The sequence below is a fragment of the Pinus tabuliformis genome, chromosome 4_1 (genome assembly GCF_031772625.1).
Source record: "Pinus tabuliformis cultivar Carrire ecotype Pingquan chromosome 4_1, CPIR1, whole genome shotgun sequence".
Classification (NCBI taxonomy): domain Eukaryota; kingdom Viridiplantae; phylum Streptophyta; class Pinopsida; order Pinales; family Pinaceae; genus Pinus; species Pinus tabuliformis.
Window position 1 is genome coordinate 253229027 of NC_142303.1, and position 72089 is coordinate 253301115.

The following is a 72089-nucleotide window of genomic DNA, read 5'->3' on the forward strand; positions in this document are numbered from 1 at the left end:
TGTTTTAATATAAATCTGGTTGTCGTTCCATCTTTGATTCTGGAGTAATTTCAAGCGGTGTGTCCCTAGAGGCTAAGGGCCCGGCCCTGGTGGATCACTCGCTCCTGTATCATATTTCTGATTCATGTGTGGTTTGATTTCTTTCGTTTACTCTGTTTAGTAATCTGATGTGCTTTATTGTTTTACATATCAGCTCTATTCTATATACTTGGTTAAATACTATTGTTATCTGTAACAGGAATGCTATGTTATCATTCTAACGTTGTATCACATTGTTGTTCCTTTTGACAATTGATATAACATTGTTGTTCCTTACAGATTGCCATTTGATTATAGTTCAACTGCGTTGTATGTTCCTAAATCAGTACTACCATATGATTTATTTTTAAATTGTCACTGTTGTTCATTCGGGATTGTTGTTCCATTACAACTACCATTCCGTTATAATTGTTGTTACTTTATAGTTGTGATTCATGCGTATTGTATCGAAGCTCAGATTACTGTTCCTTTTGATGTTAAGTGTGTCGCGTGTTTAACTTGGGTTGTTGTACATTTAGATCTAAGCTGTTGTTCTATGATTTATTTCTAATAGTCTGTTGTTCCATTTCTGTTTGTTGTTCAATTCGAAAGTTGTTACTTAATTCCTATAAATTATAATCATTGCTGCATTCATTTTTGTAGATTAAGGGTTTGTTGTTCAATCCTGTTAAATAGAGATAGTTGTTGTTCTATTTCCTGTCAATTGAAGATTATCATTGCTTTGGTGTGCAGAAGGTCTGAGACTGTAGTGAACATCGACATACGTTGTCTAGTTCCTAGTTTGACGATCCTTTGAGTGCCTTTTTGATTGCATCAATTTACAGAGGGAAGAGTTACTGTTACTGTACCCATGACTGATGAATTTTCTGAATGAATGATTTGAGTTTTAGCTTTCTTTTTGCAAATAGATTTCATTCCAAGCATCCGTTTACTCTTGTATTGAGAGCACTATACTACTAGCATTACTCTAACAAATGACTGCCTCAAACTGAGTACACTCTTTGAAATAACAAATCGTTCCTGGATTAACAATTAATGTAGGGTAAATAGAGGTTTAAAAACACCCTTTTTACTGCTCGACATTTTGGCGTCGTTGCCAGGGAAGAGTGTAGCCATTTGTTTCTTTTCTAGAGTGATGTAAGAACCTGCTAGGAGAGAACTGGGTTTTAAAAATGGAAGGTAAGAACCTGCATACGAAGCATGTAATAGCCCTGCTCCCCTACCCGCTTTCCTACAAATTTGTTGTTGTTTTCTTTGGGTAGAAATTAGCATTTGATTTGTGTGCATGACTAAGCAGAAAAAGCCTGAAAAGAATCCTAAACCTCTACCCAAGCCTGATAAAGCTAAGGGGTCGGTGACCCTTGGCCGATCGACATTTATAGACAAAATACTTAAGAAAGCAGAATCTCAGCCTTCAGTAGGACCTAGAAAATTTGCTTCTAGACAACCTACTAGTTCCCTTCAGGTCACAGGATCACCATCTGTAGCCTTTGCTGAGGTGCATAGTCACACCAAAGAGCAAGATTTTCAAGAAATTGAGAATTCTAGCCCAAAATCATTGCAAGAAGGGAACCTTAGCAACCTTTGTGAAGGAAGAGGAGAAACAGGAGAAACTGAAGAACCAAGATCTCCTCTTGGGATAATTCAGCCATTAAGTAGCCCAAATAAGGGAAGTGCTGCAAAAATCGTTTATAACGAAGTTGAAGAACCTCAAGAACCAGAATCTCCCCAGACATTAGGCACTCTCATCGTCCCAGATAAAGGAAGTGTTGTTAAGGCCATTCCTGTTAAAGTCATTCCTTCTCAGCCTAGGAATACCCTTCTAGATATCCCAGAAGGTTATTGGCATATATTTGACCAAATGGCACAGAACCAGCCAAACACCCAAACCTCTACACTGCAGTACCCCATTGTGGATACTGCATCTAATGAACCCATGAAGTCAATCCCTCTCTAGCATATCCCTACATTCCATGGCCTTACATCAGAAGATCCAGCTGCATTCCTATTTGAATTTGATATGTTGTGTAGAGGATATGACTATACCACTGATCCCCAGAAACTGAAACTGTTCCCCTCTACATTAAAAGGGGCTGCTTTAAGATGGTTTATGGGATTGGGTGGTGTTATAAATAACTAGGATCAAATGAAAGAGTCTTTTCTAAAAAAATATCAGGATTATTGCAGGTCTAGAGAGTTAAAAGATGAAATATTTTAGATGGTAGCTAGACCAAATGAAACATTAGAAGAATATGTTGAGCGTTTTCAATATAATCTTCAAAGATCTCCTTATGCATCATTACCCTTACCTGATAATGTATTAAAAATAGCATTAATTAGAGGAATGAAGGAACAATGGATTGAAACACTAAATATTATGGGAAAATGAGATATTTATCAGGAAAATTTTGCTGACATTATTGATTTATGTATCAGGAGCTCGAGAGGTAGCACAAGACTAAAACCAGCGGAACATGACAGGTTTACAAGAGACAACAAGATCTCTGCAGAGGGAGTAACTCGCGCAGAAATTGGAAATTTATTAGAAAATTTTAAAACTGACATATTGGGGACACTGACGACACAACTTGATATTATGCAGGCCAAACAAAAGCAAGCAGAGGCAGAACAAAATTTGGCAATCTTCTGTCCTAGATGTAGAAAGAAACACAGCCACAAGGAGTGTCCATTAGATGCAGTCCAAGTTTGCGCCATTTGTACAAAAGACCATTCTACAGAGAGTTGTCCCTCACTTCCTGGATTGAAAGCAGTATACAAGGAAGCAGAAGAAGAGCCAGAACCAGTGTACCTATTCAATCAGCGCCGTCAATGGCAGCCGTGACAATCAAGTATGTTCCCAGACCCAGCTTCTTCTTTTCAGCCTCCACAATATCATGCTCAACAATATAATACAATGTGGCAAAATCAACCTCCATTCTCAAATTGGTCACAACAACCATTTCCTTCATCATCACCATGGCAGAATCAAGCAAGCTACCCCAATTGGCCAAATTTTCCCTATACCCCACCATATTGGCAAAACAATGTATATCCCACACAATGGTCCCCTCCTACTTCATAGAGTCAAGCTTGGCAGACAAACTGGCAAAGACCGATGAATTAGCCAGTAGGAACCATTCCACTCCCTCAACCTACACTGCCAGCATTACAACAAAACCCCCAGCCTAATTTAAGACCGCAACTCCCAGCCCAACCCAACCCTAATCCGAATAAAAAATCAGTCCAATCTATTCAAATAATTGAAACATCAGAGATAACAACCAATCTAAGGGAGTGTAATGATATTCAATTAAGATCTGGGCACATCATTGAAACAGAGGGAGATAAAACCGTTCAAGTTGAAAATTAGTTACCTATAGAACAACCACTACAAGAAGAGGATGTGATCAGACAACAAACTCATAATCAAGTAATCACATCTTCCCCTCCATTCCCAGAGCGATTAACTATACCTCGACCTCTACAACATCCTGATTTCGACATTCTGGGAGAACTTAAAAATCTATACATAAAAATTCCATTCCTCCAAGCCATTGAAGGCATCCCAATATATGCAAAGACCATTAAAGAACTATGTATAAAAAAGCCAAGGAGGAGAATAGAAAATAACCCAACAGTCCAAGTAGTTGGTACCCTATCTGATCTATTATCAGGAAAAGAAACACCCATTAAATATGAAGACCCAGGAAATCCAATAGTAACAGTACAAATCAATGGACAAACCTTCTCAAATGCCTTAGTTGATCTAGGAGCTGCAATCAATATCTTAACAACCACCACTTGTCAAAAACTGGGCATTACATCAATAGAACCGACTTCCACTTTATTAGAACTAGCTGACCAATCCATGGTTAGGCCAGAGGGCACCTTACATGATGTCATGGTATCTGTTGATTCCTGGGAGTATCCTACCGACTTTCTGATAATAAACCCCAAAAACCGACTTGATGGACATCCATTGATTTTAGGCAGACCTTGGCTTGCAACCGCTGACGCTTATATTAGCTTCCGACAAGGCAGTATGACCATAACTAGAGGAGCTAATATCAAGAATCTAGCTTTATATCCTCCAGCCCAGCCAAGTGTCACAATAATAAAAACTAACAAACATCCTGTATCATACCTCACCGAAAATATTAGATCCCCATTAACCATAGAAGATGCCCTCGATTTCAAAGACCAAACAGAGGATGATGTCATTAACAACTTTCTTAGCCAGACTAAATCCAGATCCCACATATAATGTCACATTATAGAAGCGGCATTTGATAATGAATTAGAAGAAGATCCTCTTAAAGATATTCATGACCAAACAATACCTACTACCTCTGTCTCAAATAGCAAAATTGTAGAAATTGAGCCAGGAAAGACTTTAAACATCAATGCCAACCTGACTTCTGAACAAGAATACAAGCTAATCCAGCTACTAAGGAAATACAAAGAAGCATTTGCATGGGACTACCCTGACATTAAAGGAATTGATCCCCAGTTATGTACACACCACATTTACATAGAGAAGGATGCAAGACCCATTCGCCAACCACAGAGGAGACTTAACCCTCATCTAAAAGACATTGTAAAAGCTAAACTTCAAAAACTTTTAGATATGAACTTCATCTACCCTATCTCCGATAGTAAATGGGTCTCTCCACTTGTTGTGGTGCCAAAGAAGAATGGAAATTGGAGGATTTGTGTGGATTATAGAGAGCTAAATAAAGCAACACAAAAAGACCACTTCCCCTTCCATTCATTGACCAAGTATTAGACACTTTGGCAGGAAAGAAATTATTTTCTTTCTTAGACGGCTTCAGTGGATACAATCAGATTCAGATTGCCCTTGAAGACCAAGACAAAACCACTTTTACTTGTCCTTGGGTAACATTTGCCTACAAAGTTTTACCTTTTGGCCTATGCAATGCCCCTGCCACATTTCAAAGGGATATCCTCAGCATCTTTTCAGATTTAATAAATGAAGGGCTCGAAGTATACATGGATGATTTTACACCATACGGGGATGATTTCGACCCAGCATTGGACACACTAGAAAAAGTGTTGCAGCGATGCATTGCCACCAGGCTCTGTCTGAGCCATGAAAAATGCTATATGATGATGACTGAAGGACTTATTCTAGGCCATTATATTTCAGCAGCTGGAATATAGGTAGATCCGGCCAAAATTCAAATAATTTTGTTAATACCTACTCCTACCACTCAAACAGAGGTACACAGTTTTCTTGGATTCTCTGGTTATTATAGAAGATTTATAGAACATTTTTCTCATATTGCTACACCTTTATATGCACTGACAGGGAATGTTGACTTTGTTTGGACAGAAAAATGCGACCGTGCTTTCGAGAATCTAAAAAAACTCGTGTCAACAGCCCCAGTACTCCGAGGACCAAATTGGGACCTGCCATTTCAAATTTCATCAGATGCTTCAGACACAGCTATTGGAGCAGTCCTTGGGTAGGAAGAAGATAAAAAACCATATGCAATTTATTATATTAGCAAAAATTTGTCGCCTACTGAATTGAACTATACTGTGACTGAAAAGGAATTTTTAGCTGTAATACATGCCATCAACAAATTTAGGCATTATATCACTAGATATCTTGTCATTTTATATACAGATCACTCTGCCATAAAATATTTAGCAAATAAACCAATCACAAATGATAGAGTAACCAGATGGCTGATTTTATTGCAGGAATTCGATATCATAATAAAGGACCGACTAGAAAAGAAAATCCTGTAGCTGATTTTCTCTCGCAAATGCCAAAACCAGTGGATGCAACAGCGATCGAAGATCAATTACTAGATGAACATTTGTTCCCTATTACTGTTAAAACACCTTGGTATGCTGATGTTGCAAATTATTTAGCAGTAGTCAAATTACCAAAACATCTAACCCCCAATCAATGAAAGCAGATTTTCCAGCGTAGTACTCGATTTTCTTGGATTGGGGGCTACCTGTTTCATACAGGGGCAGGTATGCACATCAGAATATGCGTCCGCAAAGATGAAATTTTTGACATTTTGAAAGCTTGTCACGACAGACCGTGTGGCGGACATTTCGCCGATCGAAGAACTGGACACAAGGTGCTGCAAATAGGGTATTATTGACCCACGATCTTCAAAGATGCAAAGAAGTTCGTTCAAGCTTGTGACATCTACCAAAGAGCAGGACGCCATGGACAGGCTGATGAAATGCCCCTGAACCCATAGCTAGTTATTGAACCATTTGAACGATGGGCGCTTGATTTTGCTGGTCCAATCAACCCATCGTCAAATTAGAAAACATACATTCTAGTGGCAACAGAATATATCACCAAATGGGTTGAAGCAAAGGCATTGTCGAGAGCTACAGAGGACTCTGTCATCTAGTTCTTGTTCTGCATATTTCTACGATATGGCCTCCCAAGAGATATAATTACATATGGTGGACCACAGTTTGCTGGTAACAAGATTGATGCAACACTAAAAAACTATCATATCCACCATAAAATTACTACTCCATACCACCCACAGGAAAATGGTCAAGTAGAAAGAACGAACAAAATAATAGAAGCAATACTGACAAAAACCATTGCATCACACAAACGTGATTGGGCTACAAGACTGCCAAAAGCATTGTGGGCATACAGAATGACATGGAGAAGTACTACTGGTTATTCACCATACCAGTTAGTATTTGGAAAGGAACCCATCTTTCCGATAGAATTTGAAATACAGACATTACGAACAGCACAAGAGGTTGGTCTAGATTTAGACAAGGCTCAGACTAATAGATCACAGCAGATCAATGAGCTAGATGAAATCAGGCTCTCTGCCCTTCAACACTCTGTGTTAATACAACAACAACGAGCCAAATGGCACGACGCCCTCATTAAAAAGAAAGTCTTTCTGTGAAGGAGATAGGGCGCTCCTATATGACTCTAGGTTCCAGGATTTCCCCGGGAAACTTCAAACTCACTGGCTGGGACCATATGAAATCCAGAAGGTACGTGATAATGGCACCATTACTCTAACCACCATTGATGGATCCGGACATACCTTTAAAGCAAACAGCCACCGAGTTCGATTATACCACAAACCACTTACTCGGGAATCCTTCTACCAGTAACTCTGCGAAGACTCCGACATAAAGATTCTGGTTGAGGAAGAGAAATCTTCCTCACCTTTGGTTAAGTAATTCGACTACTCTTACACACTGTACATTATTCTTTTGTTTTGTATATATTTTTTTCTCACAGTTGTATAACATTTTCACTTTGTTGTTTCTTCCGAAAGGAACAGCATTTTCACCATTTTTTTGTTCCTTTTTCAAGGAACGACACTTCTGCACTTTTTTGTTCCTTCCGAAAGGAACAGCATTTTCACCATTCTGCTATTCCTTTTTTTTAAGGAATAGCACTTTTGCACTACTATTGTTCCTTTTAAAAGGAATAGCATTTCTGTCGTTTTGTTGTTCCTCTTCGGAAGGAACATCACTTGCATTTTTTTGTTGTTCCTTTTCCCAAAGGAACAGCGTTTTCATTTTCTACTGTTCCTTTTCCCGAAGGAACAGCATTTTCCTTTCTGTTGTTCCTTTTTCCGAAGGAACGGCACATTCTTGTTTCTCTTGTTCCTTTTCACGAAGGAACAGCATTTTCCTTTCTGCTGTTCCTTTTTCCAAAGGAACGGCACATTCTTGTTTCTGTTGTTCCTTTTTCCAAAGGAACAGCATTTTCGTTTCTGTTGTTCCTTTTCCCGAAGGAACGGCACATTTTTTTCACTGTTGTTCCTTTTTCCGAAGGAACAACATTTTCGTTTATGTTGTTCCTTTTCCCGAAGGAACAGCACATTCTTGTTTCTGTTGTTCCTTCTTCCGAAGGAACAGCATTCTCATTTTCTGCTATTCCTTTTCCCTAAAGAACAGTATTTTTGATTCTGCAAAGCACATTTTTGTTTTTGTTGTTCCTTTTTCCGAAGGAACATCATTTTTGTTCTAAACGGCGTGTTTTGTTTTCTGTTGTTCCTTTTTGTGGAGGAAGAGCACTTGTGATTTCCACTATTCCTTTTTTGAAAAACACAGCATTTTTGCATTATTTCACTTGCGCTTGTTTTCTTTGCTAATATTCTTCTTAGTGCACAACAGTTAAGAGTTTTTCTTCCTTTTTGCTTGCAGTTTTGTACGTAGCACTTGTTTTATCCTTTTCTTTTTTTGTGTGTTTGTTCTATCATTCGGATCACTTCTGAAACATAGCTATACACTTATGCAATGAATATGAGAACTAGAAGATGCTGAAATCACCAAATTACATAAAAAGTCGCTATCTTTACAAGAATTTGCTCTGAATTGATAAGAGAAAAGAGGAAAGGACACAACTATTGATTATCTTGTTGTCATTGTTCTACTAATACTGATATGGTTGGTTATCTTTATCATGATGGTTCCTTCTAAAATCTAATAATCCTCTCTGATCACTATTAAGAATAAGAATGAAGGGCATATTTTTCTATTGAGATGTTAAGACTTCTTCCACCATCCCTACTCTTAAGGAGTGTTGAACCACCCTTTGTGTATAAATAGAGAAAGTACTCTATAAAAAGAAAAAGTAATAAAAAGAAAAATGTTTATATAATTTGCTAACATGGTTTGTCAATGAAGGATAGGGGGTCTCATTGGCAGCCAACCTACCATGATCATAAGGAAGAAAGTGAAGTGGCATTCCCACTATGGCCACCACACCAGGGATATGATACAAGAGGCACTTTAGACAAATAAAAAGTCCTTGGACCAGGAGGTCTCATCACGAGCCGGCCTGCCCACCTTCCACTCCTTCCTAGTGAATGGCATTATGATTTATCTAGTTACCAAGCCAGCATAATGGCCTGCATTCTGACATTCCACAGTACTTTCCTAAGCATACACAAAGGATCATGGTTCCATGGGTGAAATAAACAGCTCTGTCAAGGTTATGGACACCTGTGGGCAGCAGAGCTCTGTTGATGGTATTGAGGTCACATTCTTTATACACCAATAGCACTTATAAATCCCTTCTTCTATCTTTGTAATGGATCAAAAAAGATTATGAACATAATTCTTTCGAACCACTAATACATGAAATCTATTATAATCAATCATGATGGAAAAAGTTGATCGTGATTGCACTGAACTTTTTTTGCACGTCAGTTGTCCTATCCTCCAAATCTCACATCATATCACGGTATTCTCTTATTTATTAAGTGATTCTATGATATACCTCGATTTTGGTAATCTGCTCGTTCTTGTAAACATGGCATCTCGGTATACGTTGTTCCTTTCTGACTCTGTATCATGTCAGTCCAGCACGCCGCTCCCTCATTTGACGGTCGAGGATGGCCTATCACATTACAGGGGGGGAGCAGGTGACCTCATAATTCACTGGCATACGTGTCAGTTTTTCATTTGGAGAACTTTTACTTGGGAATAGCAAGGCCTAATGGTATATCATTTTCCAATTTGCATGGCTTGCTGTTTCAAAATTATTTCTGTGTTATGCTCTGCAACAATTAGCAATAATTTGAACTCTAAACGAGCTTGTTGTTCCGTCATTTTCTCTGTGGTTGCTAACAGCTTGAACAGCCTGTTGTTCCATTATCGTCTCTATGTTTTTACAGTTTGCTAAGCATGGGAGGAAGATCAATTCGTAGAGAACCACAAGTGTTGACAATCTCTGATGCCACACGGGAAATTCTAACAAGGGCAGGATGGATAGTTTATCTCGATCGTCTGCAACAATCCAACGAGACCGTGGCAATTGAATTTTTGCAAAACCTGCAAGAATATCACTCCACGGTAAGGGGGAGACAGATAGCAGTCACCGACGACATAATTGCAGAAGTTTCGGGACTACCAACCACTGGATCTGTGTGGACTCTAAAGAAAGTAAGGCTGCGAGACGCCATCAAAATCTTCCAAGATGAAGGTCAGAACCTGACTCGAAGTGGAAAAGGAGTTCTACCAGCAGCCTTGGGAGAACCATGGGCAGAATTGGCAAGAGTCATCCAGAGCTACATCACCTGTGAAGGCAAGAAAGACATGGTAAGACCACGACACCTTAAACTTTTAGCGGTATTAAAAAAATAAATGCTCTGTGAATTTTCTTGCATTTTTAAATTCTCTAATACATGATGTTGCCTGAAGCATGAAAAAATCACGACACGTAGAATCGGTAGTAAGTCACCATGGGCTGATACGACTGATAGTTAGCTACAGTCTTGCTCAGCAACAGAGCAGCTGGGAAGAACTAATTTTTACAATAGACAGGGGACTGGCTTTACCAGCCCCCAAATGAAAGCATACTGCAAGCACATCAAATAGACCATTGAAACAGAGGAAATTCGTCAAATTGGCATGGATCAGAGGAAGGCTGGAAAATTCCCAAGGGAACACCAGTCAACCGGTGGAAATAGTTGATTCAGGGGATGATCAACCCCCACAATTGGAAGGAGAAGAGAACGAAAGAGAATTGAACGATGAGGGAGAAACAAAGGAAGTTACTGAACAATATGGTCAGGCTGAAGAAGAAACAGAGCAACGTGAGGAGAACCCGTTGCAAAATCCGTTGCGAGAGGATGAAGTGGCCCAGATTTTGGCCAACATGGGAGAATATACTCAACCTCTCATCCCACTAAACCTCCACATGGAGGAAGAGCCACAAGAGCACTCTAATTGTGATAAGAGTGCATCCAAAGAGTTATGCGACGAGGAAGAAGAAGAAGAAAATCACTCCAGCCATGATGAAAGTGCATCTGGAGAGAAAAATGATGAAGATGAAGAAGAGGAACAATTTGTTCCAAGTAAAAATACACCGGAAGAAGTCTATGAAGAAGAGAGGGGGGAAGAAGAGGTTACCCAGGAAATTGCAGAGCAAGCTACGGTTTCTACCCCTGAACAACCCAATCAGCAGAATAATGAGGAAGTACCCCAAGAGAAAAATCAATAAATTGGTCAAGAAGAAAGTCCAAGCCCAAGTGCGCGAACGGTCATTCCTTCCGATAAAACAGAAGAAATCAAAAAATTATGAAAGGAACAGCAAAGACTGCTTAATGTAATTGCGCGACTTCGACAACAAATCAGGATTCTGAAGATGGGGAAGAGAGAAAAAAGGACTTCGGTGGTAAGGCATGCAACCACCCTAGCGAAACCTCTCAAGAAAAAGATCAGGAGGACTCAAGTCCAGCCTGTTGTTCAAAACCAAAAGGAACAGCATTCAACTGTTGCCCATGTTGAAGTACAAATAGATGACATAATGGCCTGTGACAAAGAAATTCAGACAGAGGCACAGTCCTCTGAGGAAATTCGAACCATAATTATGGAATGACGCAATAAGAAGATTCAGGTGAACCTCCCGCTTACAACTACTATGTGGGATAGTGATCCGAGGACAGTAACCCTACGAGATGGTTTGATGCAAGCCCAGTAAGCAGTAGAAAAAGTTACAGGACAAACTGTCTCTTGCGAAAAGTATGAAGAATTACAACAGCAGCTAAGAAACGTCAATTTATCCGAAAGTCAGGCTTTTGAAGGATGGTGAAAGGAAGAAGAAAGAGTCACAAAAGTAACTCATAGGCTATATGTAGTTATCATACAAATGGATACCTTATGCTCTTTATACACTGACGTCCTAGCATGTAGAGCGCCTGCTAAGAATTATGCTTTGTTTTTATTGGAATGATATTTGCAATTGAAAATTAAAGTTGTTAAAGTAGGAGCCCCAATAGAAATAAATACTGTTGACGATTTCATAAATCGTTGTAAGCACTATGGGGTAAAGGTTCAGAGATTATTATGCAAGTTATATTTTCACAACCTTGTGTTAGACCAAGAAATAGAACAGAACCCCGGCCCTCTCGTTGGGGATATCCAACTGCAGGCATCCGTTTCGTTTGGAGTTAATCAAATAAAATGGCTTAAGGCCTATAATGCCTTCCAAAGACAAGAAAACAGATTAGACTTATGGGTAAGAGCGGAGCCTAGAGATCCATTGCAGTTATGGAATAAACATAGAAACCTCATGAGGACTCCGGGCGTGATCAAAGCATTAGGACCCATTCATACTGCAATCAATCGGCAAGGGATAGAATACTTTTTTACCATCAAATACCTTGCCATTCTAGCTGCCAAATTTCGATATCAGACTTCTAATCCGAATATCCAACTCAGGGAACCGTTTAATTATGAAAACTTTAAGTTAGCTGCTGATCGCTTGAGCCTCTACGATGATCTTATTTTGAGGGAAGGGCCATCTTGGTTAGGTTACAGGTTCCGCAGCCTGGTTATCTGGCACCCTGCACCTGGATACCAAGCCTTGTATGAAATGCCTGAGGGTCAGACTGGGCATCTTTTGGAACACCTAGCTAGGCATCATGGCTGTATACCACCTCATGAGATCTCATCTCCAACCTACTCTCTCACCACCTTGCATGTCAACTACAATGTTTTCATGAGGGCACGAAAAAGGGTAAGCAGGGGGGTGTGTTGGGAACTGGAGAAGGTATGTTATTTTCATTTACTTTGTAACCTTTTCTTCAAAACTCACAACCTTTTCACATCATGAGCTAGGCATATGACACAAGAATATGATAGAATCTAGAAGATTTATATGTAATATGAAATAACTAACAATTACCCTTTTCTATGCAGAGAAAGGAGAAAACGGAAGACCGTCATCCCAAAAGAAAGAATGAGACCAAGTTAACTGTTGTCCCTTTGGCAGGGAACTGCGTTCAAACAAGGGGATCCAAATTGGAGCGTAACAGCCAGAAAAAGGGAAAGGAAATCTCCAATCGGTGCAATAGAACAAAAGGATAACTGCAAATTAACAGCTTGGCAAATCCCTCAAGATCCTTCGATCCTAAGGGATCGCTATCTTAACAATTCTCTGTATTGTTGATATCGTCGCTCGGTTGTTATAAGAAGGGGCAGCACTACTAGCCGAGGGAGGATTGGTTGTTATTTTATGTAATTTTCATTTGTATTTGAAACTTTGATCATCAATTCTCGTTGAAGTTCGATCCACTGTAACTCTGTTTTGATGTTTTAATATAGATCTGGTTGTCGTTCCATCTTTGATTCTGGAGTAATTTCAAGCGGTGTGTCCCTGGAAGCTAAGGGCCCGGCCCTGGTGGATCACTCGCTCCTGTATCATATTTCTGATTCATGTGTGCTTTGATTTCTTTCGTTTACTCTGTTCAGTAATCTGATGTGCTTTACTGTTTTACATATCAACTCTGTTCTATATAGTTGGTTAAATACTATTGTTATCTGTAACAGGAATGCTATGTTATCATTCTAGCGTTGTATCACATTGTTGTTCCTTTTGACAATTGATATAACATTGTTGTTCCTTACAGATTTCCATTTGATTATAGTTCAACTGCGTTGTATGTTCCTAAATCAGTACTACCATATGATTTATTTTTAAATTGTGACTGTTGTTCATTCGGGATTGCTATTCCGTTACAACTATCGTTCCGTTATAATTGTTGTTACTTTATAGTTGTGATTCATGCGTATTGTGTCGAAGCTCTGATTACTGTTCCTTTTGATGTTAAGTGTGTCGCGTGTTTAACTTGGGTTGTTGTACATTCAGATCTGAGTTGTTGTTCTATACTTTATTTCTAATAGTCTGTTGTTTCATTTCTATTTGTTGTTCAATTCGAAAGCTGTTACTTAATTCCTGTAGATTATAATCATTATTGCATTCATTTTCGTAGATTAAGGGTTTTCTATTCAATCCTGTTAAATAGAGATAGTTGATGTTCTATTTCCTATCAATTGAAGATTATCATTGCTTTGGTGTGCAGAAGGTCTGAGACTGTAGTGAACATCGACATACGCTGTCTAGTTCCCAGTTTGACGATCCTTCCTTTGAGTGCCTTTTTGATTGCATCAGTTTACAAAGGGAAGAGTTACTGTTACTGTACCCTTGACTGATGAATTTTCTGAATGAATGATTTGAGTTTTAGGTTTCTTTTTGCAAATAGATTTCATTCCAAGCATCTGTTTACTCTTGTATTGAGAGCACTATACTACTAGCATTACTCTGACAAATGACCACCTCAAACTGAGTACACTCTTTGAAATAACAAATCGTTCCTGGATTGACAATTAATGTAGGGTAAATAGAGGTAAAAAAAACCCTTTTTACTGCTTGACATCTGCTCTGTAGTAATAAATTTTTACAAGGCATTAAAATACACATCTTACTAAAACGGTCAACGACGACATACAAATAGTCGTGACTCTTTCTAGACAAAGGCAAACCTCCTACAAAGTCCATCGACACACTTTCCCATGGACAACTTGGAATAGGGAGTGGTGTGTAGAGCCCGAGTTTTCTATTAGAGGGCTTTGAAACAGAACACATCACACAACCCTTTACATAGCGAGTCACAATGTTCTTCATATGAGGCCAAAAACAAAATCTTTGTACATGACATAAAGTCTTTTCGACACCAAAGTGACCAGACACAAGAGAGGTGGGGGTCTCTCAAATTACATGTACTCATTCCCCTATGGGAATGCACAATTTGCCAAGGTGATAAAACAGTTTCCCCTGCAAGTGATAGTTGTCCACCTATGAACCATGGGTTAGTTTTGCATAAATCTCCTTAAAGTCATCATCGTTAGCATATTGTTTAGCATAACTCTCAAAAGATAATGAAGCATTATGCAAAATAACAAAAGAAGAAATAGGAGGGCGAGATAGCATATCGGCCACTTTGTTGCTAGTGCCCTTCTTATACTTTATTACCATATGAAAATGTTGAAGAAAAGCCATCCACCTAAAATGACGAGATTGCTGCAACTTGGTTTGTGACTGAAGGTACTGCAAGGGCTGATGATCTGTATGGATGATGGTCTCCTTTCTGATCAGGTAGTGTTTCCACTTTTTAACACTTTGAACCAAGGCATAAGGTTCCTTATCATTGGTGGGATAGTTTATCGCAGCCTCAGAGAACTTCTCAGAATGGTAACATATCGGCTTCTTTTGCTGCTTCAGTACAGCTCCCATGGCATATCCGTTGGCATCCATCTCGATCTCGAACGGCTGTTGGAGATCTGGTAAGGCTAAGACTGGTGCGGTGCTGATCTTTTCCTTCAATGTTTCGAAGGACTTATGTTGTTTCCCTCCCCATTGAAAGACCAATTTCACACTTGTCAATGTGTGCAAAGGTGCTGCAATAACAAAGAAATTGGCAATAACTCTACTCCAATACTGGATTGTACCTAAAAAGCTACAGACCTCAGTTACACTAGTAGGCTTAGGCCAATTTACAATTTCTTCAACTTTAGAAGGATCAATTTTTAACTGACCATGACCAACAATATGACCTAGGTAAACCAAAGAGGTTTTACTAAACTCACACCTTGACAATTTTAAATAGAGTTTTTCTTTTTTCAATACATCAAACACTTTCTTTACATGACATATATGTTCATTCCAACTTTTACTAAAGACAAGGATATCATCTAGATATACAAGAACAAATTCATCAATGAAAGGCCTAAAGAGATCATTCATGACCCTCATGAAAGTGGTTGGAGCGTTGCAAAGTCCAAATGGCATCACCATCCATTCGAACAACCCCTGTTTGGTCTTGAAGGTGGCTTTCCACACGTCCTGCTCTGAAATTCGGACTTAGTGATAACCACTACGTAAATCCAATTTGGTGAAATAGATAGCATTCTTTAACTGATCTAATAAGTCATCAATGCGTGGAAGAGGGTAACGATTTTTCACCGTGATTTTGTTTAGTGCTCGATAATCCATGCACATCCTCCATGTGCCATCTTTCTTTGGCACTAAGACAATCGGTGAGCCACATGGAGAAGTGCTCGGCCTGATGACCCCTTGGTCCAGCACTTCCTACACTTGATTTTTTATTTCCTCCATATCAATGGTCGACATCCTGTACATGCCAATATTTTGTAAAGGAGCATCATGCTGCAAATGGATCTCATGTTGGATTTCCCTCTTCGGAGGTAATCCCTTCAGTTCCTGATGTTGGTATTTTGACACAGGTGTTAACGGGAAAAGTGTCTATTCAGAACAACCCTATCCCACTAAGGTGTGACAGTGACCTTAGAAACAAACAGAGAAAACTACTTTCGTATTCTTCTTTATGAACTATAAATGAAGAGGAGTAGGATGAACCAACCTGTGTCTTGCGCTAGTCCTTTGATCCAATCTCTCTCCTCTTTGACAGCTTCCAGCTACCTGCTCCCTTACTTGCCCAGCTTCACCAAGTTTGTGTAAGATCACAGAAGAAGAAAACTACACAAAGACATGGATTTATATTCATAAATAGCTTAGGATCAGATTTAAGCTAAACATACAAATGTAACAAACATCAATGATACACAAGAATGTAGGAGAAACTCAAATAGTTTTATTGATATAACAAGAAGATCCAGGAGGAGTTACAACCGATGATTCTTGATCCAGCATCAACCTCCCAGCAAAGAATCCCCTCTTCACCTCCAACAAAGCATAAATCACCCAATACTCTGATATCTATCTCAAAACCAACAGCAATTCTCTGCAATGTACAAAATTCCAGCCTCTGGATCTCTGGGATGAGGGATCCATATATAGATGTATGCAAGGAATATGAGTCAGCTTATGATTTGACTAGTGGCTTCTCTCTGTCAGTTCTTGCTTCCACTTGGAGACTGAGAGCCTCTTACTCATCCTTGGTCGAACTCAGTGAGGCAAGTGTCATTGGAGAAGATTCTGGAAGCTTCCATTGTCTTTCCACCTCGCGGAATGGCACTGCCATTTTTCATTTCCCGCTCAACGCACCCTGGTAGTGCATTTAGGTGTGTTGCAATGCACCTAGCTAGTGTACTTGGGTGCTATGCAACGCAGCTAGTTAGTGGAGCAGCTGAAATGATCTTGATTTGACTGATTCTGAGCAGTTTCTGGTGGAGAACTTCTGGGAGAAGCTGTAATTTGTTGACCTTGTTCCTTTAGGGGTCGGAACAACACTTTTAGGGACTTAGGATCCCTTGGTTTATGGACATTTCATGCTTAGAGCTGTAAGGCACAAAAATGTCTATAACAGTTGCCCCCTAAAGTATGAGGTCGTTTATCGGGTGAAATGCTTTATTAGGAGGATCCGAAGTTCTTTCAATGCTGGGAGGAGACCTGTAATAAGATACAATACAATACATTATCTTCATACTGTTTTCATGATCTAGCTGAGGCGAGCATTCCCATGCTCAGCTTTATAAATTCATTTTCATGTACATAGGATAGACAATCGTCTGATGGTAGACTGATGATTCTGATAGAGCCATCATCCTTTTGGTAGGATGATTATCTGTGCTGCAATGTTGTACATTTCAATGTCTGTATTTTCCTGAATATATATCGCAGCCCGGATCGATGAAACTAGATCTGGGGTCTTCAATCTCATCCGATCTTCACTCGAAGTACAAGTCGATCCATGTGAGAAATGTTTTGAAGTCGAACATGGAAAGACATCGCTTGATTACCAGTCAATGATGTAAACTGTTAACAAGCGCGAGAGGAATCACCGATAATGATGATGGCCCTCAAGGTACTGCAGTACAATTCACGTGGTGTGAATAGAGGACTTGGCGTCGAACACCACGCAAAATCTTTCGTTCGAAGGTCATTGATGTATACCTGTCGCCAGAAGTGAGAAACTTGCCATTGAGGCATGCAAGCTTCAAAGTACTGAAGGGGGTGTTCCTAGATCAACTTCTTGGATAATGAGCTGATGTAGACAAGAAGTGATCCGTCAAATTAGGGCCTTAATGAATCCCACATCAATGACACGGAACGGAGCAAATGATTTTGATGGAGGTGAAAACGATCTGATGATATATGGTTCAGGATGGTGGTCATGAAAGAATGAAGTATAATGTATGGTAGTGGATGGGACACAGGTGACTTCTCTGGATGACTTCTCTTGAACATGTCGGCGACACTTATGTGATGGATTGGTAGCATTTACCCCAAATGTGGATGGTATGGCATGACCATGGTGATGTGACCGGTGAATGAAACAACCCAACCCGACTCAGGCACGGAGTGGAAGTGTCATGTTCAAGAGCGACTTGCTACCAATAAAGATTCTTTGAGTTTTCTTCCCAATTTTTCCCCAGTCATTGCTGACCAGTACCTCTTTATTTTTGTCAAGCTTGAGGAGGATAACATATGCTTGTTCTATAATTTTCCCTTCGGGCAAACCCATCGCTATGTTTTAACGAGCCTAGCGATAGTGAAACTCGTTCTCGTCTAAAGACAAGTTTGTCGCTATTAATCTTTTTAACGAGTCTAACGACAAAGATAACTCGGTCCTTTTCATTTTTAGAGAGTCTGAAAAGGTACGTAAAGTTAACTCCAAAATTCCTTTTTCGTCATCTAATCCCTTAAGTCCGAAAAAGTATAAAAAAATACAGAAGGGATGAATTTTCGATAGTTTTAACGAGCCGAACAAAACAAGCGCTCGATATTTTTGTGCAATAATCCCTCAGGTCCAAAAAGATTAAAATCTAGAGGAGGGATAGCACTTCTGGCCACTTTAACGAGCTGGAAGGCCAAAACTCGGCAATCTTTTCATATTTTATGAGTCAGTTGAAAAGAGCTTAAAGAAGACTCGTCTTTTGAGGAACGAGTGATAAAATGGGTAGCAGCTGATTCCAGGTAAGGTTTGTAATTTTCCAATCACGGCAATGTCACAAGGATGGCTAGTGAAATCACTCTTCGCAGCTGTTCCTCAAAATGGGTAAACAATCAAATGGAGGTGAATGATCGGCCAATGGAAAAGTGGAGGTGACGGTGCAAACACGACCAAGGCTTTAATGGCTGAAATGTTACATTCACGGTGGTCATTTACCGGGGAATAGTTCATTTTTTAACGAGCTTAAACGCGGGTGGAAACATTTGCTCATGTCTTATGTTTATTTTTTAACGAGCTTGAACTATGTGCTAAAACTGCTCGATAAGTTTGCATGCCCCCAGCATAATAACTCAAATCGAGGTGCATGCCCCCCAAGCTTCATTGCATTCAACTCGGTGATTGGAATGAAGGTTTACCTTTGAGACTTGGAAAGGGGATTTGTTTCATTTTTTAATGAGGTTGACACAGTAAAAGAACTATCCTCATGACTCTTTGTTTCATTTTTTAACGAGGTCGACACGAGATAAGAACCATCCTCAACATCCACCGTATTTGTAGTATTTGATAGAAAATCAAAAACTGAAGGATGATAAAGGTCATTTTGAGTCTCTTCTTCACAATCCGGAAGAAGGGAACGATGGTGGGAATCATTCCATGGTGCTCCTTCAATTACCATAGCTTGGAGAATTCCTTCGTCGGTGACATGCACTCGCGACCAAGGATCTGAAGGAGTACCATATTCTCTAGACCTATCTATCCAAACGCTTGATGAGCGTTGATTTGGATTTGCCTCCCATGCTAGAAACATTGATTGCTATAATATTTCTATTGGGCTTGGGGGCAAAACCATTGCATGATCCATGTTGATATCGTTTTCTGAGATCTTTGTAGAAGATATCATGTTGCAGGTTCCTACCGACGCTACTTTCGCCAGGTTGATTGGAGGTGGAAGAGCGAAAGTTCCCATTAGTATAGGATCTTTTAGTAGGCCTACTCCGATATTCTGAAGCGAATGGGGGCTTCCATGGATCATGGGAATGCTTCCTGTAACTTGAGAACCATTGGGGAGGAAGTTTTGTTGATCGACGATTGTAATTCCTCCTTGAAAGGGGAATGCAATCTTTCTAAAATAGGTCGACACAACGGCTGCCATGGCATATATCCATGGTCTTCCTAGTAGGATGTTGTAATCAAGATTCCCATCGATGACTTCAACATCTATTTCTACCGTTTTTCCCCCTAGTTCAACTTTCAAGTTATTTAGGATACCATATGTGGTATATGCCTTCCGTCGAATGCTTTTAATGTCATCGCTGACCGCGACAAGGTTGGAGATCCTAAAGTTTTCCAGCAACTTGTCGACATAATACATGTAGATGCCCCCTCATCAATAATTGTTCGATGAACAGTTTTGTTGAGGGCTTTCACTTGAACAAGGAAAGCTAGTTGAGCCGGTAACTGAGGATCGTATCCTTTGTGGTCAAAGGATACAAGATTGGAATCCTTGGGATCAATCCCACCAATGGCCGATAATAAAGCCTGCCTTTGGGATGGGCAATTTTGTAGTACTTCAAGAGTCGACATAGCGGATGGCGATTGGGCCAAATCTTCCACTATGTTATAATGTTGCGCCGCTCTAGCGCGGGGATTAAATGTCGACTTGTGTACTACTCCCTTCAGCGGTTTTATTGTCAATTCAGGAATGGTGGGTGGTACAACTTCTGTCGAAGTTGTTGTCGAACTACTTGGTTGATCTTTATCCTTGTTGTTCGACAGCTGCGGATTCCCGTAATCTTTGTTCCTTGTCGAAATCAAAGCATCATTTTGCTGTTTTGAAATCGACAAAATCAGCACTTGAGACGGGGAATCATTTCCACTTTCAACCAGATTTGTTCCTGGATTCGAAAACGGATCAGTTAGCACTGCTGAGGTTTTCAAACTCTTAAAGAATTTCTTAAGCTCAGCTTTGTACGGGCATTCTGATGTCCAGTGATCCTCATCGCATATATAGCATGGAGTTTTTGGTTTCCTATTTCCAGGAGGGTTTGAAGAAGATTTTTCAGGTGATGATTCATCATGTTTCTTCTTCTTCCCTTTACCCTTCTTCTTGCTTCTTGGTTGTTTGGTTTCTTTGCCTTTATCTGTCGATACGGCATTTACTTCCGAAGCAAGAAGTTCATCTTTTGCATTTTGACCTAAAATCTTACGGGCTTTCTTGGACGTAGCCTTTGTCGATTTCATGTCTATTGTGCCAATCATGCCATCGCCGGCGTGAGAGTCATTGTTTGATTTAGGAGGAGGAGGAATTGAGAATTCCGGTTTAGGGGAGTCAGGTATTTTGTCGTAGAGCGTGCCGGACTGAGTATAGATCAAGTCCAGATATTGTGCACGAGCGATAACTTGCTCTTCCGTTACGACTCCCCCCTTTGCCACATCTTCCGTGATGGAAGGTAGTAATGACTTGATAAACCATTCAGCTAATAGCTGATCGGGGACGTACGTTTTTACCATCCTACGACGACGTCGCCACTCATGTATATGATCAGATATGTGAGTGGCCGTTGTCTGTTTGAAGTTGGTAAGGAGTTCTGTTCCCGTTTCATACCTTATCGGTAATTGAAAATGGGTTAAAAAGGTTGTGGCTAAGGTACTGAAGTTGTCGAACGAAGCTCTAGGCAATTCAATGTACCATTTTGCCGCCGGACCCGTTAACATCCTCTGAAAGAGGCGAAGTCTTATCGAATCATCGTTTAGGGTGTTTTATGAACACCATAGATGAAATGTCATCACGTGATTCGATGGATCTTCACCCGGATTTCCATTAAATTTAGGAATATCTGATGGAAGTTTATGTGGAATCGCTGGCCACCAAGGGGCGTAAGCAATTGGATCGTTTATTAACCGGTTTAAATCAGGTAACTCTAAAGTTGCCACGAATGGTAACTGCTGATTCAGATTAGGTGAAGCATACCCAGGGTAAGATGGGATTGCCTGAGCAGTTGGTCTTTGCATGCCAGCATAATGCATTTGATGCTGGTATGACTGATAAGGTTGGTGGACATGACCATTGTAAAATGGTTGATTTTGACCGTTTTGAATGTACGGCTGTCCACTGTTCGCAAAGATTTGCTCCTCAGAACCTTGGTATACTTGTTGCAATTGTGGTTGTTGGTATTGCACCAACCATGGTTGAGAAGCCATGTGCTGTTGCGCTATACTAACCGTTGGACCAAGGTGAGGGGTAATTGTACCCGTCTGGACCTGTGTCGCCCCACTAGTTGGCGATTGTGGTTGAGTCACAGGGTCAAGGGGTTGTTGCATTACAACCTGAGAAACCTGAGGTTGGCATACAAAAGGCAGCATTTGAACTTGTGACACCGTCACAATAGCTAGTGTAGTCGGGATATTTGACATAGGTACACATTGTTGCATCGAATACACAACTCTTGGTTGTTGAGGTAGTATAGGTACCCAACCACTTGAGGTAATTCCAGTATAGCCTGAATATTGTTGTGAACTCCCATATGGATATCCTCCCGGAGGGGATAATGAAAGGGCATACTGCCCCCCATACGGTGGTAATCCAGAACTCAAGGGAATTGTTTGCCCTTGGGGACCGGACTGCCCAAATTGACCTCCAAATGGATCAATTTGTTGAGACTCAACATAAGAGTTTCTGGATATTATTCCGGATGAACAAACAAGAACGGACCAGACTGTCGAAATAGCCCCTGAGTGGGCTCCTTCTAGCGATTGAGAGCTAGTTGGGACAGATGGTATGCTGGCGAACATTGTCGGAGTGATAGCAGGGAGTTCTACTGTCGGTGTGTCAGATGACACAGTCCTAGATGTTGACGGTTGTTCAAACATTTGTAGTCTATCCAAAAGATTACCTAGCGATTCTACAGGAGCTTCCGCTTGTGGTAGACTAACTTCTAATGAAGAAGGATATAGAGTGATTCCGACTCCAAAGTGCGTTGGAGTACTTGTTTGAGGATCTTCTACAATTTCTTCAATTGCAATCAAACCAAGTGGAAGGGGAAGACCGTCAGGTCCGTAAAATATTTCTGGTGCCGAAGAAGGTATGGAATCGACAGCGACAAATGTTTGAAGAGCAAGACTCTCTGAACCGGTTGTAGATGGAACTGGTTCGGTAACACAAGTGTTTACTCTCAGACTAGGATCAGTATCACTGTCCTTCTGTAGCTGTTGAACTTCTTCTGTAGAGGCAGGGATTCCAGAAAAATTTGGAGTAACCAGAGTCTCTGATGTCGTTGGAACACTTGTTCTAACTTTAATAGGAGATTTGGAACTGGTTAAATGAGTTCGCTTTGTCCGTACTGGTTTCGATTCCGGAGACAAAGACGGTTGACTCGTAAGCCTCTGCGAACGACGGGGTTTCAATTGACTTTCTTCCACGATTGCGGATTACTCGATCAACTAAAATAAAAAGGGGAAGTATATTTCCGAATTAAATGAATTTTAGACGCTTTTGACACAACTTGTTTTTTCATTTTTTAAGAGTCGAGAAAAAACAAAAGATGACTCTAGTCTCCTTCGATTTTTAATGAGCCTGAAGTGACAAGTGCTCAGATGGACCTTTTCCGTTAAGGAGTCTGAAAAGGAACGAAAGGGACTGCTCTGGAGATCTAGGTAGAGGGAGTACCAAACCAATCGCAAAAATGTAGAATACTTTTTACGGTACGGCAGTCAATCTTCCCGAATGTTGTGTTCGGTGCATTGCGATCAGTAGGGCGGCTGACACGGCTTCCTATGGATAAAAGGATTTAAGCCTATAGGGGTCTCCCAATATATACTCGACGGTACGTGGGAGCACAAGTTTGTACTGGCACTTATCATCTCAAAGTGGAGGAATCACCCAACCATCAGTGAGGACAACAGTTACCAGGCTTTACGACGCCGGAATACGTCTCTAGCCTAGACCTCTAAATGTTGTGCGTTAAGTTCCAAAGCGTTGTTAGATTCATTCAATTTATTTTAAGTTGATCTTTCTTATGAAGTTTGCCTTTTGGGTTCACCACGAGATGTAGATGTAATTCCTAAAATGCAATCTAAAGATGATAAGCAAACTTTTATCTCTTTTTAGCAATGAAAATCCTAGCTACAAGGGGAAAAGAAAGACACAATCTTTTCACAAAGAGCAAAGAGCACACTGTAAATGCACTTTCCTAAATCAAGCCAAACATACTGTCAATATGCAAATGCACATGTGCATGTATTTGTTTTTCACTTTCTTAATATTGATGCCTAAAAAGAAAGTTGATGTACAAATCTGAATTTGCTTTCAAGTGACAAAAACAAACAAGCTTCTTTTCGAAATCAAAAGGTAGAGATGATTACGACACTTTACGATTTTGAAATAAATACTCGTTTCGACACTAGAAAGTCATAAATTCAAACCAAAGGCAAAAGTAAAAGCATAATCGACTGTCGACAGCAAATAAACTTTCTCCTAAGATCAAAATCGACAGTTACGACAGATCTAAATCAAAGGACGACAGTATGACTATTCTACTTTTGCAATGGAAAACTGTAAATGATGTAACAAACACACAAAAACATCTACAGTCTTTTTATACAAAGGAGGCGGAATTAAGGCAAAGAAAAGGGGTTTTTAAACAGACACATACACTGATCACAGGCTGCAAAAATTAGAGACAAAACTGAAAAAAATGAAGCAAAGAACCTCAGCTGCACAGGGCTAGGCTGATCAGCGCACTTGTTACACAGAGAAACTGGATTGCAGCATAGGTAGCCCTCTCAGGAACTGCGTTGAAATGTAGAACCTCTTCACAGAGCCTGCGCTGGGGCAGAAACGAGAATTCTATCCGGGTTCTGGGTCACGATTTGCAGTTTAATCTATGGTTTTTTTCTGAGTAAAAGCAATCAGTAATGCACAATCAGAGGGTAGATTTAAAGGAGGTGTAAGAGCTATCACAAAGGGCAATCAGATCATTTGTGAATCAGCTGTTCAAATCATAAACAAATCCAGTGAATGGATGGAAGCAGCAGATGTCTACTTTGCATTTGTTAATGGAAAATGCAGTTCGATTTGCTACTTCTAAGTTTATGAAACAAACAACAAGAGAAACACAAACAAACTAACTAGACAATCATCCCCAGTGGAGTCTCCATTTTGTTAACGGGAAAAGTGTCTATTCAGAACGACCCTATCCCACTAAGGTGTGACAGTGACCTTAGAAACAAACAGAGAAAACTGCTTTTGTATTCTTCTTTATGAACTATAAATGAAGAGGAATAGGATGAACCAACCTGTGTCTTGTGCTAGTCCTTTGATCCAATCTCTCTCCTCTTTGACAGCTTCCAGCTACCTGCTCCCTTACTTGCCCAGCTTCACCAAGTTCCTGTAAGATCACAGAAGAAGAAAACTACACAAAGACATGGATTTATATTCATAAATAGCTTAGGATCAGATTTAAGCTAAACATACAAATGTAACAAACATCAATGATACACAAGCATGTAGGAGAAACTCAAATAGTTTTATTGATATAACAAGAAGATCCAGGAGGAGTTACAACCGATGATTCCTGATCCAGCATCAACCTCCCAGCAAAGAATCCCCTCTTCACCTCCAACAAAGCATAAATCACCCAATACTCTGATATCTATCTCAAAACCAACAGCAATTCTCTGCAATGTACAAAATTCCAGCCTCTGGATCTCTGGGATGAGGGATCCATATATAGATGTATGCAAGGAATATGAGTCAGCTTATGATTTGACTAGTGGCTTCTCTTTATCAGTTCTTGCTTCCACTTGGAGACTGAGAGCCTCTTACTCATCCTTGGTCGAACTCAGTGAGGCAAGTGTCATTGGAGAAGATTCTGGAAGCTTCCATTATCTTTCCACCTCGCGGAATGGCACTGCCATTTTTCATTTCCTGCTCAACGCACCCTGGTAGTGCATTTAGGTGCATTGCAATGCACCTAGCTAGTGTACTTGGGTGCTATGCAACGCAGCTAGTTAGTGGAGCAGCTGAAATGATCTTGATTTGACTGATTCTGAGCAGTTTCTGGTGGAGAACTTCTGGGAGAAGCTGTAATTTGTTGACCTTGTTCTTTTAGGGGTCGGAACAACACTTTTAGGGACTTAGGATCCCTTGGTTTATGGACATTTCATGCTTAGAGCTGTAAGGCACAAAAATGTCTATAACAACAGGTGTGGCGCTATGGTACAGGTGTTGTCCTTGATGGCAACTCTCTTTGGTGACAGATCTCAGTTCAGATGCTTAGAATGAAGGAAATCTTTTATACGCAGGTAGACCTTGAAGAAGTCGAGTATACACGCGGGTTATACGTTCTGAAGTCGCGTATGCGTATACACGCACTTTTATGCACATAAAAGCGCGTACATGGTGAGAAACTTACCTTTGGTCCGTGGTTGTTAGTCCTTGGAATTTGAACCCATGGTTGTGGACCAGTGTATCTCGTCAGAAGAGTTGACCCCAGGTTTTGGGCCCTTGGTATTGTTTATTATGGTTTTGGCCCGTGGTATTGTGCAAGGCCTATAACTATAAAAGAGGAAGGAGATAATGTGGCAAGGGATCATCTGAATGATTGAATATCTGATATTGGGATAGATCTGGAATACTGGTGATTGGGTTATAGTGCAGATCTAGATCTGAATGAAGGAGGAACCTCAGCGCAAGAAGGATAAGGACTATTGATGGTGTTATCACTCAGGTTGTCCCCTTTGACTCCTAAGGGAATACGGCCGAGGTAACCACTAACCAATCTTTGGGTCACAGGTCCTAGCCTACCTGTAACCAGAGAGGGCTCTCTATTTATGATTTAACTTTGTTTGTATGATGTTTTAGGCTAGCTATGTTGCACAAGGTTTTGTTTTGAGTTTGCTGGATGATGATTTCAGTCAGAACAGGTATATTTTGCAGGGTGATCTAGGCCATTGGGCATGGAGTCAGTGATGTTTAATTGCTTGATATGTATGTTTTGAAACAACAGTGATGCTACAGAGCTAGATAAGTGTCTAGGGAACAATTCTTTAAATCTGTAATTGGATGGGATGGAATCAGGGCGTGAAAGGCAGCTAAGGATCTTTCAGTAAGTTGATATGGGGAACAGTGGGAACATTACTTAGGAGCATCGAAGAATTCCTGAATAACATTCATATTTATAGAACCAATACAAACATGAGCAATTAAGAATTCATGTCCATGATTAATTCTGAAGAAAACATTTTCAATGACAGAGATTGAGCACAGGGTATAATCAAACATCTCCTGCACTATTCTTTTTCTCTATTGTTAGACTGGTGAAACATACATATGATTCAAACAAACATAAGAAGACAAAACATAGTTTAGGAAAACTTATTGTTCCATTAGACAGCACAGGAATTCTGTAACAGCACGCATAGCATCATTGAGACATCAAGAATTCAGGAGATAATGAGCTTTTCCAGCCTTTTGCATTAGATCGTCTGAAAATATACAATATATTGTCTTAGAGAGAAAATCACCAACCCCAAATACGTTGCCAGGGGAGGTATATATACAAAATTTAGATCATAAAATATCTAGTTGATGAATTAATGGCTCATAAATACTGTGCCAACTCCTGGAGAATTGCAGCTGAGAGAATAAATGCTGTAATAACTGCTTAGTGTATTAGCTGTCCAAAATGGTCAGAGAATTTTGACTTTGTGACCCATTGAGTCAGCTGGAGCCGTATTGCCCAAAATCTAAACGTTTCCTTTGTCTTGGCTTGCTGTCGTGGCATTTACGCTGAGTCATCTTTTTGGCCGCCTTGCATGCTGTCCTGATTCTGTTTTTGACTTTGGTTGAGCTGAAGCTGACTAGGACTTGACTAAACTGAGATTACTGAGGAAAAATTTGCAGCATTGCCTGCCACCAATCTTCCTTGGGCAGTTGGTGTCTTCGCATTTTTATCAAGGTTTCATCTGCCTCTGTATACCTATAAAAATTTGGTGGGACCTCAAATAAGTGATTAATCTCATGCTCAATATAGAATATATTTTCAAGCTTGTCATAGAGGCTCTGCCCTGATGGAGGTCCTGTTTCTTCAGAAGTACTGGCGGATGCTGTGATCTGATTTTCAATAAAATTTGTCATCCTGGTGGCATATTGCTCACGGGGAAGCAGTCTTCCCGTGCTGGTCAGTAGGCTGGGCAATCCGTTGTCTTGCAGTGCTCCCATTTTGAGCTTGTATTCATCCACCTCAGCCTGCATTTCATGACATTTTCTCTCTACAGTTTGTACAAAATTTCTGAGGGTCATCACCTTTTTAGCTGTGAGGACAACATCTGTTCTGTTGATGATGTTCAGGGCTGCCAGCTCCTCCTTGGTCTGATTGTTAAGGAAATTTATCATCCTGTTGGCCTGCTCAGGCCTATTCCCTAGTGCTGTTCTGGCTTTCTGGATCTCACTTTGTGCTTGGCCTATTAATTCCATCTGTTCATGAACTGTTTTGATGGACTTCCACTGTCTGGTAAGGGAATGGTCAATCCGAGCCCACAAAATCCTTTTTATTTCTGCCAGAGTATTTTCTAGTTTCAGTTCTTTCTCTAAGGCCTTTATTTTGTCTTTAAGGGCCTTAATCTCTCTGGTCTGCTCTCCTACAGTCATCTTGGATTTGTCATACTTAGCTTCCAGCTCTGCCAATTTCTCCTTGGCTTGTTTGATTTCTGTCGCCTGAACCTCCAGCTCTTTGATAACTTTTGTCAATTCATCCATATTTAAGCTGGACTCAGGGGCTGTTGTTGTTGCTGCTGCCGCATCTGTTGTTGCTGTAGTCGGTGCAGGGGTTGCTGCTGCCTCTGTAGTTGTGGTAGTGGTTGAGGCAGTCTGAGGAGGTTGGGAGGTTGATTCTCCCTGTTTGTCTAGGAGTGCCCTTTCTAGCTCCTTCTCCAGATCAATCACTCTTTGATTCAGCTGCATTATTAGGTCCAATTGATCTTCAGACTCCTTTTCTTTTTGCAATTCTGTTGTTTGAGGATGCTCAGTAGGAAGCAATTTCAGTCTTTTCTTCAATGCAGCAATATCATCCTCTTTCTTTTTCATAAGGGCCCTGACACCCTTAGGATCCTTAGGATGATGTCATAAGTCCACAATGATGTCCTCTAGTGTTTTGATCCTGTTGTCTTTGGCCGTGGAGGACATTCTCTCCAAATCTAGCTGAGTGTTGGTGTTCTTCAACGATTCTTTCAATTCATGGGCCATTATGGCCCTGTCTACCAGTGTGGCATAGACCATTTCCCCCGTTTGCTTATGCAGCTCTATCTGATCCATGGGGTGAATGTCTTTTGCCATGACTTCTAGCTTTGTTTTTACAAAATCTGCAGTTGAGTGAGGCTGCAGTACCTTGGGTTTAAAATGGCTGAGGATTATCTTTTCCTCTTGGATGTCATATACTGACATCAGCCTCTCTTGTTTAGTTGGCGTTGCCTTGAGAAATTGCTTGTATACCTCCACTCTCAACAGCTCATTTTGTGCCTTTATCTCTTTGAAGGAAGCCTTCGTGCTGGAAGGCTTCTTGCTCTGCTGAGTGGAGGAGGACACCTCCATGCCAAGCTGTACTCCTTGCTCTTGTTGAAAAGAGCTTGTGGCTGTCTGCTGGCTGTCTCCTCTTTCTTTCCTTGGGCTCCCAAGGATTTCCTCGCTGATTTCTTCTATGACCGGAGAATCAACCCTTTGTCTTTTGGCTTCGGGTTGCTGAGAGGATCCACTAGCAGGTGTGGACTCCTCTCGGTCCCGTTTTTTTCCCCTTTCCTCATGTGCAGGGGTCTGTAAGGCAGGCACTGTTGGTGCCTCTGTTTGTGGTGGAGGGGTTTGCTCTTGCTGCTGCCCAATTGAGGAGGCAGGCTTTTCTTTTACTATTTCTTTTTCTGCACCCATTATTCCCTTGCCTTTTTCTGTGCCTGATGCTAATGTAGATGGCCCCTGGGTGACTGGTGCGGTTGCAGCAGTGGAGGTACCTTATCCAATTGGATGCGGCTGCTTGAAAGTTACCTGCTGCACAGAATCTAAGTCAAGAGTTTTTTCTAAATCCTTGACATTTCTTTCCATTATTTCTTCTTGAGTTAGTTCCTCAATTAATGTGCCTTGCAACCATTCTTGCTGGTTGGCATACTGCTCAATTTGTGGATATTTACAGTGCTTATACCCTAGCAGCCTGTACTTGACTCTTCTAGCACTGATGAAGCCTTCAGGGTCATAAGGGACCCACCAGAAGCTTCTTGATAGCTTGTATTTATCTTTGAGAATTTGATCAGCCTCTTGCCAACCCTCTTTCTTATTCATGATAAAGGGGCCCAGGTGGTCTTTGAACTTGAGATGGGCTTTCTTCTTGGCACTATGAAAGTGGGTGAGGTCAGAGTTAATAAGCTGCCTATAGTACTCCAAGGCAAACAGTCTCATTGGTACATATCTTGGGAGCCTATATGGACAGAGCTCACAGCCATAGATTCTGATGACTATATGATTTTGGTATAGGTACCAATCACCTATTTTATAGTTCTTGGACAGCTGCAGAGTTTTCTGGATTTCAAATGACAGTCTGGGAGGAGGGGATCTCATCAATAGGCAAGAGACCGGGTAGACAAATTGGTCAATAAATTCACAGTATGAATATGGTGAATCTTGAACTTGGTGGAAAACTGATGACCAGAAGATGGCAGACCTCTTTTCTCCCCTAGAATCCAGCTTCTTGATAGGGCATTGAAAGGCCTCGGACTGATAATACATGAACAGGTGGTAGATATATGATGAATATTTAAACACACCCTCCCTATCCACTTTCAAGAGTTGGTCATGTATTTTGTTGGCTATAAACTTGGCAAAGTTATATTTGTAGGCGGGAGGCTGGCCTGGGCTGTAAGCAGCTAATAACACCAGTACTGTCTCATCAACGTGCTTACTGGTTTTTTAGCCCAACACATAGGAGATCATGTCAACCAGGAGTTTTCCTACATCAGTGAAATGGACATGCAAGAAAGGAGGTGGCCCTGTAGGCTGGCGGTCAGCTCTCATGAATGTCTTGGTGACCTTCTCAATGTCAGCAGTGGAAAGTTTGGTGCCTGCATCCAGTAAATAGTTCATGGAGAAGGGAAACAGCAGCTGAGTTTGCTTGAAGTTGAGCATTTGGTTGATGGAGTCAGGATTGATGTGGAAGAGTATGCTCCCAGATGGAGACTTGACAGTTCTTTGAGTTGGATCATAATTCTCAGCACATAAGCGGATGATTTCTGGAAGAATATTGACAGATGGGAGGAAATAGTAAGGCAGATTGGACTCCCATATCCCATATATGTCATTGTTGTTCAAGTAGCTATCTCTCAATTGGCGAAAGGTCTGTAAATGGTTCCTGTCACCCACAAGGTCTTGGATGAGGTAATCTCTGTCAGCAAGAGGCATGGCTTCAAGCTCCTTGTTTGGTGGATTCATAGGAGCAACACTGAGAGCTGATGGTGTAGCCATTGTATAACTTTCAAGTGTTATCTTTAGAATGCAGCTTCTGAGTGTAGTAGTTTGAATATGATAGCTTGTAAGGCCTTAGAAGTAAGGTGGCAGACTGAATGCAGATGGGGCCAGATTTGTCTTTTAGAAGGAGCAACTTGGATGAGTAGACTTGACTGCGATTTCTTCTGGTGAATTCACAGGAATTATGGACAGTGAAGACCAATTGCAAAGGGGAGCAGGATTATAACCTGGTGTAATGAAGTTTTTTGAATTATACGCTCGGCAAAAAGGGAACAATGCCAGGCAGTTTGGGGGGTAAATCGAAAATAGGCTCGAGAATGATTGTACAACAGTGAATTTTGAACAGGGAGGCGCTTTGGATTATTTTGGGCCAACATTTAACCGAACAACACCATTTAATTTAGGAGTTATCAGGTAATTCAGTGGAGAAATTTGTAGAGAAATGGTAAGAACACGGCAAATGGGTTGGTTTGGCAAAATACCTGGATAATTAGCGCCGAGAGTTGTCGGGTTGATCGATGGGTGAAGAATGTAGTTGAATTTTGCAGGTGGCGGCGTCCAAATCTTTTGAATTCGTAATATGGAGGCAATTTTGGCGTAAACGAGCAAAACAGCTCCCTCTCTTTTCCAACGAAAATGACCAAAAACGGTCTATTTCCGTGCTTATAACAATAAATTTGGTGCATATGACTTTTTGGCGCTTTTCCGCGATGATGTCAGCATGACGTCATCAGCGGGCCCCGGGTACGGATGGTGACGTGGATGCTGACTTGGATGCCAGCGTGGCGGGATACGGTGGAGGCATGCGAAGGTGGCAAGACGGCGTGGAGGGCGACGTGGCGCAGTGGCGGGGGCCTTGGGCATGACGTCACCGTGACAAGGGGCTGAAGCAACAGGGGTGGCGGTTTGCGGGAGGGTGGTTTCCGATCTCCCCGCACCGCCTTTGGGGAAAGGTGGTATTGGGGAGGGGGGCTTCGAACAACCCCAGCGGCCGACGTGTGTCCTGCGTATGGGAGCAAAACCACCCACTCCCCGGACGCTAAACCACGGCACGTCCACCACCCAGATTACCCGCCCACCGTTAGATTGGGGGCGACGGAAGATCAACGGTTGGCGAGCGCCCCGACACGGCGTGCACGTTTGCAGCGGGACCCGCCCGATAATTAAATAATATTTAAATGTTGCGGGTTCAAAAACTTTGGTTTTGGAGGGTTTAATGGGTTTCAAATGGATAAGGGTTAATGCGACGGGGTTTAACAAATATTTAAACATTGGGTTTGACCGCGGGGGGTGGATTTTCAAAGGTTTTTTGGGTGAATGGTGGGTAAGGGTTTAGTTGTAGGCTATTAATCTAACCAGGGGTTAGATTAATTCCAAGGTAAGGGTTGACTAGAGTCCCTGATGGACTAATGTCTCCCATGAGAATACTACTTAGCTATAATGCTAAAGGGGGGGGGGGATATTTACATACTTTTTTGGGTGTTTTGCATAAAATGCTATAATAGTAGGGGGAGGGGGAGCACTGAGGGAGCTATATAGTAAGTTTAGAAATTAATATGGATTTGGGATGTGAGAGAGGAACTGAGAGCTAAGTTTAATGAGTAAACTTAGATTTAGAAGCAGATGAGGTGAAGAATGATTTTACATAAGAAATGTGGCTTCTTTTCGGAGAAGGAAGTCACAACTTGACATGAAATTCACAAATGAGGAATGTAAGGAGGACTGTTTGGGAAAATCACACAGTCCTCAAGGGGATGTTAGTAAGAAAACTTTTGAAGGGAATGAGGGAAGTTAGTGATGGTTTGGTAGTTTGCCAAATAGGCCATTGCTCTTGCCTTTCTCCTATTTGTGAGATCAGATATGATTTTCATATATCATGTGCTTAGATCCTGTTTTTTGCAACCTTCAACTGCCTACCCTGCCTAATATGCCTAACATTCTTTCTTCTTTTGGATGGGTGCACTTAGCCTTGCAAACCCTGATAATCCTCTTTTCTTTTTGCTGCCCTCCTATCTAAGTCTACCCTTATGTCTTCCAAGGGCCCAGATTAAGCAGTTGGGCTCCTTCCTTTCTCTATCCAACTAGTCATCTGCCAAGCTTGAACTGTTTGAGCAGGTACTTTCTCTCTAGTCTAGAACAGGCAATTTAAAACATGGTATGGCCCAGCTTGAACTGTTGGACCATCCATTAAGATAGCAGTGGCATTTTGGCTTAGCCACTTTCATGGTCTTTATTTGGGGTTCATTTCATTTATTTTTTCTTTTGACCAGTTCATTTTCTTGCCTTTTGATTATTCTTTTAAGGCATACCCTCTTTACATTTTTTAACTGTCTGTTTCTTTCACAAAAATGGAACCTTAGTACCATGGAAGATGAACATTTTTGGCATTTCCACTGTCAATCATGAAAAATGAAAACCTATTGGTATAGGAGGCTAACAGTGGCTCCACTTGGGGATGGCTTTTCCAGATGAAAAGACAAGAACAGCAGGTCAAATTGCCTTATTTCTCCATTCTTGCTGCAGTCTGAATTTTCCTGTTGTTGGAGCCTATTGATCTGGATCTTAGATACTTGTATGAAGTATCCACTGAGCTGATTTGCTGTGAAATTACAGCTCTGTTTTTTACCTGTTTCTCTGAGTTTCTCCTCATCACCTTGATAGTTCCCAAGTGTTTTTCCTTGCTTTCCAATGATGGGATCAAAACATATTCCAAAAAATGGTGCAGTACCCTGATCTTTCTCAAAATGTGCTTCATTTGGTGCTTTATTTATCTGCTGTAAATGAAAATACTGGAAATACAAATATTTATGTACAACATATAACTGTGCAGTGTTTGATCAAAGCGGGTCAAAATAATGCTTGAGCATCCTCCCATTGACTGGGCCTTCCTCAGTGTTTGAGCCATCCAAACTCTTTAGAAAATAGGTGTTATTACCTTGTACAGCATAAATGACATAAGGTCCCTTCCATAAGAAATCAAATTTACCATGTTTCCCTTTGTCCTCCCTCCTGGAATCCCATCTCAGCACTTTGTTCCCTAAAAAGAAGTCTTCAGCTTTGGTTCTTTTGTCAAATATTCTTTTGAGCTTTTCTTGCAGTAGTTGGGTTCTTTGATAGACTTCCTCTCTCGTTTGCTGTAGGTGAATTGTCTGATTGATCCTTCTTTGAATGTCATTGGGCTCAGCTTGTATTTCTTGCAGCAACTTGATTACAGGAATACCTAAAGATGAAGGAAACCTTGCTTCCATTCCATAAACTAGTTCATATGAACTTGTGCCAATTGATCTCTTGGTGGTCAGTCGGTCTGCCCACAATGCATTCACCAACTTCTTATGCCAATTCTTTTTATTTTCCTCCAAAACTTTCTTGATGATGTTGATGAGGCTTTTATTGGAAGACTCGGCTAGGCCATTACCTTGAGGATAGTAGGCAGTGGAATGACCTAAGGTCATATGATATTTGTGACAAAAGTTGATCATTTTTTTGGACTTGAAAGCAGCAGCATTGTCTGTAATAATTTTATCTGGACAGCCAAACCTGGACAAGATGTTGGTTTCAAGAAATTGTATAATAATGGATTCATTGGCTTGCCTGCAAGGGATGGCTTCTATCCATTTGGTAAAATAGTCTGTAGCGGTCAGAATCCACCTATGCTGGCTAGAGGATGGAGGGTGAATTTCACCAATAAAGTCTAAACCCCATTGCTAGAATGGTCTCTCAGTTGAAACTGGCTTGAGTGGTAAAGGCAGCAGCTTTCTTTTGCCTTCAAAAATTTGGCATTTGTGACAAGACATTACAAATTTTCTCACATCAGCAAACAAGGAAGGCCAATAAAATCCAGCCCTCAGGATTTTATCAGCTGTGGACTTCCAGTATAAGTGTCCTCCACAATCACCTGCATGAAATTCTTTGAGGACATTGTCAGTTTCACCTAATGTTAAGCAATTAAGTAAGATTCCTTCATGGTTTCTCCAAAACAAAACATTGTCAATGATACACAACTTTGATGCTTTCATTTTCAAGAACCTTTTCTTGGTTCTGGACAACCCTGGAGGAGCTTGCAGGTTTAGCAATACAAAACATATCTCAGCATACCAGGGAGATTGTAAAAAGGCTTGGTTGATCTGTGGAGTCGCCATCTCCTCTTCGTTGTCCAGTTCATTAATGTCAAGGGCTTGAAAATTGGTTTCAGTCATTAGTTTGGCTAGACCTTGTCCTTTTATCAGTTTGGTAGGCTTAATCTCAATGTCATATTCTAAGATATTGGCAATCCATTTGCCCCTTTTGCCTTCAATTCCTTCTTGGGTTAGAATGTCCTTGACCACTGCATTAGGGACATAGGCAATTATATGAGAGTACAGGATGTAGATTCTAAAGTCCTTGATGGCTTTTACCAATGCATAGGCTTGCTTTTCCATGATCTGATATTTCAAGGGAGCGTCTCTAAGGGCCCTACTGAAAAATTCAATGGGTTTTTCACATCCTTGGTCATCTTTCTGTAACAAAACAGCAGCAATTGTATGCTCAGATGCGAAAGAAAAAATGATAAAATCTCTATCAAACCTAGGGCTTGCTAGGACTGGTGTGTTTGTCAATGCTCTTTTAATATCCTCAAAGGCTTGTCTAGCTTCCATGGTCCATTTGACCTTGGAATCATTTTTCAACATATTGTTTAACAGTCTTATGAGCTCAGCCAAATTAGGAATAAACCTTCTCAAGAAGTTGATCTTTCCTAAAAAGCCTTGTAGTTCTTTGATGTTCCTTGGATGGGGAACCTGAAGGATAGCTTGAATTCTGTCCGGATCAATCCTAATACCATCTCTTGAGATTATGTGCCCTAAGAGTTTACCTTCCTCCAGGCCGAACAGTGATTTCTTTGGATTCAAAGATATGCCATATTTTCTGCAAATTAAGAAAATTTGCCTTAAATGTTCTAAGTGTTCTTGATCTGATTTTGAAAAGGCGGTAAGATCATCGAGATAGACAACTAGGAAATCATGGATTTCTTTGGCAAAGGCAATATCCATTGCTCTTTGGAATGTGGCCCCTATATTTTTAAGCCCAAAAGGCATTTTGACATATTTGAAAGTCCCCCAAGGTGTTGTAAATGCAGTTTTGTCTTGATCATCTGGGTGTACTAGAATCTGATTGAATCCAGAGAATCCATCTAACAACGAGATCCTAGAGGCTCCCACTACCCTTTGTAGGATATGATCCATTTTTGGTAAGGGGTAATGGTCTTTAAGAGAGACTTTGTTCAAATTCCTTAGGTCAACACATAGTCTAATCTCTCCCGTCTTCTTCCTAGTGGGCACTAGGTTTGAAATCCACTCTGAGAACCTGATTGGGGCAATGATTCCTGCTTCATACATACGTTTAACTTCTTTTACAATGAGGGGGAGGAGGACTAGATTCACTCTCCTGAGCTTCTGTTTAAAAGCTTTTTGGTTTTCTTTCAAAGGTATTGTGTGTTGGATAACTGTGGTATCATAGGACTTGAGGTCCTCGTAACTCCAAGCGAAAATATCTTGGAACTCTTTGAATAGTTCAATGTATTTCAGCTTCTGATCAGCTGGTAATCTCTTGGATAATTTTATCATTTTGGGATTTTCTGTGGTTCCAATGCTACAGTCTTCAATTTCAGCGTTTAGAGGTTGCATCTTTGGTTTTCTTGAGATATCATTTGAATCAAACAAGTCCTCTAAAGGGGTTAAACCTGTGGGCAGAAAATTGTCCTTCAGATCAATTACTTCGGCTTCCGTTTCAGCTGTTTCATCAAAATCTGTTTGCTTCAACTTTTGTATACTTTCGTTGTTAAAGGTGGTAGGATGTAAAACCAGATTAGCTGTTTCAGCTGATATATTTTGTGTAATTGTATGTGCCTGTGGTTGATCATCTCCGGTGCTAGTATCAATTTTTATGCCGGAGAATTCTTCCTTTAAAGTGAGGAAGTTATTTATCTGTGTGTCACTCTCGAAGACTTGCCAATTCTTGATGTTATCCGGGACTGCAGGTCTATGTTTGATTTCAGCAGTAAAGGTGTGATTGGGTTTGAATGGTAGCTTGCAAGAGCTGGCAAAGGTTGCCAAGCTATGAGCGTGTAGATTGAGCTCGCTAGGAATTTTAGTTAACTGGGATTCTGAGAAGGTATCAAGTACTTGGATAGCTGCTCCTTTATAAGCTCTTAACCTTAAATCATTCGTGATAAAGTTTCCTTTCATCTGTTGTATGATCAGATCTGAATCTCCTAAGATTGAAATTTTGGTTGCACCTAAATTCTTTATGAGTTTGAGACCTAACAGAAGGGCTTCATATTCAGCCATATTATTTGTGCATCAAAAATTTAGCCGATATGCATGACCTTCAGCTCTGTCATTCTGCATATTGTGGATCCAGACTCCTACTCCAGCTCCAAACTTGTTTACAGAACCATCAAATTCTAGGTACCATAAAGTTTCATGATCAAGATTTGGATTGAGATCTTTAGAAAATTGGATCATGGGCAGGTTGGTTTCTTGCAAGTCACTTGATACATCATGTTCCTTTGTTTTATCAGCTATACCTACAGTCCTTTGGTCTTTGGAGGCACATTGTTCATTCAACTCCTCTGTCTCTGCTGCCATTAATAGTAAAGAATAAGCCTTGCTACAGATGTCAGCATTGTAGAGGATAAATGAATCCATGTCAGAGTGTATTGAATAAATTGGGAAGTTTTGGGGCTTCTCTTGACTGCTTACCACATATTTCATTAATGTTTCGCGGTATAATCTCTTTGGCTGTCCAAAGACCGAAATGGTGGCGTAGGACATATCTAATTGCAAAGAGCCTTGGAGTTTGGCCCCCCAGGATCTAGACAAGAGCATACCATACTTAGGAGGTATGTCAGCTACCACTACATCCATCAAGATTGTTTTGGTTGGGTATTGGACCAGGGAGACACATAAATCTTTAATCAAGCCTAAGCACCTGACTTGGCTTGAATCAAATGAGAATAGATCTTTATAAGGTCTTGTGATGTCCAAGTCAAGTTTTTCCATTACAGACTTGGGCATTAAGTTGTGTGAGGCCCCAGAATCAAACATTGCATTGTGTAGAACCTTATCATGAATGTTTAAACTGACATAGAAGGGTGGAACCCCTCCATTTGTTGTTTTTCCGTTAACTCAGGTCCAAACAGTAACTCAGGTTGATCATCTAGGACATTCACAGCATCTTTGTTGTCTGATATTTGGAGTGACCTATTAATCTGTTGTCTGTACACTTGATGTTTGGCCAATTCAGCAAGGGGGGCCGATATCTTTAGCTTACTTATTTCTGTTTCCAAGTTAAAGGGCTTTTCCATTTGGATTTTGGCATTAAGTGCAGCAGATTTTTCCCTTTCAGTTGGGTTTTCAGTAGTCCTTTCTTCATGGTTGGCATGATTTTGAGTGAAATTGGTACCATATTTATTTTCAGAGGTGGTATGTGACCTTACCTTTGAAGGATGGGGTGGGGCTGGCTGGTTTTCAGAGGGTTGTTGTTCTGAGATATCCTCCACAGTGACTTCTGTGGTATGTGGGTTTGAGTTGCCAGCGAATTCTAGAAGAACAGTCTTGTCATTGGTCCTTTTTGGCTGCTTACTGTCACTTGGTTTAAGAGGTTCAGGTACATCTGTAGTTCTACTCCTTAGTTTATACTGTTTATGTACCTCATAGACTGCTGCATCATAACCTTCTCTAAAATCAAATGATTCTCCTGACTTAGTGTGAAATTGATTGTCATCATAAACCTCTTGATCTTCTTGTGTTAAAAAGACCTGATGTTCACTGTCTAAACCCATTAGGTTGATGTGAGGCTCCTCATTTGGTTCACTAGATGTTGAGGCTTCAGCATAATTTTCTTGGAAAGGAGGCCTAATGTGCTGGTCAAGATCAGTCCTTCCAACATTTGGATTTTGATTCTTTCTAAAATTTGGATTTCTAGCAGTGCTTGGTTGACCTTCCCATGATGATTTTATTTCTATGGTTTCTACCTTGTCCCCAAGTCTGTCCATACCTTTGATGATTGCATCTAGCTTTTGCTCAAATGCTGAGGGTTCTTCCTTAAAAGTAGTTCTTCTTTCAGCGCTTGCTCGATTTCTTTTGGCAATCAGATTTGCCTCTACACTTACAGCTATGTTTTGCATGTCGGCCAAGGTCGCAGGGGCTCTTTCCCTTAGTTGATATGCCATATCAGCATCAAAACCATCCGGAAATTTGATTAAGGCTAAATCAGGTGGAGGCCTAAGATTTTGAGGAATTGCATCATAAACAGTGTTAAATCTGGTACAATAATATAGGACAGTTTCTTGTGGGCCTCTCCTTATGGTGTCATATTCAGATAAAATGTGTAGAGGATCCTTTTTCTTTTCCCATCTGTTGAGGAAGGATTGATAAAGTGCGCCCGAATTAGCTATGGAATTTGCAGCAAGTGCTCTGAACCAAGTTCTTACTTCACCTGTTAAACTTTGGACAAAAATTTTCATTCTCACATCATCATCGTCTATTTCATAGTTTTCAAAGTAATCTTGCATTTTCTTGCTATGCTGTAAGGTAGTGTATGTATTGGTTCCATCAAAATAAGTGATCTTACTTTGGTAGTCCTGCGGCATAGCCCCAGGATTAGCAGGTAGCTGAAGGGGGGCATATCGATTAGCCATATTTGCAGGGATCAATGGGACAACATGTAGAAGGGGAACAACTGGAACAACAGGGACAACAATAGCAGTTTGCGTATTGGGTGGAGGTGTGAATAGTATGTTTTAGGAAGTGGATGAGGAAGAGGGGGAAGACTGGGTTATATGGGGATGATCCGATGGTTTAGCAGGGGTTGGAATATAACTTTGTTGGACTGCCTCAGGGCTGGAATCAGCAAATTCTTCTGGTTCCTTTTGTTTCCTAAGAGTCTTGGGAATTAAATTAGGATTATCGAAAACAGGTGGAGGATTTGGGTCAGGATTTGACCTGGTATGCCTAGTTCTCTTTTTAGGAGCCAGCTTCCAAACTTGTTTTTGGTATTTTTAAGAATATTTTTCCATATTGTTAAGGAACTACTCGAGTTTTTGGAACCACTATCTAAAGCAGACAGCAGTTGAAAAATTCGTTCTGTCCCCAGTGGAGTCGAAAATTATGTTATCACTCAGGTTGTCCCCTTTGACTCCTAAGGGAATACGGCCGAGGTAACCACTAACCAATCTTTGGGTCACAGGTCCTAGCCTACCTGTAACCAGAGAGGGCTCTCTCTTTATGATTTAACTTTGTTTGTATGATGTTTTAGGCTAGCTATGTTGCACAAGGTTTTGTTTTGAGTTTGCTGGATGATGATTTCAGTCAGAACAGGTATATTTTGCAGGGTGATCTAGGCCATTGGGCATGGAGTCAGTGATGTTTAATTGCTTGATATGTCTGTGTTGAAACAACAGTGATGCTACAGAGCCAGATAAGTGTCTAGGGAACAATTCTTTAAATCTGTAATTGGATGGGATGGAATCAGGGCGTGAAAGGCAACTAAGGATCTTTCAGTAAGCTGATATGGGGAACAGTGGGAACATTACTTAGGAGCATCGAAGAATTCCTGAATAACATTCATATTTATAGAACCAATACAAACATGAGCAATTAAGAATTCATGTCCATGATTAATTCTGAAGAAAACATTTTCAACGACAGAGATTGAGCACAGGGTGTAATCAAACATTTCCTGTACTATTCTTTTTCTCTATTGTTAGACTGGTGAAACATGCATATGATTCAAACAAACATAAGAAGAAAAAACATAGTTTAGGAAAACTTATTGTTCCATTAGACAGCACAGGAATTCTGTAACAGTACGCATAGCATCATTGAGACATCAAGCATTCAGGAGATAATGAGCTTTTCCAGCCTTTTGCATTAGATCATCTGAAAATATACAATATATTGTCTTAGAGAGAAAATCACCAACCCCAAATACGTTGCCAGGGGAGGTATATATACAAAATTTAGATCAGAAAATATCTAGTTGATGAATTAATGGCTCATAAATATTGTGCCAACTCCTGGAGAATTGCAGCTGAGAGAATAAATGTTGTAATAACTGCTTAGTGTATTAGCTGTCCAAAATGGTCAGAGAATTTTGACTTTGTGACCCATTGAGTCGGCTAGAGCCGTATTGCCCAAAATCTCCGCGTTTCCTTTGTCTTGGCTTGCTGTCGTGGTATTTACGCTGAGTCATCTTTTTCGCCGCCTTGCATGCTGTCCTGATTCTGTTTTCGACTTTGGTTGAGCTGAAGCTGACTAGGACTTGACTAAACTGAGATTACTGAGGCAAAATTTGCAGCATTGCCTGCCACCAATCTTCCTTGGGCAGTTGGTGTCTTCGCATTTTTATCAAGGTTTCATCTGCCTCTGTATACCTATAAAAATTTGGTGGGACCTCAAATAAGTGATTAATCTCATGCTCAATATAGAATATATTTTCAAGCTTGTCATAGAGACTTTGCCCTGATGGAGGTCCTGTTTCTTCAGAAGTACTGGCGGATGCTGTGATCTAATTTTCAATAAAATTTGTCATCATGGTGGCATATTGCTCACGGGGAAGCAGTCTTCCCGTGCTGGTCAGTAGGCTGGGCAATCCGTTGTTTTGCAGTGCTCCCATTTTGAGCTTGTATTCATCCACCTCAGCCTGCATTTCATGACATTTTCTCTCTACAGTTTGTACAAAATTTCTGAGGGTCAGCACCTTTTTAGCTGTGAGGACAGCATCTGTTCTGTTGATGATGTTTAGGGCTGCCAGCTCCTCCTTGGTCTGATTGTTAAGGAAATTTATCATCCTGTTGGCCTGCTCAGGCCTATTCCCTAGTGTTGTTCTGGCTTTCTGGCTCTCACTTTGCGCTTGGCCTATTAATTCCATCTTTTCATGAACTGTTTTGATGGACTTCCACTGTCTGGTAAGGGAATGGTCAATCCGGGCCCACAAAATCCTTTTTATTTCTTCCAGAGTATTTTCTAGTTTCAGTTCTTTCTCTAAGGCCTTTATTTTGTCTTTGAGGGCCTTAATCTCTCTGGTCTGCTCTGCTACAGTCATCTTGGATTTGTCATACTTAGCTTCCAGCTCTGCCAATTTCTCCTTGGCTTGTTTGATTTCTGTCGCCTGAAGCTCCAGCTCTTTGATAACTTTTGTCAATTCATCCATATTTAAGATAGACTCAAGGGCTGTTGTTGTTGCTGCTGCTGCATCTGTTGTTGTTGTAGCCAGTGCAGGGGTTGTTGCTGCCTCTGTAGTTGTGGCAGTGGTTGAGGCAGTCTGAGGAGGTTGGGAGGTTGATTCTCCCTGTTTGTCTAGGAGTGCCCTTTCTAGCTCCTTCTCCAGATCAATCACTCTTTGATTCAGCTGCATTATTAGGTCCAATTGATCTTCAGACTCCTTTTCTTTTTGCAATTCTGCTGTTTGAGGATGCTCAGTAGGAAGCAATTTCAGTCTTTTCTTCAATGCAGCAATATCATCCTCTTTCTTTTTCATAAGGGCCCTGACACCCTTAGGATCCTTAGGATCATGTCCTAAGTCCACAATGATGTCCTCCAGTGTTTTGATCCTGTTGTCTTTGGCCGTGGAGGACATTCTCTCCAAATCTAGCTGAGTGTTGGTGTTCTTCAGCGATTCTTTCAATTCATGGGCCATTGTGGCCCTGTCTACCAGTGTGGCATAGACCATTTCCCCCGTTTGCTTATGCAGCTCTATCTGATCCATGGGGTGAATGTCTTTTGCCATGACTTCTAGTTTTGTTTTTACAAAATCTGCAGCTGAGTGAGGCTGCGGTACCTTGGGTTTAAAATGGTTGAGGATTATCTTTTCCTCTTGGATGTCATATACTGGCATCAGCCTCTCTTGTTTAGTTGGCGTTGCCTTGAGAAATTGCTTGTATACCTCCACTCTCAACAGCTCATTTTGTGCCTTTATCTCTTTGAAGGAAGCCTTGGTGCTGGAAGGCTTCTTGCTCTGCTGAGTGGAGGAGGACACCTCCATGCCAAGCTGTACTCCTTGCTCTTGTTGAAAAGAGCTTGTGGCTGTCTGCTGGTTGTCTCCTCTTTCTTTCCTTGGGCTCTCAAGGATTTCCTCGTTGATTTCTTCTATGACCGGAGAATCAACCCTTTGTCTTTTGGCTTCGGGTTGCTGAGAGGATCCACTAGCAGGTGTGGACTCCTCTCGGTCCCGTTTTTTTCCCCTTTCCTCATGTGCAGGGGTCTGTAAGGCAGGCACTATTGGTGCCTCTGTTTGTGGTGGAGGGGTTTGCTCTTGCTGCTGCCCAATTGAGGAGGCAGGCTTTTCTTTTACTATTTCTTTTTCTGCACCCATTATTCCCTTGCCTTTTTCTGTGCCTGATGCTGATGTAGATGGCCCTTGGGTGACTGGTGTGGTTGCAGCAGTGGAGGTACCTTCTCCAATTGGATGCGGCTGCTTGAAAGTTACCTGCTGCACAGAATCTAAGTCAAGAGTTTTTTCTAAATCCTTGACATTTCTTTCCATTATTTCTTCTTGAGTTAGTTCCTCAATTAATGTGCCTTGCAACCATTCTTGCTGGTTGGCATACTGCTCAATTTGTGGATATTTACAGTGCTTATACCCTAGCAACCTGTACTTAAATCTTCTAGCACTGATGAAGCCTTCAGGGTCATAAGGGACCCACCAGAAGCTTCTTGATAGCTTGTATTTATCTTTGAGAATTTGATCAGCCTCTTGCCAACCCTCTTTCTTATTCATGATAAAGGGGCCCAGGTGGTCTTTGAACTTGAGATGGGCTTTCTTCTTGGCACTATGAAAGTGGGTGAGGTCAGAGTTAATAAGCTGCCTATAGTACTCCAAGGCAAACAGTCTCATTGGTACATATCTTGGGAGCCTATATGGACAGAGCTCACAGCCATAGATTCTGATGACTGTATGATTTTGGTATAGGTACCAATCACCTATTTTATAGTTCTTGGACAGCTGCAGAGTTTTCTGGATTTCAAATGACAGTCTGGGAGGAGGGGATCTCATCAATAGGCAAGAGACCGGGTAGACAAATTGGTCAATAAATTCACAGTATGAATATGGTGAATCTTGGACTTGGTGGAAAACTGATGACCAGAAGATGACAGACCTCTTTTCTCCCCTAGAATCCAGCTTCTTGATAGGGCATTGAAAGGCCTCGGACTGATAATACATGAACAAGTGGTAGATATATGATGAATATTTGAACACACCCTCCCTATCCACTTTCAAGAGTTGGTCATGTATTTTGTTGGCTATAAACTTGGCAAAGTTATATTTGTAGGCGGGAGGCTGGCCTGGGCTGTAAGCAGCTAATAACACCAGCACTGTCTCATCAACGTGCTCACTGGTTTTGTAGCCCAACACATAGGAGATCATGTCAACCAGGAGTTTGCCTACATCAGTGAAATGGACATGCAAGAAAGGAGGTGGCCCTGTAGGCTGGCGGTCAGCTCTCATGAATGTCTTGGTGACCTTCTCAATGTCAGCAGTGGAAAGTTTGGCGCCTGCATCCAGTAAATAGTTCATGGAGAAGGGAAACAGCAGCTGAGTTTGCTTGAAGTTGAGCATTTGGTTGATGGAGTCAGGATTGATGTGGAAGAGTATGCTCCCAGATGGAGACTTGACAGTTCTTTGAGTTGGATCATAATTCTCAGCACATAAGCAGATGATTTCTGGAAAAATATTGACAGATGGGAGGAAATAGTAAGGCAGATTGGACTCCCATATCCCATATATGTCATTGTTGTTCAAGTAGTTGTCTCTCAATTGGCGAAAGGTCTGTAAATGGTTCCTGTCACCCACAAGGTCTTGGATGAGGTAATCTCTTTCAGCAAGAGGCATGGCTTCAAGCTCCTTGTTTGGTGGATTCATAGGAGCAACACTGAGAGCTGATGGTGTAGCCATTGTATAAATTTCAGGTGTTATCTTTAGAATGCAGCTTCTGAGTGTAGTAGTTTGAATATGATAGCTTGTAAGGCCTTAGAAGTAAGGTGGCAGACTGAATGCAGATGGGGCCAGATTTCTCTTTTAGAAGGAGCAACTTGGATGAGTAGACTTGACTGTGATTTCTTCTGGTGAATTCACAGGAATTCTGGACAGTGAGGGCCAATTGCAGAGGGGAGCAGGATTATAACCTAGTGTAATGAAGTTTTTTGAATTATACGCTCGGCAAAAAGGGAACAATGCCGGGCAGTTGGGGGGTAAATCGAAAATTAGGCTCGAGAATGATTGTACAACAGTGAATTTTGAACAGGGAGGCGCTTTGGATTATTTTGGGCCAACATTTAACCGAACAACACCAGTTAATTTAGGAGTTATCAGGTAATTCAGTGGAGAAATTTGCAGAGAAATGGTAAGAACACGGAAAACGGGTTGGTTTGGAAAAATACCTGGATAATTAGCGCCGAGAGCTGTCGGGTTGATTGATGGGTGAAGAATGTAGTTGAATTTTGCACGTGGCGGCATCCAAATCTTTTGAATTCGTAATATGGAGGCAATTTTGCGTAAACGAGCAAAACAGCTCCCTCTCTTTTCCAACGAAAATGACCAAAAACGGTCTATTTCTGTGCTTATAACGATAAATTTAGCGCATATGACTTTTTGTCGCTTTTGCGCGATGACACCAGCATGATGTCATCAGCGGGCCCTGGGTACAGATGGTGACGTGGATGCTGACTTGGATGCCAGCGTGGCGGGACATGGTGGAGGCATGCGGAGGTGGCAAGACGGCGTGAAGGGCGACGTGGCGCAGTGGCGGGGGCCTTGGGCATGACGTCACCGTGACAAGGGGCTGACGCAACAGGGGTGGCGGTTTGCGGGAGGGTGGTTTCCGGTCTCCCCGCACCGCCTTTGGGGAAAGGTGGTATTGGGGAGGGGGGCTCCAAACAACCCCAGCGGCCGACGCGTGTCCTGCGTACAAGAGAAAAACCACCCGCTCCCCGGACGCTAAACCACGGCACGTCCACCGCCCAGATTACCCGCCCACAGTTGGATTGGGGGCGGCGGAAGATCAACGGTTGGTGGGCGCCCCGACACATCGTGCACGTTTGCGGCGGGACCCGCCCGATAATTAAATAATATTTAAATGTTGCGGGTTCAAAAACTTTGGTTTTGGAGGGTTTAATGGGTTTCAAATGGATAAGGGTTAATGCGACGGGGTTTAACAAATATTTAAACATTGGGTTTGACCGCGGGGGGTGGATTTTCAAAGGTTTTTCGGGTGAATGGTGGGTAAGGGTTTAGTAGTAGGCTATTAATCTAACCAGGGGTTAGATTAATTCCAAGGTAAGGGTTGACTAGAGTCCCTGATGGACTAATGTCTCCCATGAGAATACTACTTAGCTATAATGCTAAAGGGGGGGGGGGGGGATATTTACATACTTTTTTGGGTTTTTTGCATAAAATGCTATAATAGTAGGGGTAGGGGGAGCACTGAGGGAGCTATATAGTAAGTTTAGAAATTAATATGGATTTGGGATGTGAGAGAGGAACTGAGAGCTAAGTTTAATGAGTAAACTTAGATTTAGAAGCAGATGAGGTGAAGAATGATTTTACACAAGAAATGTGGCTTCTTTTCGGAGAAGGAGGTCACAACTTGACATGAAATTCACAAATGAGGAATGTAAGGAGGATTGTTTGGGCAAATCCCACAGTCCTTAAGGGGATGTTAGTAAGAAAACTTTTGAAGGGAATGAGGGAAGTTAGTGATGGTTTGGTAGTTTGCCAAATAGGCCATTGCTCTTGCCTTTCTCCTAATTGTGAGATCAGATATGATTTTCATATATCATGTGCTTAGATCCTGTTTTCTGCAACCTTCAACTGCCTACCCTACCTAATATGCCTAACATTCTTTCTTCTTTTGGATGGGTGCACTTAGCCTTGCAAACCCTGATAATCCTCTTTTCTTTTTGCTGCCCTCCTATCTAAGTCTACCCTTATGTCTTCCAAGGGCCCAGATTAAGCAGTTGGGCTCCTTCCTTTCTCTATCCAACTAGTCATCTGCCAAGCTTGAACTGTTTGAGCAGGTACTTTCTCTCTAGTCTAGAACAGGCAATTTAAAACATGGTATGGCCCAGCTTGAACTGTTGGACCATCCATTAAGATAGCAGTGGCATTTTGGCTTAGCCACTTTCATGGTCTTTATTTGGGGTTCATTTCATTTATTTTTTCTTTTGACCAGTTCATTTTCTTGCCTTTTGATTATTCTTTTAAGGCATACCCTCTTTACATTTTTTAACTGTCTGTTTCTTTCACAAAAATGGAACCTTAGTACCATGGAAGATGAACATTTTTGGCATTTCCACTGTCAATCATGAAAAATGAAAACCTATTGGTATAGGAGGCTAACAGTGGCTCCACTTGGGGATGGCTTTTCCAGATGAAAAGCCAAGCATAGCAGGTCAGATTGCCTTATTTCTCCATTCTTGCTGCAGTCTGAATTTTCCTGTTGTTGGAGCCTATTGATCTGGATCTTTAGATACTTGTATGAAGTATCCACTGAGCTGATTTGCTGTGAAATTACAGCTCTATTTTTTACCTGTTTCTCTGAGTTTCTCCTCATCACCTTGATAGTTCCCAAGTGTTTTTCCTTGCTTTCCAATGATGGGATCAAAACATATTCCAAAAAATGGTGCAGTACCCTGATCTTTCTCAAAATGTGCTTCATTTGGTGCTTTATTTATCTGCTGTAAATGAAAATACTGGAAATACAAATATTTATGTACAATATATGACTATGTAGTGTTTGATCAAAGGGGGTCAAAATAATGCTTGAGCATCCTCCCATTGACTGGGCCTTCCTCAGTGTTTGAGCCATCCAAACTCTTTAGAAAATAGGTGTTATTACCTTGTACAGCATAAATGACATAAGGTCCCTTCCATAAGAAATCAAATTTACCATGTTTCCCTTTGTCCTCCCTCCTGGAATCCCATCTCAGCACTTTGTTCCCTAAAAAGAAGTCTTCAGCTTTGGTTCTTTTGTCAAATATTCTTTTGAGCTTTTCTTGCAGTAGTTGGGTTCTTTGATAGACTTCCTCTCTCGTTTGTTGTAGTTGAATTGTCTGATTGATCCTTCTTTGAATGTCATTGGGCTCAGCTTGTATTTCTTGCAGCAACTTGATTACAGGAATACCTAAAGATGAAGGAAACCTTGCTTCCATTCCATAAACTAGTTCATATGGACTTGTGCCAATTGATCTCTTGGTGGTCAGTCTGTCTGCCCACAGTGCATTCACCAACTTCTTATGCCAATTCTTTTTATTTTCCTCCAAAACTTTCTTGATGATGTTGATGATGCTTTTATTGGAAGACTCAGCTAGGCCATTACCTTGATGATAGTAGGCAGTGGAATGACCTAAGGTCATATGATATTTGTGACAAAAGTTGATCATTTTTTTGGACTTGAAAGCAGCAGCATTGTCTGTAATAATTTTATCTGGACAGCCAAACCTGGACAAGATATTGGTTTCAAGAAATTGTATAATAATGGAGTCATTGGCTTGCCTGCAAGGGATGGCTTCTATCCATTTGGTAAAATAGTCTGTAGCAGTCAGAATCCACCTATGCTGGCCAGAGGATGGAGGGTGAATTTCACCAATAAAGTCTAAACCCCATTGCTAGAATGGTCTCTCAGTTGAAACTGGCTTGAGTGGTAAAGGCATCAGCTTTCTTTTGCCTTCAAAAATTTGGCATTTGTGACAAGACATTACAAATTTTCTCACATCAGCAAACAAGGAAGGCCAATAAAATCCAGCCCTCAGGATTTTGTCAGCTGTGGACTTCCAGTATAAGTGTCCTCCACAGTCACCTGCATGAAATTCTTTGAGGACATTGTCAGTTTCACCTAATGTTAAGCAATTAAGTAAGATTCCTTCATGGTTTCTCCAAAACAAAACATTGTCAATGATACAAAACTTTGATGCTTTCATTTTCAAGAACCTTTTCTTGGTTCTGGACAACCCTGGAGGAGCTTGCAGGTTTAAAAATACAAAACATATCTCAGCATACCAAGGAGATTGTAAAAAGGCTTGGTTGATCTGTGGAGTCGCCATCTCCTCTTCGTTGTCCAGTTCATTAAAGTCAAGGGCTTGAAAGTTGGTTTCAGTCATTAGTTTGGCTAGACCTTGTCCTTTTATCAGTTTGGTAGGCTTAATCTCAATGTCATATTCTAAGATATTGGCAATCCATTTGCCCCTTTTGCCTTCAATTCCTTCTTGGGTTAGAATGTCCTTGACCACTGCATTAGGGACATAGGCAATTATATGAGAGTACAGGATGTAGATTTTAAAGTCCTTGATGGCTTTTACCAATGCATAGGCTTGCTTTTCCATTATCTGATATTTCAAGGGAGCATCTCTAAGGGCCCTACTGAAAAATGCAATGGGTTTTTCACATCCTTGGTCATCTTTCTGTAACAGAATAGCAGCAATTGTATGCTCAGATGCGAAAGAAAAAATGATAAAATCTCTATCAAACCTAGGGCTTGCTAGGAATGGTGTGTTTGTCAATGCCCTTTTAATATCCTCAAAGGCTTGTCTAGCTTACATGGTCCATTTGACCTTGGAATCATTTTTCAACATATTGTTTAACAGTCTTATGAGCTCAGCCAAATTAGGAATAAACCTTCTCAAGAAGTTGATCTTTCCTAAAAAGCCTTGTAGTTCTTTGATGTTCCTTGGATGGGGAACTTGAAGGATAGCTTGAATTCTGTCCGGATCAATCCTAATACCATCTCTTGAGATTATGTGCCCTAAGAGTTTACCTTCCTCCAGGCCGAACAATGATTTCTTTGGATTCAAAGATATGCCATATTTTCTGCAATTTAAGAAAATTTGCCTTAAATGTTCTAAGTGTTCTTGATCTGATTTTGAAAAGGCGGTAAGATCATCGAGATAGACAACTAGGAAATCATGGATTTCTTTGGCAAAGGCAATATCCATTGCTCTTTGGAATGTGGCCCCTGCATTTTTAAGCCCAAAAGGCATTTTGACATATTTGAAAGTCCCCCAAGGTGTTGTAAATGTAGTTTTGTATTGATCATCTGGGTGTACTAAAATCTGATTGAATCCAGAGAATCCATCTAACAACGAGATCCTAGAGGCTCCCACTACCCTTTGTAGGATATGATCCATTTTTGGTAAGGGGTAATGGTCTTTAAGAGAGACTTTGTTCAAATTCCTTAGGTCAACACATAGTCTAATCTCTCCCGTCTTCTTCCTAGTGGGCACTGGGTTTGAAATCCACTCTGAGAACCTGATTGGGGCAATGATTCCTGCTTCATACATATGTTTAACTTCTTTTTCAATGAGCGGGAGGAGGACTGGATTCACTCTCCTAAGCTTCTGTTTAAAAGGTTTTTGGTTTTCTTTCAAAGGTATTGTGTTTTGGATAACTGTGGTATCATAGGACTTGAGGTCCTCGTAACTCCAAGCAAAAATATCTTGGAACTCTTTGAATAGTTCAATGTATTTCAACTTCTGATCAGCTGGTAATCTCTTGGATAATTTTATCATTTTGGGATTTTCTGTGGTTCCAATGTTACAGTCTTCAATTTCAGCATATAGAGGTTGCATCTTTGGTTTTCTTGAGATATCATTTGAATCAAACAAGTCCTCTAAAGGGGTTAAACCTGTGGGCAGAAAATTGTCCTTCAGATCAATTACTTCGGCTTCTGTTTCAGCTGTTTCATCAAAATCTGTTTGCTTCAACTTTTGTATGCTTTCATTGTTAAAGGTGGTAGGATGCAAAACCAGATTAGCTGTTTCAGCTGATATATTCTGTGTAATTGTATGTGCCTGTGGTTGATCATCTCCAGTGCTAGTATCAATTTTTATGCCGGAGAATTCTTCCTTTAAAGTGAGGAAGTTATTTATCTATGTGTCACTCTCGAAGACTTGCCAATTCTTGATGTTATCCGGGACTGCAGGTCTATGTTTGATTTCAGCAGTAAAGGTGTGATTGGGTTTGAATGGTAGCTTGCAAGAGCTGGCAAAGGTTGCCAAGCTATGAGCGTGTAGATTGAGCTCTCTATGAATTTTAGTTAACTGGGATTCTGAGAAGGTATTAAGTACTTGGATAGCTGCTCCTTTATAAGCTCTTAACCTTAAATCATTCGTGATAAAGTTTCCTTTCATCTGTTGTATGATCAGATCTGAATCTCCTAAGATTGAAATTTTGGTTGCACCTAAATTCTTTATGAGTTTGAGACCTAACAGAAGGGCTTCATATTCAGCCATATTATTTGTGCATCGAAAATTTAGCCGATATGCATGACCTTCAGCTCTGTCATTCTGCATATTGTGGATCCAGACTCCTGCTCCAGCTCCAAACTTGTTTACAGAACCATCAAATTCTAGGTACCATAAAGTTTCATGATCAAGATTTGGATTGAGATCTTTAGAAAATTGGATCATGTGCAGGTTGGTTTCTTGCAAGTCACTTGATACATCATGTTCCTTTGTTTTATCAGCTATACCTATAGTCCTTTGGTCTTTGGAGGCACATTGTTCATTCAACTCCTCTGTCTCTACTGCCATTAATAGTTCAGAATAAGCCTTGCTACAGATGTCAGCATTGTAGAGGATAAATGAATCCATGTCAGAGTGTATTGAATAAATTGGGAAGTTTTGGGGCTTCTCTTGACTGCTTACCACATATTTCATTAATGTTTCGTGGTATAATCGCTTTGGCTGTCTAAAGACCGAAATGGTGGCGTAGGACATATCTAATTGCAAAGAGCCTTGGAGTTTGGCCCCCCAGGATCTGGACAAGAGCATACCATACTTAGGAGGTATGTCAGCTACCACTACATCCATCAAGATTGTTTTGGTTGGGTATTGGACCAGGGAGACACATAAATCTTTAATCAAGCCTAAGCACCTGACTTGGCTTGAATCAAATGAGAATAGATCTTTATAAGGTCTTGTGATGTCCAAGTCAAGTTTTTCCATTACAGACTTGGGCATTAAGTTGTGTGAGGCCCCGGAATCAAACATTGCATTGTGTAGAACCTTATCATGAATGTTTAAACTAACATAGAAGGGTGGAACCCCTCCATTTGTTGTTTTTCCGTTAACCTCAGGACCAAACAGTAACTTAGGTTGATCATCTAGGACATTCACAGCATCTTTGTTGTCTGATATTTGGAGTGACCTATTAATCTGCTGTCTGTACACTTGATGTTTGGCCAATTCAGCAAGGGGGACCGATATCTTTAGCTTACTTATTTCTGTTTCCAAGTTAAAGGGATTTTCCATTTGGATTTTGGCATTAAGTGTAGCAGATTTTTCCCTTTCAGCTGGGTTTTCAGTAGTCCTTTCTTCATGGTTGGCATGATTTTGAGTGAAATTGGTACCATATTTATTTTCAGAGGTGGTATGTGACCTTACCTTTGAAGGATGGGGTGGGGCTGGCTGGTTTTCAGAGGGCTGTTGTTCTGAGATATCCTCCACAGTGACTTCTGTGGTATGTAGGTTTGAGTTGCCAGCGGATTCTGGAAGAACAGTCTTGTCATTGATCCTTTTTGGCTGCTTACTGTCCCTTGGTTTAAGAGGTTCAGGTACATCTATAGTTCTACTCCTTAGTTTATACTGTTTATGTACCTCATAGACTGCTGCATCATAACCTTCTCTAAAATCAAATGATTCTCCTGACTTAGTGTGAAATTGATTGTCATCATAAACCTCTTGATCTTCTTGTGTTAAAAAGACCTGATGTTCACTGTCTAAACCCATTAGGTTGATGTGAGGCTCCTCAGTTGGTTCACTAGATGTTGAGGCTTCAGCATAATTTTCTTGGAAAGGAGGCCTAATGTGCTGGTCAAGATCAGTCCTTCCAACATTTGGATTTTGATTCTTTCTAAAATTTGGATTTCTAGCAGTGCTTGGTTGACCTTCCCATGATGATTTTCTTTCTATGGTTTATACCCTGTTCCCAAGTCTGTCCATACCTTTGATGATTGCATCTAGCTTTTGCTCAAATGCTGAGGGTTCTTCCTTAAAAGTAGTTCTTCTTTCAGCTCTTGCTCGATTTCTTTTGGCAATCAGATTTGCCTCTACACTTACAGCTATGTTTTGCATGTCGGTCAGGGTCGCAGGGGCTCTTTCCCTTAGTTGATATGCCATATCAGCATCAAACCCATCCGGAAATTTGATTAAGGCTAAATCAAGTGGAGGCCTAAGATTTTGAGGAATTGCATCATAAACAGTGTTAAATCTGGTACAATAATATAGGACAGTTTCTTGTGGGTCTCTCCTTATGGTGTCATATTCAGATAAAATGTGTAGAGCATCCTTTTTCTTTTCCCATCTGTTGAGGAAGGATTGATAAAGTGCGCCCGAATCAGCTATGGAATTTGCAGCAAGTGCTCTGAACCAAGTTCTTACTTCACCTGTTAAACTTTGGACGAAAATTTTCATTCTCACATCATCATCGTCTATTTCATAGTTTTCAAAGTAATCTTGCATTTTCTTGCTATGCTGTAAGGCAGTGTATGTATTGGTTCCATCAAAATAAGTGATCTTACTTTGGTAGTCCTGTGGCATAGCCCCAGGATTAGCAGGTAGCTGAAGGGGGGCATATCGATTAGCCATATTTGCAGGGATCAATGGGACAACAGGTAGAAGGGGAACAACTGGAACAACAGGGACAACAATAGCAGTTTGTGTATTGGGTGGAGGTGTGAATAGTATGTTTTGGGAAGTGGATGAGGAAGAGGAGGAAGACTAGGTTATATGGGGATGATCCGATGGTTTAGCAGGGGTTGGAATATAACTTTGTTGGACTGCCTCAGGGCTGGAATCAGCAAATTCTTCTGGTTCCTTTTGGTTCCTAAGAGTCTTGGGAATCAAATTAGGATTATCGAAAACAGGTGGAGGATTTGGGTCAGGATTTGACCTGGTATGCCTAGTTCTCTTTTTAGGAGCCAGCTTCCAAACTTTTTTTTAGTATTTTTAAGAATATTTTTCCGTATTGTTAAGGAACTGCTCGAGTTTTTGGAACCACTATCTAAAGCAGACAGCAGTTGAAAAATTCGTTCTGTCCCCAGTGGAGTCGCCAATTATGTTATCACTCAGGTTGTCCCCTTTGATTCCTAAGGGAATACGGCCGAGGTAACCACTAACCAATCTTTGGGTCACAGGTCCTAGCCTACCTGTAACCAGAGAGGGCTCTCTCTTTATGATTTAACTTTGTTTGTATGATGTTTTAGGCTAGCTATGTTGCACAAGGTTTTGTTTTGAGTTTGCTGGATGATGATTTCAGTCAGAACAGGTATATTTTGCAGGGTGATCTAGGCCATTGGGCATGGATTCAGTGATGTTTAATTGCTTGATATGTTTGTGGTGAAACAACATTGGTGCTACAGAGCCAGATAAGTGTCTAGGGAACAATTCTTTAAATCTGTAATTGGATGGGACGGAATCAGGGCGTGAAAGGCAGCTAAGGATCTTTCAGTAAGCTGATATGGGGAACAGTGGGAACATTACTTAGGAGCATCGAAGAATTCCTGAATAACATTCATATTTATAGAACCAATACAAACATGAGCAATTAAGAATTCATGTCCATGATTAATTCTGAAGAAAACATTTTCAACGACAGAGATTGAGCACAGGGTGTAATCCAACATCTCCTGCACTATTCTTTTTCTCTATTGTTAGACTGGTGAAACATACATATGATTCAAACAAACATAAGAAGACAAAACATAGTTTAGGAAAACTTATTGTTCCATTAGACAGCACAGGAATTCTGTAACAGCACGCATAGCATCATTGAGACATCAAGCATTCAGGAGATAATGAGCTTTTCCAGCCTTTTGCATTAGATCTTCTGAAAATATACAATATATTGTCTTAGAGAGAAAATCCCCAACCCCAAATACGTTGCCAGGGGAGGTATATATACAAAATTTAGATCAGAAAATATCTAGTTGATGAATTAATGGCTCATAAATACTGTGCCAACTCCTGGAGAATTGCAGCTGAGAGAATAAATGCTGTAATAACTGATAGTGTATTAGCTGTCCAAAATGGTCAGAGAATTTTGACTTTGTGACCCATTGAGTCGGCTGGAGCCGTATTGCCCAAAATCTCCGCGTTTCCTTTGTCTTGGCTTGCTGTCGTGGCATTTACGCTGAGTCATCTTTTTGGCCGCCTTGCATGCTGTCCTAATTCTGTTTTTTACTTTGGTTAAGCTGAAGCTGACTAGGACTTGACTAAACTGAGATTACTGAGGCAAACTTTGCAGCATTGCATGCCACCAATCTTCCTTGGGCAGTTGGTGTCTTCGCATTTTTATCAAGGTTTCATCTGCCTCTGTATACCTATAAAAATTTGGTGGGACCTCAAATAAGTGATTAATCTCATGCTCAATATAGAATAGATTTTCAAGCTTGTCATAGAGGCTCTACCCTGATGGAGGTCTTGTTTCTTCAGAAGTATTGGCGGATGCTGTGATCTAATTTTCAATAAAATTTGTCATCCTGGTGGCATATTGCTCACGGGGAAGCAGTCTTCCCGTGCTGGTCAGTAGGCTGGGCAATCCGTTGTCTTGCAGTGCTCCCATTTTGAGCTTGTATTCATCCACCTCAGCCTGCATTTCATGACATTTTCTCTCTACAGTTTGTACAAAATTTCTGAGGGTCAGCACCTTTTTAGCTGTGAGGATAGCATCTGTTCTGTTGATGATGTTCAGGGCTGCCAGCTCCTCCTTGGTCTGATTGTTAAGGAAATTTGTCATCCTGTTGGCCTGCTCAGGCCTATTCCCTAGTGCTGTTCTGGCTTTCTGGCTCTCACTTTGCGCTTGGCCTATTAATTCCATCTGTTCATGAACTGTTTTGATGGACTTCCACTGTCTGGTAAGGGAATGGTCAATCCGGGCCCACAAAATCCTTTTTATTTCTTCCAGAGTATTTTCTAGTTTCAGTTCTTTCTCTAAGGCCTTTATTTTGTCTTTGAGGGCCTTAATCTCTCTGGTCTGCTCTGCTACAGTCATCTTGGATTTGTCATACTTAGCTTCCAGCTCTGCCAATTTCTCCTTGGCTTGTTTGATTTCTGTCGCCTGAAGCTCCAGCTCTTTGATAACTTTTGTCAATTCATCCATATTTAAGCTGGACTCAGGGGCTGTTGTTGTTGCTGCTACCGCATCTGTTGTTGCTGTAGCCGGTGCAGGGGTTGCTGCTACCTCTGTAGTTGTGGCAGTGGTTGAGGCAGTCTGAGGAGGCTGGGAGGTTGATTCTCCCTGTTTGTCTAGGAGTGCCCTTTCTAGCTCCTTCTCCAAATCAATCACTCTTTGATTCAGATGCATTATTAGGTCCAATTGATATTCAGACTCCTTTTCTTTTTGCAATTCTGTCGTTTGAGGATGCTCAGTAGGAAGCAATTTCAGTGTTTTCTTCAATGCAGCAATATCATCCTCTTTCTTTTTCATAAGGGCCCTGACACCCTTAGGATCCATAGGATCATGTCCTAAGTCCACAATGATGTCCTCAAGTGTTTTGATCCTGTTGTCTTTGGCCGTGGAGGACATTCTCTCCAAATCTAGCTGAGTGTTGGTGTTCTTCAGCGATTCTTTCAATTCATGGGCCATTGTGGCCCTGTCTACCAGTGTGGCATAGACCATTTCCCCCGTTTGCTTATGCAGCTCTATCTGATCCATGGGGTGAATGTATTTTGCCATGACTTCTAGCTTTGTTTTTACAAAATCTGCAGCTGAGTGAGGCTGCGGTACCTTGGGTTTAAAATGGCTGAGGATTATCTTTTCCTCTTGGATGTCATATACTGGCATCAGCCTCTCTTGTTTAGTTGGCGTTGCCTTGAGAAATTGCTTGTATACCTCCACTCTCAACAGCTCATTTTGTGCCTTTATCTCTTTGAAGGAAGCCTTGGTTCTGGAAGGCTTCTTGCTCTGCTGAGTGGAGGAGGACACCTCCATGCCAAGCTGTACTCCTTGCTCTTGTTGAAAAGAGCTTGTGGCTATCTGCTGGCTATCTCCTCTTTCTTTCCTTGGGCTCTCAAGGATTTCCTCGCTGATTTCTTCTATGACCGGAGAATCAACCCTTTGTCTTTTGGCTTTGGGTTGCTGAGAGGATCCACTAGCAGGTGTGGACTCCTCTCGGTCCCATTTTTTTCCCCTTTCCTCATGTGCAAGGGTCTGTAAGGCAGGCACTGTTGGTGCCTCTGTTTGTGGTGGAGGGGTTTGCTCTTGCTGCTGCCCAATTGAGGAGGCAGGCTTTTCTTTTACTATTTCTTTTTCTGCACCCATTATTCCCTTGCCTTTTTCTATGCCTGATGCTGATGTAGATGGCCCCTGGGTGACTGGTGCGGTTGCAGCAGTGGAGGTACCTTCTCCAATTGGATGCGGCTGCTTGAAAGTTACCTGCTGCACAGAATCTAAGTCAAGAGTTTTTTCTAAATCCTTGACATTTCTTTCCATTATTTCTTCTTGAGTTAGTTCCTCAATTAATGTGCCTTGCAACCATTCTTGCTGGTTGGCATACTGCTCAATTTGTGGATATTTACAGTGCTTATACCCTAGCAGCCTGTACTTGACTCTTCTAGCACTGATGAAGCCTTCAGGGTCATAAGGGACCCACCAGAAGCTTCTTGATAGCTTGTATTTATCTTTGAGAATTTGATCAGCCTCTTGCCAACCCTCTTTCTTATTCATGATAAAGGGGCCCAGGTGGTCTTTGAACTTGAGATGGGCTTTCTTCTTGGCACTATGAAAGTGGGTGAGGTCAGAGTTAATAAGCTACCTAGAGTACTCCAAGGCAAACAGTCTCATTGGTACATAACTTGGGAGCCTATATGGACAGAGCTCACAGCCATAGATTCTGATGACTGTATGATTTTGGTATAGGTACCAATCACCTATTTTATAGCTCTTGGACAGCTGCAGAGTTTTCTGGATTTCAAATGACAATCTGGGAGGAGGGGATCTCATCAATAGGCAAGAGACTGGGTAGACAAATTGGTCAATAAATTCACAGTATGAATATGGTGAATCTTGGACTTGGTGGAAAACTGCTGACCAGAAGATGACAGACCTCTTTTCTCCCCTAGAATCCAGCTTCTTGATAGGGCATTGAAAGGCCTCAGACTGATAATACATGAACAGGTGGTAGATATATGATGAATATTTAAACACACCCTCCCTATCCACTTTCAAGAGTTGGTCATGTATTATGTTGGCTATAAACTTGGCAAAGTTATATTCGTAGGCGGGAGGCTGGCCTGGGCTGTAAGCAGCTAATAACACCAGTACTGTCTCATCAACGTGCTCACTGGTTTTGTAGCCCAACACATAGGAGATCATGTCAACCAGGAGTTTGTCTACATCAGTGAAATGGACATGCAAGAAAGGAGGTGGCCCTGTAGGCTGGCGGTCAGCTCTCATGAATGTCTTGGTGACCTTCTCAATGTCAGCAGTGGAAAGTTTGGCGACTGCATCCAGTAAATAGTTCATGGAGCAGGGAAACAGCAGTTGAGTTTGCTTGAAGTTGAGCATTTGGTTGATGGAGTCAGGATTGATGTGGAAGAGTATGCTCCCAGATGGAGACTTGACAGTTCTCTGAGTTGGATCATAATTCTCAGCACATAAGCGGATGATTTCTGGAAAAATATTGACATATGGGAGGAAATAGTAAGGCAGATTGGACTCCCATATCCCATATATGTCATTGTTGTTCAAGTAGCTGTCTCTCAATTGGCGAAAGGTCTGTAAATGGTTCCTGTCACCCACAAGGTCTTGGATGAGGTAATCTCTGTCAGCAAGAGGCATGGCTTCAAGCTCCTTGTTTGGTGGATTCATAGGAGCAACACTAAGAGCTGATGGTGTAGCCATTATATAACTTTCAGGTGTTATCTTTAGAATGCAGCTTCTGAGTGTAGCAGTTTTAATATGATAGCTTGTAAGGCCTTAGAAGTAAGGTGGCAGACTGAATGCAGATGGGGCCAGATTTGTCTTTTAGAAGGAGCAACTTGGATGAGTAGACTTGACTGTGATTTCTTCTGGTGAATTCACAGGAATTCTGACAGTGAGGGCCAATTGCAGAGGGGAGCAGGATTATAACCTGGTGTAATGAAGTTTTTTGAATTATACGCTCGGCAAAAACGGAATAATGCCGGGCAGTTGGGGGGGTAAATCGAAAATTAGGCTCGAGAATGATTGTACAACAGTGAATTTTGAATAGGGAGGCGCTTTGGATTATTTTGGGCCAACATTTAACCGAACAACACCATTTAATTTAGGAGTTATCAGGTAATTCAGTGGAGAAATTTGCAGAGAAATGGTAAGAACACGGCAAACGGGTTGGTTTGGCAAAATACCTGGATAATTATCGCCGAGAGCTGTTGGGTTGATCGATGGGTGAAGAATGTAGTTGAATTTTGCAGGTGGCGGTGTCCAAATCTTTTGAATTTGTAATATGGAGGCAATTTTGGCATAAACGAGCAAAACAGCTCCCTCTCTTTTCCAACGAAAATGACCAAAAACGGTCTATTTCCATGCTTATAACGATAAATTTGGCGCATATGACTTTTTGGCGCTTTTCCGCGACGACGTCAGCATGACGTCATCAGCGGGCCCCGGGTACGGATGGTGACGTGGATGCTGACTTGGATGCCAGCATGGCGGGATACGGTGGAGGCATGCAGAGGTGGCAAGACGGTGTGGAGGGCGACGTGGCGCAGTGGCGGGGGCCTTGGGCATGACGTCACCGTGACAAGGGGCTGATGCAACAGGGGTGGCGGTTTGCGGGAGGGTGGTTTCCGGTCTCCCCGCACCGCCTTTGGGGAAAGGTGGTATTGGGGAGGGGGGCTCCGAACAACCCTAGCGGCCGACGCGTGTCCTGCGTACGGGAGCAAAACCACCCGCTCCCCGGACGCTAAACCACGGCACGTCCACCGCCCAGATTACCCGCCCACCGTTGGATTGGGGGCGGCGGAAGATCAACGGTTGGCGGGCGCCCCGACACGGCGTGCACGTTTGCGGCGGGACCCGCCCGATAATTAAATAATATTTAAATGTTGCGGGTTCAAAAACTTTGGTTTTGGAGGGTTTAATGGGTTTCAAATGGATAAGGGTTAATGCGACGGGGTTTAACAAATATTTAAACATTGGGTTTGACCGCGGGGGGTGGATTTTCAAAGGTTTTTCGGGTGAATGGTGGGTAAGGGTTTAGTTGTAGGCTATTAATCTAACCAGGGGTTAGATTAATTCCAAGGTAAGGGTTGACTAGAGTCCCTGATGGACTAATGTCTCCCATGAGAATACTACTTAGCTATAATGCTAAAGGGGGGGGGGGGGGGGGGGGATATTTACATACTTTTTTGGGTTTTTTGCATAAAATGCTATAATAGTAGGGGGAGGGGGAGCACTTAGGGAGCTATATAGTAAGTTTAGAAATTAATATGGATTTGGGATGTGAGAGAGGAACTGAGAGCTAAGTTTAATGAGTAAACTTAGATTTAGAAGCAGATGAGAGTGAAGAATGATTTTACACAAGAAATGTGGCTTCTTTTCGGAGAAGGAGGTCACAACTTGACATGAAATTCACAAATGAGGAATGTAAGGAGGATTGTTTGGGCAAAACCCACAATCCTCAAAGGGATGTTAGTAAGAAAACTTTTGAAGGGAATGAGGGAAGTTAGTGATGGTTTGGTAGTTTGCCAAATAGGCCATTGCTCTTGCCTTTCTCCTATTTGTGAGATCAGATATGATTTTCATATATCATGTGCTTAGATCCTGTTTTCTGCAACCTTCGACTGCCTACCCTACCTAATATGCCTAACATTCTTTCTTCTTTTGGATGGGTGCACTTAGCCTTGCAAACCCTGATAATCCTCTTTTCTTTTTCTGCCCTCCTATCTAAGTCTACCCTTATGTCTTCCAAGGGCCCAGATTAAGCAGTTGGGCTCCTTCCTTTCTCTATCCAACTAGTCATCTGCCAAGCTTGAACTGTTTGAGCAGGTACTTTCTCTCTAGTCTAGAACAGGCAATTTAAAACATGGTATGGCCCAGCTTGAACTGTTGGACCATCCATTAAGATAGCATTGGCATTTTGGCTTAGCCACTTTCATGGTCTTTATTTGGGGTTCATTTCATTTATTTTTTCTTTTGACCAGTTCATTTTCTTGCCTTTTGATTATTCTTTTAAGGCATACCCTCTTTACATTTTTTAACTGTCTATTTCTTTCACAAAAATGGAACCTTAGTACCATGGAAGATGAACATTTTTGGCATTTCCACTGTCAATCATGAAAAATGAAAACCTATTGGTATAGGAGGCTAACAGATGGATCTAAATCTCAAGGCTTGATCATTGGTATCTCTGTATGATTTTGATCTGTTATATGTGGCGCACTCTTTATCTATAAATTTGGGCTAACTAATGTCTGAATGCTTAAAAGAATAAATTGTCCTTTATAGATCTGTACGCAGGTTCGGTGAATTGAAGGTGCGTATACACGCTTTTTCTGTGAATGAAAGACGCGTATACGCAGGTTGGGTGTGGTACAGAAGCGTATACTCGCAGGTTGATGAACAGTGAAGTAGCGTATATATCTTGATTTATGTTCTAGCTGCTTCTGTTTTATTGCTGCAGTGCTCTGGGTTCAGAATTGGTGTTTGATTATAGTTACGGTGTTCTGGGTACAGTGGTCAGAGAAGTGCTTATTTGTTTCAGCTTTTGATTGATGAAAAGGAGTTTGGGTTACGCAGAAATTCTTGATGTTTGATTGATGTTATTTGTGGATCCAGTCTGAAAATTAATTAAACGAGGTCCCTGAAAGCTAAGAGAAGGTTGCAGCCTTCTGTAGGTAGGTGCCTGCGTACTAGTATCTCAAGCTAGTACAAGAACTAATGGGGTGGGAGCTCCCTTCCAGGAAAGCTGGAAAACGAGAGAGAGTTGTAGCTCTCTACAGGTTGCAGCCTGCGTACTGGTAAAGTCTGCTCCAGTACAAGACATTGTAAAGAGAAGTTTCTAATTAAAAAGAAGATAGAGACGAATTACAGCAGGGGGTTTTCACCCACTTTGGGTTTCCTCCTTATATCTTGTGTTCTTGTGTGTGACTGTCTTCTGCTCTGTTTCACTGTTTCTGGTACGGTTTATGTGCATCTGAATCACAGATTAATAACTGACATCTGAAAGATAATTCAAATTATAAGTCTGCTTTATATACGCGAGTTTCTTTATCTGTAGTTGCGTATATACGCTAGTTTTATTAACTGAAGTAGCGTATATCATTTGGAATTTGAAAAGGAAATATTTGGCTCAATAATACTGATTCACCCCCCCTCTCAGTATTATTTCCAACAATTGGTATCAGAGCAGGGCCTTCTGAAACAGCTTGATCTCTTGAAGGAAGATCTTTCATCATGAGCAACTACGAGAGGGAAGCATTAATCAGGCCACCGGTTTTTGATGGGACAAACTTCGTATATTGGAAGGTAAGAATTACTGCCTATCTTCAATCCTTGGGTACAGAAGTCTGGGATATCATAGATACAGGATATACTTTTCCTGCAGCAACTCCTACAGATTCGGTTGAGAAGAAGAAATATGAAACAAATGCAAAGGCGGTCAATACTCTATTGGGATGTCTGTTGCAATCTGAATTTGTCAAAGTTATGCAGTATAAATCCGCAAAAGAAATATGGGACAAGATTGTTCTGAGCTATGAAGGAGATGATCAGGTAAAAAGAGCAAAACTTCAAACCCTCAGGATTCAGTATGAAAATCTCAAGATGTATAATGATGAAAGTGTGGCTAACTATTTTCTTCGTGTGGATGAGATTGTTAATTGCATGAAAAATTTGGGTGAAGAAATAAAAGAGGCTGTTGTGGTTGAAAAAGTTCTAAGATCTTTGTCACCTAGGTTTGAATCTAAAGTTTCTGCTATAGAAGAAAAGGAGAATCTACAACATCTTAAAATGTCACAACTACATGGAATTCTAACTGCTTATGAAATTAGGAAAGGAGGTCCATCTGACAGGAGAGAAGCTGCCTTCAAGGCTTCAGGCAAAGGAGAGTACTATGAATCAGGACATGGGTCAAAAGAAGAAGAAGAATCAAATTTTGTCAAAAATCTTCAAAGGGGTGCTGGACGATTCCGAGGTAAGTTACCTTTCAAGTGCTTTGCTTGTGGAAGAGTAGGTCACTATGCTGCCAAGTGTCCTCATAAAGATAAGATTGATAAAGGAAAGGAATCTGTTAGATGGAACAAGAAACAGAATCCAAATAAGAAAAGCTATTACACTCATGAAGATAGTGATGGTCTCTCAAATAGTGACGAATATGAACGAGGTAATGAGTATAAAATTTTAATGGCTTTTGAAGATGATGAGTACATGGATGCTATAGATGTAGAGGGTTTTTATAATGAAATGTCTGATCTCAAAGTTTGCTTAGAAGAGAAAAGTGCAATTATTGATTCTCTACAATGTCAACTGGCTGAAAGGGAAAAACATCTTGAAAAATTGGAATGTGAAATTGTTTGTCTTAGAAAGGAGATTGAGAAAACAAAAGCTATTAATCTTAAATTTGTTAAAGGATCTGAAACTCTGGATGAGATTATCAATATGCAGCATTCTCCACTAATCAAGACAGGTCTGGGATATAATGGAGAAACATCTCAAGCATCCACATCCAAAAGTTATCTTGATGCAGCAAGGAGGAGCGAGCAAAGACCTAATAGAAATCATCAAGTAAATCAGGGACAATTTACCTCAAGAACAAACAAAGACTATCAAGAAAATCAGGGGCAAGCTACCTTAAGGACAAATAGAAGCTACAATCAGCCACAGGGAAAATCTTCTCAATTTGCCTCAAGAATGGATGTCAGTAGAAACTACAATCGGTTGGATGATAGATTTGATAATCGCAGGAGTTTCTTCAATGCCCAATGTTTCTCTTGCCATAATTTTGGTCACAAAGTAGCTCAATGTGTTGCCTATAAAACAATCATGACTAGAGAAGCCCAAAAACAAAGGAATATGATTGGGATCACGAAAAGGACCTATAACAACTTTTCGGCCCTTGAAAATGAAGTTGAATGTTCTATTTGTAATAACTTTGGTCATGAAGATTCTGAATGCAGTAGCAGGTTTTGGAAGACAACTCAGAAGGAACAAACCTCAAGTGCCAGAACATGGAGAATAAAGGAACCACAACCAGAAAGATGTGGGATAGCCTTTTATGCAGAAGGACAGGAAAATCTATGGTATATCGACAACGGATGTTCAAAGCATATGACAGGGGATAAAGAAAAACTTGAATCATATACTGCATTAGAAAAAGGGAAGAAGGTTTCTTTTGGAAACGATTCCCCTGCAGCCATAAAAGGAAAAGGTACTGCTCAGTTGAAAGAAAAGGTCAAAGCTGGAAAAGTGTTGTATGTTGATGGATTGAAGCATAATCTTCTGAGCGTCAGTAAGATGTGCGATCAAGGAACCGAGGTAATATTTAGATCAAATGGATGTCGTGTTTGCGATCTTGATACAGGTGAAACAGTGATCAAAGGTAGAAGGACTCCAAATAATCTATACATATTTGAAGAAGTACAACAACAATGCTATTTGAGCAAGGATGATGAACACTGGTTATGGCACCGGAGGTTGGGGCATCTAATCTTTTCACAAATAAGGAAAGCATGCAAATACCAGGCAGTTCGTGGTCTTCCAGATATCAAAATTCCAGGCAACACCATATGCAAATCATGTCAGTTTGGTAAGCAAACCAGAACTAACTTTCCTGAGAAGGAAGGATCAGCTAGCAGGCCTCTTGAGCTAGTTCATACAGATGTATGTGGTCCATCTAGGAAAAGGTCACCTCGAGGAGAAGAATACTTTATATTATTCATTGATGACTTTTCCAGGATGGTTTGGATAGGATTGATGAAGCACAAAGATGAAGCGTTCGAAAAATTCAAATCTTTCAAAGCATTGGTTGAAAATTAATCAGATCACAAAATTAAATGCCTCAGGTCTGATAGAGGTGGGGAGTTTACCTCAAATGAGTTTTTCGATTTCTGTGAAGAACATGGAATAAGAAGGGAATTCTCTACAGCTAGGACTCCTCAACAAAATGGAGTAGTGGAAAGAATGAACAGAACGGTTCAACAAATGGCTCGTGCTATGCTTGATGAGTCTGGAACTCCCACAACCTTCTGGGGTGAAGCGGCTTATGTTGCGGTGGTTATTCTCAACAAAAAAAATGTCCAGGTAAATAGCACTCAAACTCCTCATGAGATTTGGTATGGTGAGACTCCCTCGGTAAAACATTTCAAAATTTTTGGAAGCAAATGCTACATTAAGAATAATGATGAACATCTTGGCAAGTTTGAACCTAGAACTGATGAAGGCATTCTTCTTGGTTATTCTCCCCACAGCAAAGCATATATATGTTACAATAAAAGACTTGTAATAATTGTTGACAGCATTGATGTTGTGGTTGATTAAAAAGGAAATGTTCCTAGGCAAGTAAATTATGAAAATATAGAAGAAGATGAAGACTACCCTCCAAATCAAACCGATAATGAAGAAGAACCTTAAGAGGCACCAGTGGAACAGATAAGGATAGAAGAGAAGACTCCATCCAGGTATGTGCAGAAGAATCATCTAGAATCTCAGATTTTGGGGCAGAAAGAAGCAGGTGTACAAACTAGAAGAACAATTGCAGAAGCGTCAAGCTATTTGGCATTGCTCTCCTCCACTGAACCACAAAGTATAAAAGAGGCATGCAAAGTTGAATGTTGGTTCAAGGCAATGGATGAAGAACTTGAGCAGATCGAAAAGAACAACACTTGGGAGTTGGTTCCTAGACCAAAAGATAAGAATGTCATAGGAACAAAATGGATCTTCAAGAACAAGTTGAATGAAAATGGGGAAGTTATTAGAAATAAGGCCAGGCTTGTTTGCAAAGGGTATGATCAACAGGAAGGAATAGACTTTGAAGAAACCTTTGCTCCCGTTGCTAGACTTGAGGCCATCAGAATGTTCCTTGCCCTTGCTAGCTTTCAAAAATTCAAAGTATTTCAAATGGACGTGAAGTCAGCCTTTTTGAATGAAGACTTAGAAGAAGAAGTGTACATTGAACAACCAGATGGCTTTATCCTTGGAAATGATCCAAATCTTGTATGCAGACTTAAAAAGGCTCTCTATGGGCTTAAACAAGCTCCAAGGGCTTGGTATTATCGGTTGGACAAATACCTTCATCAACAAGGATTTTCAAAAGGATTAGCAGATAGCAATCTCTATATAAAAATTGAAAATAACAAATTGCTAATACTTGTTGTGTATGTAGATGATATTATCTTTGGAAGCAATGAAGAAGCTATGAGTCAAAGCTTTGCTTTGGTGATGCAGAAAGAATTCGAAATGTCTTTGCTTGGAGAATTGACATACTTTCTTGGATTGCAAATCCAACAAAATGAAGGTGGTATCTTCTTGTCTCAAACCAAGTACCTCAAGCAGATTCTGAAGAAGTATGGCATGGAAGATTCGAAACCTGTATGTACCCCCATGATTACAGGATGCAGCCTCAGTGCGAATGATGAATCAGCAGCAGTGCATCCACCAATCCATGATTGGGAGTTTACTTTATTCGACAGGTACCCGACCAAATATTATGCATGCAGTGGGAATAGTTGGAAGGTTTCAAGCCAACCCAAAGGAAACTCATCTTCAGGCAGTCAAGAGAATCTTCAAGTACCTTCAAGGAACTCAAAACTATGGCTTATGGTATCCTAGAGATACAGATCTCACACTTCATGCTTACACAGATGTAGATTGGGCCGGAAGCATGGATGATAGGAAGAGCACAAGTGGCGGTGCATTCTTTATGGGTTCCAGATTAGTATCTTGGTTCAGCAAGAAACAGAGTTCAATTGTTTTATCTACAGCTGAAGCGGAATATGTGGCTGCTGCATCCTGTTGCACACAACTCCTTTGGATGATGCAAACCTTGCAGGATTTTCAAATCACTTGTACTCCACCTGTCTCTATCTTATGTGATAATACAAGTGCAATAAGCATTTCAAAGAACCCAGTCACGCATTCAAAGACCAAGCACATACCGATCAAGTATCACTTTCTCCGGGAACAAGTGTTGGAACAAAAAGTCAAATTGGAATATGTTCCTTCTAAGGAACAAGTTGCTGATATTCTCACCAAACCACTGCCCAGGGAAACGTTTGAATATCTCAGACAGAAGCTGGGAGTCGTTGATACTTCATCCTGCTGTTGAAGCTTGTCTGTTTTTAAAGAAATGTTGGTGTACACGAGTTGGATAAGGGATATCTGCGTACATACGCCGATTTATGCAGGTGCAGTCACGTATATTGAATTCTGAAGAAAATCAGCAAGGGCAGACTCTGTTTGGAGAGAGTCTGAGATGGGTCTGTTAGAGACCATCAGGCATAGGTTCAAGGGGAGCAGATAATCTTCTAATAATGCATTGTTGGCATTACCTTAGAAGCTCTTGGTTCTAGTACTCAAGCTGTTTTTTATTCAAGTGGATCAGCTGCAGAAAGAAGATAAGAAGGAGAACATGATTGCTGATATGTACAGTGATTGACAGATGCTGCTGATAGTAGTTATTGATGATTTGATTAGTCCTGATATTTCGTCTCTATTTCATGTATATTTTTTATCAAGGTTATGTAACGGCCTATTTTGGTTTCCCCACTATGCCTGGGATGATTGATGTGTTTGGTTGTCATGTGTAAATTTCTGATGTATCCCCACTTGGTTGGGTGGATGATCCCCACTTGGTTGGGTAATGGTTGTATGTATTGAGTCTTTTGGTGCTAGGAAGGTCTTTTATGATGTATAAGTCATGGTTCTTCTTGAAGAACATCTTCTTGCAAATCTTGCCTACAGTCAGGGGGAGCATATTCAGCACAGCAGAGCAGGGACATCATCATGTACTCAGGGGGAGCACGGCCCTTTGCCCTTGATGACAAAGGGGGAGAATGACTTTGAGGATCTTGGGGTTGCCATCAAGTCCAAAGGGGGAGATTGTTGGCATTTTGACACAGGTGTGGCGCTATGGTACAGGTGTTGTCCTTGATGGCAACTCTCTTTGGTGACAGATCTCAGTTCAGATGCTCAGAATGAAGGAAATCTTTTATATGCAGGTACACCTTGAAGAAGTCGCGTATACACGCGGGTTATACGTTTTGAAGTCACGTATGTGTATACACGCACTTTTATGCACATAAAAGCACGTACATGGTGAGAAACTTACCTTTGGTCCGTGGTTGTTAGTCCTTGGAATTTGAACCCATGGTTGTGGACCATTGTATCTCGTCAGAAGATTTGACCCCAGGTTTTGGGCCCTTGTTATTGTTTATTATGGTTTTGGCCCGTGGTATTGTGCAAGGCCTATAACTATAAAAGAGGAAGGAGATCATGTGGCAAGGGATCATCTGAATGATTGAATATCTGATATTGTGATAGATCTGGAATACTGGTGATTGGGTTATAGTGCAGATCTAGATCTGAATGAAGGAGGAACCTCAGCGCAAGAAGGATAAGGACTATTGATGGATCTAAATCTCAAGGCTTGATCATTGGTATCTCTGTATGATTTTGATCTGTTATATGTGGCGCACTCTTGATCTATAAATCTGGGCTAACTAATGTCTGAATGCTTAAAAGAATAAATTGTCCTTTATAGATCTGTACGCAGGTTCGGTGAATTGAAGGTGCGTATACACGCTTTTTTTGTGAATGAAAGACGCGTATATGCAGGTTGGGTGTGGTACAGAAGCGTATACTCGCAGGTTGATGAACAGTGAAGTAGCGTATATATCTTGATTTATGTTCTAGTTGCTTCTGTTTTATTGCTGCAGTGCTCTGGGTTCAGAATTGGCGTTTGATTACAGTTATGGTGTTCTGGGTATAGTGGTCAGAGAAGTGCTTATTTGTTTCAGCTTTTGATTGGTGAAAAGGAGTTTGGGTTACGCAGAAATTATTGATGTTTGATTGATGTTATTTGTGGATCCAGTCTGAAAATTAATGAAATGAGGTCCCTGAAAGCTAAGAGAAGGTTGCAACCTTCTGCAGGTAGGTGCCTGCGTACTAGTATCTCAAGCTAGTACAAGAACTAAGGGGGTGGGAGCTCCCTTCCAGGAAAGCTGGAAAACTAGAGAGAGTTGTAGCTCTCTGTAGGTTGCAGCCTGCGTACTGGTAAAGTCTGCTCCAGTACAAGACATTGTAAAGAGAAGTTTCTAATTAAAAAGAAGATAGAGACGAATTGCAGCAGGGGGTTTTCACCCACTTTGGGTTTCTTCCTTATATCTTGTGTTCTTGTGTGTGACTGTCTTCTGCTCTGTTTCACTGTTTCTGGTACGGTTTATGTGCATCTGAATCACAGATTAATAACTGACATCTGAAAGATAATTCAAATTATAAGTCTGCTTTATATATGCAAGTTTCTTTATCTGTAGTTGCGTATATACGTTGTTTTTATTAACTGAAGTAGCGTATATCATTTGGAATTTGAAAAGGAAATATTTGGCTCAATAATACTGATTCACCCCCCCTCTCAGTATTATTTCCAACACATGAAACATCTCATCATAGTTAGAAATTAATTCACATAATTCTTTTTTATGTTCCTGATCACAACCCTGGAAAGTGTCGGCTAATTCTGCCTCTTTTCCCCTTACAACCATATGCATGCAACCCTTACTGGAATTCACCAACCTTTTCATTTGTCCTGCACTTACAAGGTTGGCACTGATTTTAGTTTGATGAGCCCTTATAATATATTCTACCCCATCTTTTGTGATTTGGTATTTGTTTTCATGACGGAAGAAGATTTCATTTCTATCATATAGATATGGACTCCCTAACACCATGCTATAGATATCCAATGGTATTACATCAAGTTTTACCTCAGCCACTAACTTAGAATCAATCACAAATTTAACCTTACACTGCTTAGTTACATTCAGTTTTTCTTTATCATGTATCCATCTAAGTGGGTAAGGTTTTGGATGTGGTGTAGTTTCCAAGCCTAGCTTCTTTACCAAGGACTCTGAAATTAAGTTTTCTTGGGATCCGGTATCAAATAGAGTTTCCAATTTTGTATGATTTATGACAACTCTAATATGAAATAGCTCAATTCTCTTTCGTTCATTAGGAAGAGACTCATCTATTGAACTAGTGCCTTCATGTGATTCAGAATTAACATGAGGTGAAAGAGTACCTTTTTTTCCTGTTGTTGTGATCAATGCTTCATCTCCCGAATCGGATCCAAGGTCTTGCTGCGTAGTTGCCACTGTCTTCTACTTGCCTTTTCCTCCATACTTCTTTGGTCTCTTTTCCGGGTATTGTTTCCAACAATGATCGTTGTCATGACCTTCCTTTTTGCAATGATTGTAATAAGGCCTTTCTCCTTCTTCTTTCTTGGTTGATGTCGTCTTCTTCTCCTTTCCTTTCCATTTTGCTTTAGGTTTGCCATTGGGAGGTTTGAAAGGTGGTTTCTTGGAATGATCATCTCTTTCATTTTTGCCCCTGTTCTCAAGATGAATTGCCTTCACACTGGCGGAGTCAATAGTAGTTGGTTCAAACAATAATAATGAATGCCTAATGTAACTATGTAATGATCCAATATACTTAGTTACTACTTTAGGTGAATCAAGTGCAATACCCAAATTAAGTGCTTGCTTTCTAAACTCCTCTGTAAAACTTTGAACATCCTGACCTTTGCCTTGCCTTAAATACTACCAATTCATTAATGCTTTTTGCTTGTAACCCAAGGGATAAAATTGTTCCTTTAATGCAGAAATGAAATTAGGCCATGAGGAAAAAAGGTTAACCACATTCTTACTACTTTGCAATTTGCTCTCCCACCAGACAAGAGTGGTGCTGCTCAGCCAAAGAGAGGCCAGCTAAATCTTTGCCTCATCCTCCACGATCTGCTGAATCCTACAGTAGATTTCAATCTGCCTAATCCAGTTATTAAGCTTTTCTGCATTACTTTCACCATTAAATATGGGAAGATCAAATTTGACATCTAATTTAAGAAAAGTTTTCTTAGATGCGTCCCTTGAATTTCTACGATTATGGTGATGAGAGAAAGAAGAACTTTCACTCATGGAAGGAGAAGGAGGGGGTTCTTCTCCACCATTCCCATGCACTGAACCTTGTTCTTCTGATTTTCTCTCTTCTACTTTCTCCAGCGTTGAAAGAAACTGACCGACATTCTATGCCATTGAATAGAAGGTTTTGCGGAAATTGCGCTCCTCTTCAAGATGAGCTTCATCATCTGCCATGTTTCTCCTTCGATGTGCATGCCCCACTTCGGGATTGAAAGGCTCTAGTTTCCCTTCACCTCTTCGGAGCCTGTTTCTTGTTAGCATACAAACATGCAATTCACATCTAAAAAGACCTGCTTTGGTACCACTTGATCCAAGAATCATTTGCTTATAGATGTATTAAAGAATCACATGTAGAAATTACAGCTTAACCATAAAAATTTAATGTGCACATGAGAGAAGAAGAAGAAACACATAAAGCATGAAAAAAGACAAGAATCTTAATAACGGAGTTCATCCAACTTGGACTACGTCTCCGGGCCCTGCTCGATTAATGGGGAGGATCGCTGATATCGCCGATATGATCCTGACTGTTGATCTATTTTCCGATCTGACGACGGAGATCGCACGTCGCTATCGGCATATCGCAATCGCTATGGCCCAAGGGTTCTTCCATATGGCATACGTCGATGTCGATCGTGGATGCCGATATCGGCAATTGCTCCATCGCATATTGCCAAGTCGCATGTCGCCTGGACTTAAGTCTCGATA